Source organism: Rhinoderma darwinii, chromosome 5 (assembly GCF_050947455.1).
Source record: "Rhinoderma darwinii isolate aRhiDar2 chromosome 5, aRhiDar2.hap1, whole genome shotgun sequence".
NCBI classification, from domain to species: Eukaryota; Metazoa; Chordata; class Amphibia; order Anura; family Rhinodermatidae; genus Rhinoderma; species Rhinoderma darwinii.
Window position 1 is genome coordinate 333,824,469 of NC_134691.1, and position 72,089 is coordinate 333,896,557.

Sequence of the window (72,089 nt, forward strand, 5' to 3'; positions counted from 1 at the left end):
TGGCCAAGGGTTACGTTCGCCCCTCTACTTCTACGGTAGGTGCTGGCTTCTTCTTCGTAGGGAAGAAGGATGGTGGTCTTAGGCCATGCATTGACTACCGAAGCTTGAATAAGGTCACTGTAAGGAACCAGTATCCCCTTCCTCTGATTCCTGATCTCTTTAATCAGGTTCAGGGGGCCCAATGGTTCTCTAAGTTTGATCTACGGGGGGCGTATAACCTTATCCGCATCAAAGAGGGGGATGAGTGGAAGACTGCGTTTAACACACCCGAAGGTCATTTCGAATACCTCGTCATGCCCTTTGGGTTGTGTAATGCTCCCGCGGTCTTCCAGAATTTCATAAATGAGATTTTAAGAGACTACCTGGGGGTATTTCTTGTAGTGTACCTTGATGACATACTTGTGTTTTCCAAGGACTGGTCCTCCCACATTGAGCATGTCAGGAAGGTGCTCCAGGTCCTTCGAGAAAACAAACTGTTTGCGAAGACCGAAAAATGTGTGTTTGGGGTGCAGGAGATACCATTTTTGGGCCAAATCCTCACTCCTCATGAATTCCGCATGGACCCCGCCAAGGTCCAGGCTGTGGCGGAATGGGTCCAACCTGCCTCCCTGAAGGCGTTGCAGTGCTTCCTGGGGTTCGCTAATTATTACAGGAGGTTTATTTCTAACTTCTCGGTCATCGCTAAGCCTCTTACGGATCTCACTCGCAAAGGTGCTGATCTCCTCCACTGGCCTCCTGAGGCTGTCCAGGCTTTTGAGGTCCTTAAGAAGTGCTTTATCTCTGCCCCGGTGCTGGTTCAGCCCAACCAAATGGAGCCATTTATCGTGGAGGTTGACGCGTCCGAGGTGGGAGTGGGTGCTGTCTTGTCCCAGGGTACCAGGTCCCTCACCCATCTCCGTACCTGTGCCTACTTCTCCAGGAAGTTTTCACCCACTGAGAGTAACTATGATATTGGCAACCGCAAACTCTTAGCCATTAAATGGGCATTTGAAGAGTGGCACCACTTCCTGGAGGGGGCTAGGCACCAGGTAACGGTCCTTACCGACCACAAGAATCTGGTTTTCCTAGAATCTGCCCTGAGGCTAAACCCGAGACAAGCTCGTTGGGCGTTATTTTTTAACAGATTCAACTTTGTGGTTACCTATAGGGCTGGGTCTAAAAATGTTAAGGCTGATGCACTGTCCCGTAGCTTCATGGCCAGCCCTCCTTCGGAGGAAGATCCTGCTTGTATTTTGCCTCCAGGTATAATCATTTCCGCTATTGATTCTGATTTAGTCTCTGAAATTGCGGCTGATCAAGGTTCAGCTCCCGGGAGCCTTCCTGAGAACAAGCTGTTTGTTCCCCTGCAATTCCGGCTAAGGGTACTTAGGGAAAATCATGACTCTGCACTATCTGGCCATCCAGGCATCCTGGGTACCAAGCACCTCATTGCCAGAAACTATTGGTGGCCTGGGTTGCCTAAAGACGTTAAGGCCTACGTCGCCGCTTGTGAAGTTTGTGCTAGGTCCAAGACTCACAGGTCCCGACCAGCGGGCTTACTATGTTCTTTGCCCATTCCCCAGAGACCTTGGACCCATATCTCCATGGATTTTAGCATATTATATTATGGAGGTATTTTTAAGTAGACGTAAGGAAGAATATAGTGTCTCAATGAGTGATCAAACAAAGGCGTAGGCACTACTAAGGACTTCATGTGTCAGTGCCACACTACATGACTGTATGATCTCTAGAACTGCTAATACTAGCACCCAGTGATGGTGTCTATTAACCCCTTTCCGACATCCACTGTGTAGATATGGCCAGAGGCGGATTAAGAAGACCATGGGCCCTGGGCTGTTACCCAAACTTGGGCCCCCCTTCTCCACCGCCACCCTGCCGCGCCGTAACTATTGCTAACACTACCTTTTTGCACAAGCATTAACAAATGGGTGTTACAATTCCCCTTTCACAGGGATGTGTCCCTAAATACTGACAGTATCACACTGTGCAGGGATACAGCGCCAACCCCCCATGTAGACAGCGCCACACACACACCCTGTAGATAAAGCCACACACACACACACACACACCCCTGTACATAAAGACACACACCCCTGTAGATAGAGCCACACACACACCCCTGTAGATAAAGCCACACACACACACCCCTGTAGATAGAGCCACACACACACCCCTGTAGATAAAGACACACACACACACCCCTGTAGATAGAGCCACACACACACACCCCTGTAGATAGCGCCACACACACAACCCCCTGTAGAGAGCGTCACACACACAACCCCCTGTAGAGAGCGTCACACAGCCCCCTATAGATAGCATCACACAGCCCCCTATAGATAGCATCACACAGCCCCCTATAGATAGAGCCACACAGCACTCCCCCTTGTATATAGTGCCACACAGAGCTCCCCCCTTGTATATAGTGCCACACAGCGCTCCCCCCTTGTATATAGTGCTACACAGCGTCGCTACACTGCAGCCCTGGGATGACATTTTATCCCATATGACTGTTGCAGCCTGTGATTGGCCTGTGATTGGCTGCAGCGGTCACATGGGGTGAAACATCATCCCAGGAGGCCGGCCCGGACCAAGAAACAGAATTCTGGGCAAGTATAAGATTTTTATTTTTCCTAAATTGCGTTTTTACATAACATCTGCTATCTGTTGCGGGTTTTACCTCCCCATTTAATTAAATGTGGAAAACCCGAAACAAATGAGCAGCGTTTACGCAAATACAATTGACATGCTGTGGAATTTTATTTCCCGCTTATCATTTACGCAGCGTGTGATGAGAATTGTTCCCATCTAATCTACTCTGCTGCTACTGTATTAGGGCTTGTCCACACTTAACGGAATTGCTGCGTATTTTCTGCCCGGAAAATACTCAGAATACGGTAGCAGCAAAGTGAGTGAGATTTACGAAATCTCATCCAGACGCTGCGTAAAATTTCCGACCAGACATTTTGTCCTGCGGTGCGTATTTCTCGTGCTGAAGCATGTCAATTCCTGCTGCGGAAAGTGACTGAATTGCTGCGTTTTTTCAGAGGAGACGTCACCATCTCCCAACACTGAGAAAAACGCAGCAAAATACGCACCATTTTCTGCAGCAAAAATCCAGGAAATGGTGCTTTTTTTCTGTAGCGGAATTTCTGCTAAAATATATATTATATATATATATATATATATATATATATATATATATATATATATATATATACACACATACACACTATACATATGTATGTATATATACACTCTATCTCTATCTCTATCACAGACACACAAAGTACGCACATTATACACAAAGTAGTCAATCAGAATAAATCAAGCGCAGTAGAAGGAAGTCGGCACCACTCTCAATCCTCACAGCATGGAACAGGCAGATAGATGCAAGTGGAATCAGGGTTTTTCTCATTTAAGCAAACTTCGGGCGGTGCTCAGCATAAAAACAGACGGTCTTGTAGTATAATATAGATGAAAGAAATGAAAATCCGGCACTCACCCGTTTGCAAATCTTCTTAACTTTATTGTGTCACCTGGGCAAGGGTAAAAGCATTACAGGGAGGACAGCTAGTTGTAGGTTACAGACTGTTTCGCGCTGGAGATCGCGCTTCTTCTGGTCATTAGGGCTGCCGCCCGAACCGCCCTAATGATAATTCGCCACTGGATATGGCGCACGACGGGTAATGGAGAATGGAGCAGGCTCACTGGCTGAGCTTGCTCCATAGAATGAGCATGTCGGCTGTATCTTATGCTTCAGTGTAACAAGTGGGATTCCGCTCGAGCATGATCAATAGCGACCGCGGCAATTAAGTGGTTAGAAATAGGGGACGGCACCCTGTAACATTGCAACGGCCCCCTAGTGACGCGATCGTGTGGTGTCGATAGCTGGCATGGCAGCCTGGGGCCTGATGAAGGTCTGCCATCTTTGTGCTTCATAGGAGAGTGTCAGTATGATGATTTACTGCAATACATTACATGCAATCCAACGATCGCTGGTTCAAGTTCCCTTCATATGGCTATTTTAATGTCCGTGGCTGCGGGCTGTCAGCTCCAACCTCCTCCTGACAGCCGCATCCACGAGTCAGCAAGCGCTGGCCACAGCCTCCTCCTCAGGAGATGCCAGCGCTCGCGTCCACTCACCTCAGCCGGATCCCGTAGGCTGCCCCTTTAAGAGCGGGCACGAGCGTGCGCGCGCACTGGACTTCTGATGACTTGAACCCGTGAGTACCCTGGACTAAAAGAGGGGTCCAGCCCCTTACTTTTATGCCTGAGCGTTGTTGATGTTTCCTAATTTTGTCTATGTGATGGCCTCCTAGTGTGTTCCTGTTTCCTGTTCCTGTACCTGTTCCTGTACCTGTTCCTGTACCAGTTCCAGTTCCTGTTCCTTCCATTCCATACCATCCTGGTCGAGCACTGTGCTGTGCCAAAGTCGTGTCATGCTGTATTCCACGTCTGACCTGCTTCACCTCGCCTGACGTCTACCTGCTGCCTAGTCCCAGCCGAGCCTGTCTTACTGCTGTCCGAGCTGCCACAGGTACCTATACTAACTATAGACATTGTGCTGCACCCTGTTGGCCAGCTACCATACCGCCAAGGCGGTACGGCCCAGTGGGTCCACAGACCCTTTGTGACAGCTATATTGATGTAAAAAGTTATGGCCTTTAGAAGGTTAGAAGGTGGGGAGGTAAAAACAAAAGTCAAAATCCGAAAAATAGCTGCGGCGGGAAGGGGTTAAGGATAAGTCATATTAACAGCTTCTTTGCCTCTCGAGCAGTAAACACGAACATGTTCAGAGAGCCTTGATGAGCCTTTTAGTTAAATATCATGTCAACTAATAGAAGAAAGACAAAGCTTTAAATGCGGTAATTAGACCGGTCGCTCTACAACACTAATAAAATTAATCTATGTAGAAGCCATAATTAATATCATAAACTGAAGAGCTGGCACCACACTAACCTTTCCTAATGACATGTTGTTACATTTACTGTTATATGTATTTTACGGTTCCTCGTTAGGATATTATTCCTCCAGCAGACATTTCACTCCCGCACTCGTCCTCCTTTATTACGTCAGGTTCGTTCTGTATTTTTCCCGGATCTATATTTATCTTATTTGTTGGGTTGAGGTGCTTTAGAGTCATTTGCTTTGTTATTCAGGCGCACAGTCTCATAAAGTCGTTGTAATAAAACGGAGAAGTTTAAAGGTTACCGTGTACGGGATACAATGTTTTTTTAATTAAATGAGTGGAAACAATATCATATGAAATATTTGAGGGTTTAGTTGGGAAATGTTTGCATAGATGACACGCTGTGATGAAAGTCGAGGAAATAATAGCACTTTTATTAACTTAGGATTGATGCACCCGAATATATTACGGCTGACAAACTCTTAGTTGTATGGAGTCGATTTAAGACATCCATAGAAGTCTGTGGTTCCCTACTGTACCTCCGCATGTTTCTGATTTCATATCTAGAATTTTTTATACTGTTAGATTCTGTATTTATCCGATATGTTTCATCAGATGCCATATAACAGAGAAACATTGGATCTAGGGAAGAATACCTCAACATTACCCCGCCATATGGAGGCACCATACAGGAACATAGGGCTTCAATGTGTCACAGAGCAGGATCCTCAGGGTATGTTCGCACGCAAACTCAAAAACGTCTGAAAATACGGAGCTGTTTTCAAAAGAAAACAGCTCCTGATTTTCATACGTTTTTTTAGCAACTCGCGATTTTCGCTGCGTTTTTCACGGGCCGTTTATGGAGCTGTTTTTCTATAGAGTCAATGAAAAATGGCTCCAAAAACGGCTCAAGAAGTGACCTGCACTTATTTTTCACTGCCGTTTTTTTACGCGGCCGTCTTTCAAAACGGCCACGTAAAAAAACACCCCGTCGGAACAGAACGCCGTTTTCCCATTGCAATCAATGGGCAGATGTTCTGCTTCCGATTTTTCGCCCATTTGGAGGCCGTTTACGGCCCGAAAAACGGCCGACAAATAAGCCGTGTGAAAATACCCTCAGGCTGAAGCTTCATGGTAACCTCAGCCAAGAAATTCTTGGTGCAAGCAAGTCGGATATATCACCAGTGGAACAAGCTGGTCGCTTCATGCACCATTGAGCTCATTTAAAGGCTATGTAAAAATTAGAAAAAGGTTTATTTATATATACATACTGTGTATAAATATATATATATATATTTGTGTGTGTGTGTGTATCAGTGTGATTGATGCAATTTTGTAATTACATTTTATTAAAAATTATTTTAACTTTTTGAGATATAGCTGACCTGCTGACACTGAACCCGTCAGTCTGACCTGACAGACCCAGGTCTCAGCGCTAGGTACAGCTGCTCTGTATACCGGATATAAAGCAGCTATATCTAAAATATATATATATATATATATATATATATATATATATATATATATATATTCCTAATAAAATGTAATTACAATGTTGCACCAATCACACTGATACACATTTTTAGTTTTTTTTTAAAAGTTTTCATCGGTGTACATAGCCTTTAAAAGGAACCGCTCTTGTGTATGGGCTTCTCCATAGAAGTCTATGCAAGTATTTCAAAGAGCCAAACAAGCAGAACTTGGTGGAAAGTAGACGGTTCATTGATCGATCTTTTTTTTTTACAGAAGAGGAAAAAAAATTTCCTCCCCACCTTCCACAACTTTTTTTTTTTTAAGTCGATAAAGCCATGTGAGGGCTTGTTTTTTGCAGGACGAGCTGTAGATTTTCACAGCACCATTTATTGTACCATATAATGTATTGGAAACCTGGAAAAAAAATATTTGTGGGGTGGAATAGGAAAAAAACTGCAAATGCTCAATCTTTGGAGGGGTACTGTTTTTACAGCTTTCACCATACGGTAAAAATGGCCTATTAACTTTATTCTACTCGTCAATACGATTAAAGCGATACCAAATTTATATAGTTTTTTTTTATGTTTTACTACTTTTACGAGGAACAAACTAATTGTTAAAAATAAAATTTGTGTTTTGTCGCCACATTCTGGGAACCATAACGTTTTTATTATTACGGCGCTTGAGCGCTGTGAGGGCTTAATTTTTGCGGGGCGAGCTGTAGCTTATATTAGTACCATTTTTGGGCTACATGACACTTTATCACTTTTTATTTTATTTGTGGGATATGTGGGATATGACCAAAAAACAGCGATTCTGGTGTTTCAATTTTCTATTTTTTACGGTGTTCACCGTGCGGGTTAAATAATGGTATATTGTAATAGCTCGGACTTTTACGAGAGCAGGGACACCAATTTTGTTTATTTTTTAAATTTTTTAATTACTTTAGAGGAAAAATGGGAAAAGGTGTTTTTTTTTTAACTTTTACTATATATATATATATATATATATATATATATCCAAAAAGAAAGTTCAGCAGCACTCCAAAGATCCAAGTAAAAAAGTGAAGTTTATTGAGCCAACATGGCAATGCAACGTTTCCGTCCCACCTTGGGACCTTTCTCAAGCATAGTGATACATACAGGTTCAGTGATTTATATAGTGTGTATACAATCAGTGTCATCAATCTCATTAGAATAATGAGGTTGATATATACATCTCAAAATAACGTGATACAACAAAGAAAGAGTATCGAAACGACATCAATCGATACAAATAGTGAAAACAATACGTTGATGTTAAAAACAACATAAAACATACATTTCTTATGCAAGAAAACAGAACATTCTTTAAATCGCAATATTCACCAGCTGGGTGAGATTCAGAGACTGCACGACCACTTGACCAATCAGAACGCAGGTATTGTTGTAAGACGTATAACACTTGTCATTCACAGCCAGAATCTGTCCAGCTTCACTGCGCATGCGTCGGATCAGTCCGGACCGGATATGACGTCTCGCTGTAGTAACTAGGATACCGATCGTTGGTAAACAAAAGTACTCGTAATATTCAATAGTATGTGGTCGATCCGTATAACCCAGAAATGACACATTGCTTCAAGCATTTAAACATATCGATCCTCCGAAAAGGCCATAACATACAGTGCAGATAGAAAATATGAATTAACTAAAAGAATCTATTGCTCTTCTTGTCTTTATACAGCACCAACCGGGTAAATATACCCAAATATAAATCCTACATGGGAATAGGCTATTTACCGCACATCTTAATTACGGAGACAGAAACTCATTCATAATGATATATAAATCAACAGATAGAATCCACACGAGGAAGACGGGATCCCGACCACATTCCGTGGGCGGCGGTCTCCGTCAATCAGGTTCATGGAAAGAAACGCACACAACATCGTGTGCGCGGTCCCAACCATATCACCTGTAACCCGTGTAACGGACTCACTAAATTAAAAATAATAAAAATAAATATAAAAAGGAGAGAAAAGATGTGCCGTAAATATCACCCAGTCATGGGAAAGAAAGAAACTAATGAAAATTCAAATATGCTGAGAAACAGACACATTGAGCAAGAGAACATTTCAACCACATTTCAATCGGAGATATCGCTAATATTGGTTATCGTAATATCAATAAAGTTGATCTGAAGTGGTCCTGCAGTCCCATATTTATCTATAATAGAAAAATGATTATTAAAAATATGTCAAAAATTTTTTTATATATGTATCACACATTTTTGCACATTTTTAAGGAGGAGAACATCACCAGAAGTCAAGACACAACAGGAGGTAACGGTCTCAAGAAGCAACTCTGGCTACATTAAATTCAACGTTAAGACCATTAGGTCGCAAGGTATTCAATTGGAAAATCCATTGAAGTTCACATTTATGAAGTGCCCTATGTCGATCACCACCCTTATAGGATACAGGGATATGGTCAAGGATCATAAATTTAAGATCTTTTTCAGTATGGCCATGATCAGTAAAATGTTTTGCAACAGGTAAGTCACATTTCTTTTTTCTAATTGAGTACCGATGGTTATTCAATCTTGTTTTAAAATCACATGTAGTTTCCCCTACATACAAAAGATGGCAGGGGCACCAAAGTACATAAATGACCCAGTCTGTATCACAAGTTACATGATGTTTAATCTTAAATAACTTATGTGTCACAGGATGATCAAAAGTATTACCCCTCTGCATAAGATTGCAATTAATGCATCTATGGCATGGGAAATTACCTGGTCTTAAAGCCTTTAATAGCGCTTGTGTCCCTTTTAACTGTTGTTCACCAACTCTGGTTCTAACAAGATTGTCCCGTAGATTCTTAGATCTACGGTAAGACATTAAGGGTGGATTGTTTAGTTCACAAATATGATTATAGCTATTTTTGATAATAGGCCAATGTCTATTCAAAATGCTAGATATATTGCCACTCAACACATTATATGTAGATATAAATGGTAATCTTTTGCTTTTAATGTGTTTATACGGTTTAGTCAATGTTTCCCTCGGAATACTCTTAATCCTCATCTTGTGAGCATGTAATAAATGTTTAGGGTATCCCCTTTGTACAAAATTAGCGATCATGAGATCTAGGGACATATCTAAATCATTCGGATCATCTACAATCCGTTTCGCTCTCATCATCTGACTCAATGGCAGGGACCGTATCATGTTCTTAGGGTGACAGCTCTCAAACTGTAAAAGGGTATTACGATCTGTATCTTTCGTATATAGCTTAGTAGTTAGGACATTATCCCTCAGTATTACATTGACATCCAAAAACTGTACCATTTCATTAGAATAGGTCATAGTAAATTGGATATTTTGATCAATCTGATTCAGAAACTGGTGAAAAGACTCCAAGTTTGCTACAGTATCCGTCCAGATGAGGAAGACATCGTCTATGTATCTCCACCACCCCAGTACATGAGTGAAGTGGTGGGACACATAGACGCATGTCTCCTCCATCATGTCCATGAAAATATTAGCGTAGGTAGGGGCCATATTGGACCCCATCGCCGTCCCCTTCAATTGGATGTAAAATTTGTCGTTGAACATGAAGTAATTATTAGTCAAAATAAGTTCTAGGAGAGACATGATGAATTCCCTACACGGGTTATCATAGTCAGAATCCATTAGTTTACGTCTCACTGCCTCCATACCTCTATCATGTCCTATAGAGGTATAGAGGGAGACAACATCAAAAGACACCAGCAGAGCCCCTGCTGGAGGTTTTATCTGTTTTAATTTCTGAAGGAAATCTGTGGTGTCCCTAATATAGGATCTAGTGTCTGTTGCAAATTGTCTCAATGCCTTATCTACAAAAATCGAGATATTATTTAAAAGGGAACCCCTACCAGATACAATCGGGCGACCTGGCGGATTCACTAATCCCTTGTGAATCTTGGGAAGTAAATAAAGACAAGGGGTGTTTGGATGATCTATAAGCAAGAAGGTATATAATGCAGAGTCGATAATACCCTCATCAACTGCTAATGTCAGAAAATTACTTATCTTTTTCTCAATATCACACCTAGGGTCAGTTCTTAATAATTTGTAAATATCTGTATCACTCAACTGTCTATGAGCTTCCAACAAATATGTTGCGGTATCCATAACCACGACCGCACCCCCTTTGTCAGCGGGTTTGATGGTGAGGTCGTGGTTATGGATCAACTCATGCATAGCCGTCATTTCTGCAGTAGTGACATTAGGGTGATTAAGACAATCATGGTTCTGTACACGTAATTTAGACAGATCTTTCTTAACTAACTCCACATATGTTTCAATAGAATTCGATATCACAGGCGGCTGAAAGCCACTCTTATTAAATAAACCAAAGTCTTTAAGACAAATTGGTTTAGATTCAGTCTCCACTATATTGTCGTGGGGCTTAGAGTCAAACCACACTTTCAGTTTAATTGATCTAATAAAATTATATAAATCAAGTTCTAATTGAAACCAATCTAGACGTTGACTCGGACAGAAAGACAAGCCCCTGGCTAACAATTGTAATTGTGCATCAGACAATATATGGGAAGAAATATTTACCACGGTTTCACTACATTCATTTTTTGGTTGTTGTACACAGTCCTCTGATTCACTTGACGCTGCTGCTTTTGTGAGCGGGTTCTTCCTTCCTCGGTTTCTTTTATGTCCAGCCCTCCTGGTGGGTTTTGACTTCTGTGCTCCATCCTTGTTCCTCCTAAAAAATCATTGGTCTGATTATCATATCGGTATTGACCATTTTCCTTAAGTCGATGTTCCTGATATCGATTTTCTCCACTGATGTAATTCTTAAGACCACGTCCTCTTTGTTCCCTCCTTGGTGGATCCATCACTCGATCATAAGCCCGGTCCCATGTAAATATTTGACCTGTTTTATAATCAAGTTGATCTCTGTACCATTTGCGTTTTTTGACTTCCTCTGTTTCAGCTCGTGTTTTAGAGAGAGTGACCTGTAGTTTTTCCATGTGCAATCCAAATTCATCAATAGACATAAGGGTGCGTAATATATCACTCAATTCTTGAACTTTTTTCTTTAAGTTAATTTGGTCTCGATGTAGGAAATCCATGTTTAATAATATCGTATCAAGAGCGTAATTATTTGATAGTTGCTCATATTTAGATCTAAATTCTTCATGTTGTACATGCATAGTAGGTTTCATCTGTGGGCGCATCCCACGTGGAACCATTTTATTCTTATAATACTGACCAAGTGTTAATAAATGTAAATCGACATTGATCAATTTCTTGGACTCAAACTCCAAATTCCGCTTAACATCCGGTAATGAGGGTGTACTCAAAAAGGACACATCACCTTCTGCTCCGTTCAGAATCCTGGCGATATCCTCCTCCGTAAAAACAACAGCAGTGTTGGCAGACGATATTTCATTATTAACATCATTTCGTTCCATTGTGATAACAATTTAGTAAATTCCAAAAATAGGTGCCAGCTGATAGGATCCAATACACACCAGTAGACAAAACGGCAGCACTCTGATTCAGTATATAGATTCCAGTAATACAGGGTGCCAGCTGATAGTCCCGATCCAAAGACCATACGTATATATATATACCGTATTTTCCGGACTATAAGGCGCACCGGATTATAAGGCGCACTTTCTATGAGCGCCTTATAAGCAATCATGTTTCATATATAAGGCGCACTGGATTATAAGGCGCAGCACATTACCGTTAAATAAACCATTGCTCAGACTGCAAGTCAAAATTTATTACACTTTTTAACAATAACTTGCAACTGGTTCAGCTGTAATTGCAAATCAAAACGTTTAGGGTATGTGCACACACACTAATTACGTCCGTAATTGACGGACGTATTTCGGCCGCAAGTCCCGGACCGAACACAGTGCAAGGAGCCGGGCTCCTAGCATCATACTTATGTACGACGCTAGGAGTCCCTGCCTTGCTGCAGGACAACTGTCCCGTAGTATAATCATGTTTACAGTACGGGACAGTTGTCCTGCAGCGAGGCAGGGACTTCTAGCATCGTACATAAGTATGATGCTAGGAGCCCGGCTCCTTGCACTGTTCGGTCCGGGACTTGCGGCCGAAATACGTCCGTCAATTACGGACGTAATTAGTGTGTGTGCACATACCCTTACTGTACTTTTTCAGTTCATTCCTAGGCGCACGGGGGGGAGGAGCATGGTGTGTGCTGTGGTATGCCGCCGCCGACCCCTGCCGCCCACGATAGAGGTAAAGGATCCTGTATGAACCCCTCTCTTTACTGTCGGGTTCATATATAAGGCGCACCGGATTATAAGGCGCACTTTCTATTTCTGAGAAATTCTCAGCATTTTATGTGCGCCTTATAGTCCGGAAAATACGGTATATATATATATATAAATTTTACACTACTAAAAACTTTGTTAAACTTTTTTACACATTTTATTAGTCTAGGAGACTTCAACCAGTGATCGTTGGATCGCTGGTACAATACACTGCAATACTAGTGTATTGCAGTACATTGTCATTTTTACAGGCTCCGACAGGGCTCCACAGGAGATGAAGAAAGACAGCCCTGGGGACCTTTATTAGGCCCCTGGACTGCCATGACAGCCATCGTCACCCCCTGATTGCATTGCGGGGGGCCAATGAGCTTTCAGACGAGGGGGCCCCTCTTTTTAACGTCTTAGATTATGCGTTCATGATTGATCGCAGAATCGAAGGAGTTAAACGGTCAGAAACAGCGCAATCACTGTTCCTGCCCGTTAGTCCCTGGTGTCAGCTGTAATACACAGCTGACACCCGCTTCGTAGGGAGCAGGGTTCAGCGAGTGAGCCCGCTCCAAACATTACCCCCCACCACCACCACGATGAAATAGTACATTGTGGTGCTGATGGGGGCTAAACCTGAGGAAAGGATTTTGTCATTTTATACACACCTTCGGGTCCAATAGGATCTTTGTTTTAAACAGCTCGTTTGTCTTCCCCACTATTCTTGCCCAATATGAATGGAGTTTCGAGCATCTCCAGAACATATGTATCCAATCTGATCTATCTGTATCACATCTAGGACATTCACTAGGTAATGTTAAATCTGGAACGCTAATGGTAAAAAATGTGAGCTCCATATGGCACCTTACTTTTCTTTGATAAGTGGATATCACACATACCTCCTAGTATTAAAGAATGGGAAATTGAAATGAACAACTACATTTCAATGAAAAAAAAAAGTATGATTAAAAGTACACAAGCAGGAAAATTCAATTAGAAATGGGATAAATGGATATCTAGTAAGAAGTGATGTCCCTCACATTGAAGTAAAAAAATAATAATAACATAGATACATATGAATGGACAAAATTTATATTTATTCGTTATTCATTTTGTTTTATTTTGTTTTGTTTTTTTGTGGTCTTTCTCTCGTTCTGGGCTGTCGACTTCTCCAATGGTGTGGGGGAGGTAGGGAATGTTTCGTATTTATTTTGATTGTTATTGTGTGTTTATATACTGTAAGTCATAAACATTTTCTTTTTGTCTTCTATATCACTAAATACTTTGATATAAAAATTTATAAAAATTATATTTAAAAAAAAATTATATTTGTCCCTGTCAGGAAATTACAGATAGTTGAAGACGGTCCCTTTAGATGTCCCTAGCCAAAAAATGTAGACGTAATATTCTTGTACATATGGGACAGTATTATAGTAGTTATATTCTTGTATATAGGGGGCAGTATTATAGTAGTTATATTCTTGTATATAAGAGCAGTATTATAGTAGATATATTCTTGTATATAGGAGCAGTATTATAGTAGTTATATTCTTGTACATATGGGACAGTATTATAGTAGTTATATTCTTGTATATAGGGGGCAGTATTATAGTAGTTATATTCTTATATATAGGAGGCAGTATTATAGTAGTTATATTCTTGTATATAGGAGCAGTATTATAGTAGTTATATTGTTGTATATAGGAGCAGTATTATAGTAGTTATATTCTTGTATATAGGAGCAGTATTATAGTAGTTATATTCTTATATATAGGAGCAGTATTATAGTAGTTGTATTCTTGTATATAGGGGGCAGTATTATAGTAGTTATATTCCTGTATATAGGGGCAGTATTATAGTAGTTATATTCTTGTATATAGGGGCAGTATTATAGTAGTTGTATTCTTGTATATAGGAGGCAGTATTATAGCATTTATATTTCTGTACATCGGGGCAGTATTATAGTAGTTATATTCTTTTATGTAGGGTATAGTATTTTAGTAGTTATATTCTTGTATATAGGGCAGTATTATAGTAGTTATATTCTTGTACATAGGAGCAGTATTATAGTAGTTATATTCTTGTATATAGGGGCAGTATTATAGTAGTTATATTCTTGTATATAGGGAACAGTATTATAGTAGTTATATTCTTGTATATAGGGGCAGTATTATAGTAGTTATATTCTTGTATATAGGAGCAGTATTATAGTAGTTATATTCTTGTATATAGGGGCAGTATTATAGTAGTTATATTCTTGAATATAGAAGCAGTATTATAGTACTTATATTCTTGTACATAGGGGGCAGTATTATAGTAGTTATATTCTTGTATATAGGGGAAGTATTATAGTAGTTATATTCTTGTATATGGGAGCAGTATTATATTAGTTATATTCTTGAATATAGGGGACAGTATTATAGTAGTTATATTCTTGTATATAGGGGGCCGTATCATAGTAGTAATATTCTTGTACATAGGGAGCAGTATTATAGTAGTTATATTCTTTTATATAGCGGCCAGTATTATAGTAGTTGGATTCTTGTATATAGGGGGCAGTATTATAGTAGTTATATTCTTGTATATAGGGGGCAGTATTATAGTAGTTATATTCTTGTATATAGGGGGCAGTATTATAGTAGTTATATTCTTGTATATATGAGCAGTATTATAGTAGTTATATTCTTGTATATAGGGGACAGTATTATAGTAGTTATACTCTTGTATATAGGGGCAGTATTATAGTAGTTATATTCTTGTAAATATGGGGCAGTATTATAGTAGTTATATTCTTGTACATAGGGAGCAGTAAGTTATAGTTACTGTATAATAGTTCAAGCTGCAGATAATCAGCTCAGCTTGTCTGTCTCAAAAGTGACAACCACATTTTTAGCCAGAAGTTTGCTCAGAGAAGTTGTCACTTTCCCTCCCCTATTTTTCTTGGCAGGTCATACAAAGTGCTACTCACCAGGGTGCGACACTGAGCACAGAAAATGAGAATATATAGGCATGATGGGAAAATAAAATGCAATTTGCCTTTATCTATATTGTCTTTGCAACTTAGAGATTGATGTTAATTGTTGACCGGAATAATTATTTTCTTAATAAAACGCTATGCGACAAGACCATGAGAACGGTCTTTCTTTGAGATTTTCTGATGTTCTTCTCTGACAGTCTGTGTGTGACTTATCTGTGTTAGTGACAGAAGAGAAGAAACATATAGCAGTTTTCTAAGTGAACAAGCTGTGGAACGCTGATGGAGTAATGGAAATTGTTCATCTTGTGACAGTCAGCAGCAGACTTCATTTGAAGTTATAGGAAGACATAACTCATATTGACATTATCCCTCACATGCAGTTCTGGGAAGTGATTTATCTGTTTCTCATTGTTCAGCACAAGCAGATAGCATCTATTCAATTCAAAGATGAGTTTTCCTTGCTGTACGGATACATTTTCAATCAACAAGGAAAGTGAATGCCAGAGCTCTGTTTACAAAAACTTAACCTTATCCATACACGCCTGTTTAAAGAACGGGGGAGGTTGCTTGGATAAAAATTTCTGCTATGGTGGCACGGTGCGGAATCTTTTGGTAGGATATGAGAGGGGCCAGGTACTATTCAGTCATTTAGGTTTGGTGGCTTTCGGTGACGTGGTGGTCACGGTTAAAATAGACAAGTCTTGCAATTATCACGAGACTTCGATGGTGCTCTTTCGAGAAAAAGTCGCAAGACAATCACAAAAATTCCGACATGGTCATGAGACTGTTTCCTTCATAATGATACGCTGAGGTTGCGATGATTGTTATAACTAGCTAGTTTTCCGTGATTGTTGGCAGTTGCATGACCAAAATTTGTGACCCTCGGAATTCGTACCTACTATTGGGACCAAAAGTTGCCATGGAGCCCGCTAAAATGCCCAGGCTTATATGTAAGAATGGGCTTAGCTTTATTTTCTCGTTGTATATTATTATATCGTTATTATTGTTACTCTTTTCTCTACAGCTGTGTAAGACATTTCAGTATAAAGATATGAGAGTTTGATGTGATATTATAACATTGATGGCTTATAAGGATAGAGTCTACGTTTTCAACCTGGGGTACATGTACAGCATGGCGGTATATTGCATGTCTCCAAAAGGTTCTTGCTTTGTCCTCATGCTGTACTTTTATTGTGCAGTGCAATGTATGACATAGTTGTGTGGGTATTTTAATAAAATTTATGCAAGTAGGAGAAAATATTTACAATAGAAATCCTGGGATATTGCATTGATGTGTAATTAGTGGTGGTCCAACATCTAATAACCTAATCAAATGAGCAAAAAAAAAGAGTTTTAACTGAACTGCAGGGGACCCTAGCTTACCTGCAAGCATCTTGTCCCCATCTTTCTGCTGAACGATGGAGGAACCAGTTTTGGACTTCACATTAATAATAAATTGTTGACCTATCCTTATATATTGGATGTGGCCGTACTATAAATGGTAGAAGGATGCAAGATGATGTCAGAAGAGTTAAGCATTACATTTATTTTCCATTTAAAAAAAGACCTGTCAGCTCTCCTGTGTGGTGTAATATAGAGAATCTGTCAGCTCTCCTGTGTGGTGCAGTATAGAGGATCTGTCAGCTCTCCTGTGTAGTGTAGAATAGAGGATCTGTCAGGTCTCCTGTGTGGTGTAGTATAGAGGATCTGTCAGCTCTCCTGTGTGGTGTAGTATAGAGGATCTGTCCGTTCTCCTGTGTGGTGTAGTATAGAGGATCTGTCAGCTCTCCTGTGTGGTGTAGTATAGAGGATCTGTCAGCTTACCTGCGTGATGTAGTATAGAGGACCTGTCAGCTCTCCTGTGTTGTTGACTATTGAGCATCTGTCAGTTCTCCTGCGTGGTGTAGTATAGAGGACATGTCAGCTCTCCTGTGTGGTGTAGTATAGAGGATCTGTCAGCTCTCCTGTGTGGTGTAGTATAGAGGACCTGTCAGCTCTCCTGTGTGGTGTAGTATAGAGGATCTGTCAGCTCTCCTGTGTAGTATAGAGGATCTGTCAGCTCTCCTGTGTGGTGTAGTATAGAGGATCTGTCAGCTCTCCTGTGTAGTATAGAGGATCTGTCAGCTCTCCTGTGTGGTATAGAGGATCTGTCAGCTCTCCTGTGTGGTGTAGTATAGAGGATCTGTCAGCTCTCCTGTGTGGTGTAGTATAGAGGATCTGTCAGTTCTCCTGTTTGGTGTAGTATAGAGGACATGTCAGCTCTCCTGTGTAGTGTAGTGTAGTGTAGTATAGAGGATCTGTCAGCTCTCCTGTGTGGTGTAATATAGAGGATCTGTCAGTTCTCCTGTGTGGTGTAGTATAGATGATCTGTCAGTTCTCCTGTGTGGTGTAGTATAGAGGATCTCTCAGTTTTCCTGTGTGGTGTAGTATAGAGGATCTGCCAGCTCACCTGCGTGATGTAGTATAGAGGACCTGTCAGCTTTCCTGTGTGGAGTACTATTGAGCATCTGTCAGTTCTCCTGCATGGTGTAGTATAGAGGACCTGTCAGCTCTCCTGTGTGGTGCTGTAGAGAGGATCTGTCGGTTCTCCTGTGTAGTGTAGTGTAGTATAGAGGACCTGTCAGCTCTCCTGTGTGGTGTAGTATAGAGGATCTGTCAGCTCTCCTGTGTAGTGTAGTATAGAGGATCTGTCAGCTCTCCTGTGTGGTGTAGTATAGAGGATCTGTCAGCTCTCCTGTGTGGTGTAGTATAGAGTATCTGCCAGTTCTCCGGTGTGGTGTAGTATAGAGGATCTGTCAGTTCTCCTGTTTGGTGTAGTATAGAGGACATGTCAGCTCTCCTGTGTAGTGTAGTGTAGTATAGAGGATCTGTCAGCTCTCCTGTGTGTTGTAATATAGAGGATCTGTCAGCTCTCCTGTGTGGTGTAGTATAGAGGATCTGTCAGTTCTCCTGTGTGGTGTAGTATAGAGGATCTGTCAGTTCTCCTGTGTGGTGTAGTATAGAGGATCTCTCAGCTTTCCTGTGTGGTGTAGTATAGAGGATCTGCCAGCTCACCTGCGTGATGTAGTATAGAGGACCTGTCAGCTCTCCTGTGTGGTGTACTATTGAGCATCTGTCAGTTCTCCTGCATGGTATAGTATAGAGGATCTGTCAGCTCTCCTGTGTGGTGTTGTAGACAGGATCTGTCAGTTCACCTGTGTAGTATAGTATAGAGGATATGTCAGCTCTCCTGTCTGGTGTAGTATAGAGGAGCTGTCAGCTCTCCTGTCTGGTGTAGTATAGAGGATCTGTCAGCTCTCCTGTGTGGTGTGTTATAGAGGATCTGTCAGCACTCCTGTGTGGTGTAGTATAGCGGATCTGTCAGCTCTACTGTGTGGTGTAGTATAGAGGAGCTGTCAGTTCCCTTGTGTGGTGTAGTATAGAGGAGCTGTCAGCTCTCCTGTATGGTGTAGTGTAGAGGATCTCTCAGCTCTCCTGTGTGGTGTAGTATAGAGGATCTGTCAGCTCTCCTGTGTGGTGTTGTATAGAGGATATGTCAGCTCTCATGTGTTGTGTAGTATAGAGGATCTGTCAGCACTCCTGTGTGGTGTTGTATAGAGGATATGTCAGCTCTCATGTGTTGTGTAGTATAGAAGATCTGTCAGTTCTCATAGATCCTCTTCTAAACACTCTTATGTCAGATCCTGCAGTCATATTTCCTTCCATCGGTCCACTCTACCGAATATATTTTTACGAGAATTAGGGAGACAAATTTAAGGATACATAGCAGCTGTGTACAGAAAACAGTAGGAGATTTTTAATCAAGAATTTAAATTTGAATAAAAAATTTTTTAATTTAGAGACTTTGCAGCAATGGCAAGTTAGTTACAAAGGTGGATTAAGCCTTTATAATATGTCCCTTGTGGAAGCACGGACTGCCTAGGACCATTATAAGGCCATGTTCAGACGTGGCAGAATTTTCCACTGGAAATGTTGGTGCAGATTTGGGGCAATTACGCAACGAATCTGCAGCAACATTTGCATATTTCACAGGTAATTCAGACGTTGCAGATATCACAGTGGACTTGCCACAGATTTCAGTTTTTGCATTGCAAAGGCTGAAATCCGCAGTGAAATCCCACTTCTTCTCCACAATGTAATGAGCTGCTGCGGAGGGGAAATTCTGCACCGCAGCCTGATTTCCGCACAGTTATTTTCTGCAACGTCTGAACTAACTTTCCTAAAAATGTATAGAAAGAAATGAAAAAAACGGCTGCTGCAGAATTCCACTGCGGACTGTCCGCAGCGGAATACAACAGCAATTCCGCCACGTCTGATTGTGCCATAAGGGTATGTGCACACGATAGCTGGCATTTACGTGTGAAAAGAAAGACTGTTTTCAAGAGAAAACAGCTGCCTCGTTTCACACGTAAAAGCTCCTCCTCGTATTATGCGAGGCGTCTGTGACGCTCGTAAATCTTGAGCTGCTCTTCATTGAGTTCAATGAAGAACGGCTCAAATTATGTTGCAAAGAAGTGCCCTGCACTTCTTTGCCGAGGCAGTCAATTTACGCGTCGCCGTTTGACAGCTGTCAAACGACGACGCGTAAATTACAGGTCGTCTGCACAGTACGTCGGCAAACCCATTCAAATGAATGGGCAGATGTTTGCCGACTTATTGTAGCCCTATTTTCAGGCGTAAATCGAGGCATAATGCGCCTCGTTTACGCCTGAAAATAGGTCGTGTGAACCCAGCCTAACTGTACAGTCCTCGACACTGCTTTGTTTCATAGTTGCATTGTTTGTATATTTCACATTTATGTGTTTTGTTATTGTATTATATATTACATATAACATATTCCTATATTGTCTGTCTCCTCTGTTGATTGTCACTTTAGGGATCTCCGCATCAATACAACAATCAGTACAAATAGATGATAAACTGTCAACACTTAATTTCACATTTAATATTATGGATTAAACCAATTTCCTGCAAGTGTTTTCTAATTCATGTCACATCAGAACAAAGGCTTCGTATCAGCAAAAAAAAGCGGAGTAATGAATGAACTGGCGCTCTTCATACTGACACAGCATCCATTCTGAGACTTACACAATTCTTGGACGCAAAGTTGGAATGTCAAGTATTTGAGAGATTATTTTCAAAAGCAACAGCATCGGTTATAATGTATGGACGAGGCGTACAACATGGCTCCCAAGTCATCTTATTAGGGCAGGATTCATACATGAATTTTATGTCCTACAGACACCAATCGAAAATCCAAAACCAGACACCCCTGCTGGCAGTGTTCTTCCTACAATTTGAGGCAGAACTTGAATTTACAATGGGGCCCATAATGAGGGGGCCAGGCAATGAACCGCTTCCCCTTCTTCCCATCTTATCAGTCATTGCATTTGAATGCACTCACCACTAGAGGGAGAACCTATATACAGGGTTTATAGCTCCCATATGCAGTGAGCTCCTCCTAGTTGTGGCGGCAGACAACCAGAACGATATAATTTGTCTCTGACTGTCTGAAGGAAAGGAAGGGATTTGTAACTATTTTGTATGTGTAAAAAATAACCACTTTTAATATATATCATGAAAATATGGTGCCACATGCAATCATGACATTGTTAACATCACATAAGTGTAAAGGTCACTGTCCCATTAGATTCTTCTCCTTCTACTTTGTATTTCTGTCTGTGACCTTCCACTTCTTTATTCCCCTCCTCGCATCATGACACTGACCCTATCACATGCACAGGGCTGGTTTAATAGAAAATAGGGCACTGGGCAACACGTACAGCAGGGGACACCACTTTTCATATGTGCACGTATAATAAATAAATATGTATTTAAATCTCAAATACATGTATGCACTTTAACCTGAAAGTTTATACCTTAATACTGTCATAATACTTCAATTCATTGCACACATAATACTGCCATTCAGTGCCCAAATAATACCGCCATTCCACCATAATACATCCATACAGTATCCAAATTACTTTATTATATAGTGCTAATGTAACCTCATATAAGCTATATATTTCCCACCCAGCACTTGCCCAAATAAATCTGCCATTCGGTGTCCAAATAATACAGCCATACAATGACTAAATAGTGAAGGGGTTAATAGGTTAATGGTAAAGTACCTTCAAGGGTCGAGATTACATGCTCCACTCTCCGGTTGCTTTTGGAAGTTTAGTCCTTGAGGGAAACTCTAGGAAACTGGGGTCCTGTGAATTTGTCCAATTTGCCACCCCCTGAAATCAGACTTGTCCTGTCCATATTAACATCATAAAATGAATGGACATGTAATAGCACCCCCACAAGCGTAGCATACTCTTCTCCTGAAACAATCTGTGCCATCAGGCCTGTATTTTCTGTGCTACCCAACAGTCTACATTGATTCCAATAGGCAATAACTTTATCATCAAACATTAGGGATCGGCAGAGAGAAGAGACGTTAGAGGACCAAGGAGAGAGTGGGACTAACTGGACAGCAGAGTGAAAGATGGATTCTAGGGGTGCAAGAGTGTTAAATTGGAAACCAAATAGAAGGATGTTGCAGTACACTAGGTGGGATATGATGAGGGCATGTACAAGAATTTTGGTCAACTCGAGGTTGGGGAAAGAGCGGATTCGAGAAATGCTTTTGTACTGGAGGTGGTAATGTTTCGGATGTTTGGTCTGAAGGACAGGGCAGAATCAAAGATCATCCAAGGGGAGCAGATTTATAAGACTGGGTATGGAGTAGAGCCAATTACTGGGATTTAAAGTTCTGGTAGGGGGTTGAATAGGATGGAGGGTTGGTGAAAAGTTGATGAATCCAGTTGAGTACATATTGAATTTTAAGAAGCGGGAGGAGAAGAAGGAGGACATAGCTGATAGACACTTTGGATGGTATAGAGGTAATTTCAAGGCCAGAAAGTTAATTTGAGTGTAATTAATGTACAAGTGGTATTGGAAGCCATGAGATTCTATGAGCTGTACTACGCCAAAAGGTATAGATGGAGAAGAGGAGGCTCCCAAGACCGAGATATGAGGAGATATGGTTGTTAGTTGTGAAAAGCTCTAGGAGAGGGTCAAGTCTGTGATGCCAAGGGCCGAGAAAAATTGAGGGAGCTTTTGACAATGTCGATATTTGTCAGGTTAATGAGGAGGCGTATGGAGTAATCCCATCCAGCTTTGGCAGATTCAGTGGATTAGCGGGGTTGGAAGACTGATTTTTGGTGGTTAAAAGTGAGTTGGACAAAAGATGTGAGGACAGTTCAAGATGGACATGTTGCTCAAGCAGTTTTGAGACAAAGGGGGGTAGTGAGATGGGGCAATAGCTGGACAGAGATAATGGGTCGAGTGGTGGCTTCTTAATGATGGGTTTGATAGTTGCATGTTTAATCGAAGAGTGGAAGATGCCAGTAGTGAGTGATACCAATTAGGGCTGGGATAAATCCAGTTGTAAGGTTGGGGATGAGTACGGATGGGATTGGGTTGAGGAGGCCAGTGGAGTGGTGGGGTTTGGAGAGTAGTTTGTAAAGCTTTTCATGAGTTAAGTCGGAGAAGAGCACTGAATGGTTGTGTAGAGGAGTTGCGTGGGCTGCAGGTTTATAGCTGTCTCTTATAGTGTTGTAGGACATAGAAGATATGATGGAAGAGAAATAATCCGTATATAGGGATTAAGAGCTGATAAGTGCTTATTTGACAGATTAGGTAAGGAGTAGAGGATGGTGAATATAAGGTCTAGCCTGTGGCCCTCCTTGTGAGTCGTTATGCAGGACCACTGTAAAAAGCTGAAGGAAGAAGTGATTAGCATGAGACAAAGTCACCCATGAGGATAGTGGGTAAGGCAGATAAAAGGGCGACCATGTAATACTTGTCCAGGCCGAGACCTCCAGAGTGGGAGTTACTCTTTCTAGGGGTCCCAAGAGGCTTTTTTATATATATGGACATGAACTTACCACTTTAAAGAATCTCATATCATGTTTTAACAGATGTAACTTGTATATGTAAAGGATTTGCCAGACACAGCTTCTGTGTCGACGCCCGTGGTTAATCAGTCTGCATCTTCTCCTAGGTCTGATAGAGTGAATCGATCTGCTACCACTCAGGCTGGTAGGCTGAGGAGTGGGAGAACCTATCACAGCCTGGCCAGACGGAGCTAGCTCCCGCCCTCGGTCTACTTATACCTTCATTTCCTGCTCCTCCTTTGCCTGTGATTCTGTCTTGTTTCCTGGCTCTGCTGTTCCTGCTAGTACTATTGACCTCTGCTTCAAATTTACCCTGGCTTTACTGACAACGCTCCTGCTCTGCGATTTGTACCTCGTGCACTCCTGGTTTGACTCGACTCGTTCACTACTCTCCTGCTCTGCGTTTGGTACCTCGTACACTCCTGGTTTGACTTGGCTCGTTCACTACTCTTGTTGCTCACGGTGTTGCCGTGGGCAACTGCCACATTTCCCTTAGCTTCTGTGTACCCTTGTCTGTTTGTCTGTTGTGCACCTATTGAGCGTAGGGACCGTCGCCCAGTTGTACGCCGTCGCCTAGGACGGGCCGTGGAAGTAGGCAGGGAATGAGTGGCGCGTAGATTAGGGCTCACCAGTCTGTTTCCCTACCCCGTCATTACAGTATATCTGACATATTATTATAAATATTATATGTATCTTCACTTTTATATACTACACTAACCGCCATGTATTTGGAAATCACACTACATTTCGCATCTCTTATTATACGTCTCCTGGCCCTACATCATTAGGTTTATCACATACGTGGTGGACAGATCATGAATCTTCACATAGGTAGTTGCTCATAAAACTTGTTCATCTTTTGATCCTTGGGAGTTACATGAGAATAATAAGACGTTGCATGTCATCGGGAGGATTCGATCTGTTCCAGCCCTCAGTGCAGAACGGCTTTTGAAAGTAACGTTTATAGATCTGAAGGGACATTATGTTGAATGCTGAGTTCCTTGTCCCTTCTGAGGAGTCACATTAGAGGCTTCTCTCTTCTTGCTGAACGTTCTCTATTTTGGTGACATTTACAGAACAATAACAACCACTTTAGAGATTTCAGGTATTTGAAGATTCATATTTTTTTCTCAAATCCCTTTTTTATTCTTCTTTATGTGTTAGTTTTTATTTGAATTTGAAAGGCGATAAATTCTGAAACATCCTAAAATCCCCCAATGGGGTCAGAGAAAGATGTAACGCAAGCAAAGCAACTGGTATACGAGATGGAAATACCATCTGGTAACACAGACTCAGCTATTTTATTATGCTGTACATTTTAATTCAAGGGAATCGTTCATCAAACATCTATCTGATATTATTTACTTATTTATATTATCTGGATATTTTGCCAAACTTAATAATACATTTTATTCAATGTTTTAATTTGTGTTAATAGCATATATTGTACTGTTGTACATAAGGGGCAGTATTATAGTAGTTATATTCTTGTATATAGGGGCAGTATTATAGTAGTTATATTCTTGTATATAGGAGCAGTATTATAGTAGATATATTCTTGTATATAGGGGACAGTATTATAGTAGTTATATTCTTGTATATAGGGGGCAGTATTATAGTAGTTATATTCTTGTATATAGGGAGCAGTATTATAGTAGTTATATTCTTGTATATAGGGGGCAGTATTATAGTAGTTATATTCTTGTATATAGGAGCAGTATTATAGTAGTTATATTCTTGTATATAGGGGCAGTATTATAGTAGTTATATTCTTGTATATAGGGGCAGTATTATAGTAGTTATATTCTTGTATATAGGAGCAGTATTATAGTAGATATATTCTTGTATATAGGGGACAGTATTATAGTAGTTATATTCTTGTATATAGGGGGCAGTATTATAGTAGTTATATTCTTGTATATAGGACCAGTATTATAGTAGTTATATTCTTGTATATAGGGGCAGTATTATAGTAGTTATATTCTTGTATATAGTGGCAGTATTATAGTAGTTACATTCTTGTATATAGGAGGCAGTATTATAGTAGTTATATTCTTGTATATAGGGGCAGTATTATAGTAGTTATATTCTTGTATATAGGAGCAGTATTATAGTAGTTATATTCTTGTATATAGGGGGCAGTTTTATAGTAGTTATATTCTTGTATATCAGGGGCAGTATTATAGTAGTTATATTCTTGTATATAGGGGCAGTATTATAGTAGTTATATTCTTGTATAGGGGGCAGTATTATAGTAGTTATATTCTTGTATATAAGGAGAAGTATTATAGTAGTTATATTCTTGTATATGGGGGCAGTATTATAGTAGTTACATTCTTGTATATAGGGTGCAGTATTATAGTAGTTATATTCTTGTATACAGGAAGCAGTATTATAGTAGTTATATTCTTATATATAGGGGCAGTAATATAGTAGCTATATTCCTGTATATAGGGGGCAGTATTATTGTAGTTATATTCTTGTATATAGGAGGCAGTATTATAGTAGTGATATTCTTGTAAATAGGGGCAGTATTATAGCAGTGATATTATTGTAGATAGTTGCAGTATTATAGTAGTTATATTATTGTATATAGTGGGCAGTATTGTAGTAGTTATATTTTTGTATATAGGTGGCAGTATTATAGTAGTTATATTCTTGTATGTAGGGACAGTATTATAGTAGTTATATTCTTGTATATAGGAGCAGTATTATAGTAGTTATATTCTTGTATATAGGAGCAGTATTATAGTAGTTATTTTCTTGTATATAGGGGGCAGTATTATAGTAGTTATATTCTTGTATACAGGGGGCAGTATTATAGTAGTTATATTCTTGTATATAGGGGCAGTATTATAGTAGTTATATTCTTGTATATAGAGATGAGCGAACCGGGACAACCGAACCCGGTTTCGGTCCGAACATCGGGAAAAGTTTGGTTCGCAGCGAATCCTAACTTCACCGGGTTCGGCCGAACCCGTTTTGACCGAACCCGGCTACATTTTGGCGCCTGCCACATGTTAGATGTAAAATGGAGGATTTCACAATATCACCTGACATCAGGCTACCCCATAATGCCTTGCAAACGGCTCTCCCAGCCAATCGGGAGGCAGCATAGGGGCGGGCTCAAGCCTGCAATAAAAGTCTATGCATGGAGCTCAGCGGCCATTTTAGAGACAGGAGCTGTAGGGATAGCATCTCTGTGCAGTTAGCGAAAGCTTTAGGAATCTAAAAGCCAGGAATCCAGCAATCGAAGGGGCTCATCCACTACAGCGGGAGTCTACTCTACTCTCAACAATCAACATCCAAATTGCAATACAAATTCTCCATTTGCCAAGCCAGTGTGTGAATAAGCTTTTAGAAGGGGCTCATCCCCGTTGCATGGGTTAACATAACAATCTAACTTGCAATACAGGCAGCCTTTGTAGTACTACAACGCCCAGCATTCCCTGAGTGCACAGTGGCTGATAGAAATTCTCATTCATTGCCATTTGCCAAGCCAGTTTGTGAATAAGCTTTTAGAAGGGGCTCATCCCCGGCCGTTAACATAACAATCCAACTTGCAATACAGGCAGCCTTTGTAGTACTAAAACGCCCAGCATTCCCTGAGTGCACAGTGGCTGATAGAAATTCTCATTCATTGCCATTTGCCAAGCCAGTGTGTGAATAAGCTTTTAGAAGGGGCTCATCCCCGTTGCATGGGTTAACATAACAATCCAACTTGCAATACAGGCAGCCTTTGTAGTACTACAACGCCCAGCATTCCCTGAGTGCACCGTGGCTGATAGAAATTCTCATGCATTGCCATTTGCCAAGCCAGTGTGTGAATAAGCTTTTAGAAGGGGCTCATCCCCGTTGCATGGGTTAACATAACGATCCAACTTGCAATACAGGCAGCCTTTGTAGTACTACAACGCCCAGCATTCCCTGAGTGCACCGCGGCGTGGCTGATAGAAATTCTCATTCATTGCCATTTGCCAAGCCAGTGTGTGAATAAGCTTTTAGAAGGGGCTCATCCCCGTTGCATGGGTTAACATAACAATCCAACTTGCAATACAGGCAGCCAGTCCAATAATATTTTATAAGGGCCTCATTCCTCATTCCTAGGGGAAGGGGTTTTGATTCAACTTGCTGCACTCCAGCACAGCAGTGAAATGTCTGGTAAAAAAAAGGTTGTGAAAGGACGGGGTAGAGGAAAAAATAGCCATGCCATGTCCTCTTCCAGTCCAAATGTTGGATCTGTTGGTGCCAGACCCAGTACCAGCATTTGTGGCACAAGACATGTGCCCAGTTCTACTAGTAGCAGCAGCCATGTGCCTGCTGGTAGTAGTAGCAGTATCAGCAAGCCAGACTTGTCCATCTCCTCCGGTGGGCGGGTTACTTTAGACAATACGGCCATTGTGGACTGGTTGGCTGGCTCGCGGTCATCTCAGCAGGAAGACTCTGACGATCTGGCTTCAAGCCAGGTTTCGTTGGATTCCAGATCCTCTACAGTTCCTTGGCACAGTGACAGTAGTAATATGGGTATTTCTAGCGTTTCCATTCCATCATCTATGTCTTCACTCCCCCTTCCTAGCGGGTAGCCATCTTTCCTGAGAGTCCTAAGAGACATCTCCTCGGGTGCGAAGAAAGATACTGAACAACATAGTGATGATGATTTGTTTTCTGCGAGTCAGCCAACGGAGTGTGTTGCGGCGGTGGTGGAGGTGGAAGCGGTGTCCGAGACGCATAGCTGTGGTAGTGGGGGTGTTGGTGGTAGCTGTGGTGGCAGACGCAGTAATGAGGGGGGGCATGGAGTCCGCCATGATGTCACATCACATTCACAACACAGTGACAGAAGTGGCGGGGATGATGAGGAGGGCTATGATGATGTTGTTTTAGACAGGACGTGGGAACCAGGTGACGAGGTGATGACGGCGTCAGAGGAGGAGGGTAGTAGTGGCGGCACTGGCAGTGATAAACAGCCAAGCCAAGGTAGGGGCAGAAGTCAATCTGCAAAACGTTGCAGCGGTAGGGTCAGCTCAGGAGCCGGTGACGGCAACACTGATGTTACTGGTGTAGGCTCCCGAAAAAAGCCTGCCAGACAATGGGCAAGCTCAGGTGGTGGTGGTGGTGGTGGTGGTGGTGGTGGTGGGCGACGTGGTACTACCTCTTTATGGTACTCTGCCGTGTGGCAATTTTTCTGTACCTTCACGGAGGACGAAAACATGGCACAGTGCCGTATCTGCAAGCAGAAAGTAAGGCGTGGGCAGGGCAGCAATGTAGGAACTACCGCTCTACGTAAACACATGGAGCGGCATCACAAGGCCATGTGGGACAATCGACATTCCTCACCATCATGTACATCTAATGAAGACCCCTCTGCCGCTGCTGCTCCGAGTCCCTGTCATCTAAGTAGTAGCCAGGCCTTATCTACCATGTTGTTGTCATCATCATCATCGCTGTCATCTAGTGCTCCTCCTACGTCCCGTCAGTTATCCATTACGGAATCGTTGTCCAATAATCAACAATATATACCCAGTCATCCACTTGTCGTGCGGCTTAATTCACACCTGGCTAAGTTGTTGGTGGTGCAGTCGCTGCCGTACCACCTGGTCGACTCCGCCGGCTTCAAGCAATTGATGGCGTACACTCAGCCTAGGTGGCGAATACCCAGCCGCCATTACTTCTCCAAAACAGCTGTCCCTGCCTTGCACAAGCACGTGGAGGAAAAGGTAGGCCAGTCCTTGCAATTATCCGTGTGCAGCAGGGTACATGCCACCGTCGACACGTGGAGCAGCAACTATGGACAGGGACAGTACATGTCTTTCACAGCCCACTGGGTCAAAATTTTGCAGTCCACGCTTTTATCTTTCTGGTTCAACTCCGGACACCAGGCGCCTACCATCCTCCTCCTCCTACTCCTCCTCCTCCTCCTTGCCCTCCTCAATGGAGGTCTTCCCGTCCCCGACAGGACACAGCGTATCTTCCACTCCTCCTCCCTCCTCTTTTCATAGGTGCAAGGTGAAGCGCCACAACGTTGTCTTACACCTGCTGAGCCTGTGCGAGAAAAGCCACACAGGAGCTGCTGTGCATCAAGGAGGAAATCACACGCTGGCTGTCTCCTCTGAAACTCAAACTGGGTACAATGTTGTCTCTGATAACGGGAAGAACGTTGTGGCTGCACTGCGTCTGGGTCACCTGACACACGCTCCTTGCATGGCACATGTGATCAATCTGGTCATAACACGCTTCTTAAAGTCATATGTTGGTTTGAAGGGTGTGCTGGCCATGTCCAGGAGGGTTTGCGTACGCTTTAGACGTTCGTATGCATTTAAGCACGCCCTCCTGGACTTGCAGCGTCAAAACAATCTCCCAGAACACAGCCTGATTTGCAACGTTCCAACACGCTGGAATTCCACCCTGCACATGTTGGACCGTCTGTACGAACAGCGGAAAGCCGTGAATGATTTCCTGATGCAGCAGATGGGCAGCGTTTGGAGCCAGTGTAATTTAGAGCTCAGGCACTGGCAGCTGGTTAGAGACGCATGTCACGTTTTGAGGCCCTTTGAAGAGGCCACACGATTTAGCGGAATGAACGATGTTATGCCGCTGATATTCATTATGGAGCAAACGCTCACAGCGATGATTCAGCAAAGGATGGAGGAAGGATCACATCTGGCTATGGATGTTGAGGAGGAGGAGGAGGAGGAAACAGGACCTGAAGAGGAGCTGGATTTGGAGATGGAATCACAGGAAGGGATAGGGGACGAGGCAGCCGCACAACATGATGGTGATGACGAGTCTGACGACGTCCTTGATGATGGACAACCATGGCAGTATGGGGCGGAGATGGAACCAACCGGGCCCTCTGAAACGCTGGCCAGGATGGCGAGCTGTATGCTTCGTTACTTGCGCGCTGACTGTCGTATTGTTAGCATGAAGCAAAGAGAAGAGTACTGGATAGCCACACTTTTAGACCCTCGGTATAAAGCCAGAATGGGAGAGTTTTTTGCGCCTTCCGAGAGGGAGGCAAAATTGGCTTATTATCGAGAGAAGCTATGCAGCCAGCTTGTCACGGCTTTTAAACGGCAAACACCTGCTGCAAGCATGTCTGACCGGGGGGCCACTCTCCGCTCCCCACTGTCTCATCGTTCCACCGCCTCTGGCAGAGCTACCTCTGCAATAGGCGGCAGCAGCAGCAGCAGCCAATTCAGTTTGGAAAATATGATGACAACATTTTTACATCCAATACCCCGACCTGACACACATCGTAGTCACCAAAGGGATGTTCACCATCACCAGGTCCAGCACCTAAACAACCAGGTTCACTCGTACCTGGACTGTGCCCTTTCTCCGTCAGAAATCCTGATCCCAGACCCCATGGACTTCTGGGTCAGCAGATTGGATCATTGGCAAGAACTGGCCCAGTTTGCCATGGGTGTACTGTCTTGTCCACCCTCCAGTGTAGCGTCAGAGAGGGTATTCAGCGCGGCAGGGGGCTTCGTCACCCCTAAGCGAACAAGATTGTCCGCCAACAGCTTGGAAAATCTCACATTTCTGAAAATGAATCAAGCGTGGATCGGTGAGGATTTTAAAACCCCTGTGCCTGATGCCACTGATTAGATCTGACATTGCTGGTGCTGCTGCCGCTGCCGCCTGCTACTGCCGTCTGCTACTACGGGATTCTGTCCTGTCCACTCTTTTTCTAATGTGCCGCTGTTGGTGCTGCTACTACTTCTACCACCAATCCACCCCCAGTGCCGTCTGCTACAAGCAGGCCTGCCCCACCACAGGGCTTTGTCCTGTGATTGTCCAGTCTCTTTTAATGTGCTGCTACTACTACTACTACTACCACCACCCTTGCTGTCCGTTGGCTACCTCTACTACCACCAATACACCTCCACTGCCGTCTGCTGCAAGCAGGCCTGAGGCCTACCCCACCACAGGGCTTTGTCCTGTGACTGTCCAGTGTCTTTTAATGTGCTGCTACTACTACTACCACCCTTGCTGTCCGTTGGCTACCTCTACTACCACCAATACACCTCCACTACTGTCTGCTAAAAGCAGGCCTGCCCCACCACAGGGCTTTGTCTGTGACTGTCCAGTGTCTTTTAATGTGCTGCTACTACTACTACTACTACCACCACCCTTGCTGTCCGTTGGCTACCTCTACTACCACCAATACACCTCCACTGCCATCTGCTACAAGCAGGCCTGAGACCTGCCCCACTACAGGGCTTTGTCCTGTGACTGTCCAGTCTCTTTTTATGTGCTGCTACTACTACTACTACTACCACCACCCTTGCTGTCCGTTGGCTACCTCTACTACCACCAATACATCTCCACTGCCGTCTGCTACAAGCAGGCTTGCCCCACCACAGGGCTTTGTCTGTGACTGTCCAGTCTATTTTAATGTGCTGCTACTACTACTACTACCACCACCTGTGCTGTCTGTTGGCTACCTCTACTACCACCAATACACCTCCACTGCCGTCTGCTACAAGCAGGCCTGAGGCCTGCCCCACCACAGGGCTTTGTCCTGTGACTGTCCAGTGTCTTTTAATGTGCTGCTACTACTACCACCACCCTTGCTGTCCGTTGGCTACCTCTACTACCACCAATACACCTCCACTGCCGTCTGCTACAAGCAGGCCTGCCCCACCACAGGGCTTTGTCTGTGACTGTCCAGTGTCTTTTAATGTGCCGCTACTAATACTACCACCCTTGCTGTCCGTTGGCTACCTCTACTACCACGGGGGTCCAATCACCACTGTGAAAAAGCCCCACCGTGTGTATAAAAACGTATTAAATAATAAACACTGAGTTCTAATTCAATTGTGAACCTCCTATAGCTCAGTGTTCAACAAGAATATCAATACGGAATCAGCATTTGAAAAATGGGCATAACAATAGTCTTGACCCTAATTCACACTAGAGTCCGTGATAACCGCACCGGAAGCTCCTAGTGTTGAGGTATATAAACAATGCTAGTGTTCCCTATGCTAAAAAATTCCTATTCACAACCGACCCTACGCGTTTCAATACTCATCATCAGGGGTCTGTAGCTTGGTCACTCTGGCCGGGATGCCAGTGATATTTAGTTCAGCAGCAGGTATTCTGCTGTACTCCACGGAAGCATGCTCGCATAGATGTCAGCGGCATGATGCGACATGCCCTATCTTCGGGCGCTTCCGCCTCTGACCTCCCATTGACTTCAATGGGAGGCAGAGAAAGCGTATTTTGCGCTGTTTTATGCCCGCAGCGCTCAATGGCCGCGGGCGAAAAATGGTGCGAAAATCGCCGCGAAAATCGGCGTGCAGGGAGAGGAAAATCTGCCTCAAAGTTCCAAAAGGAATTTTGAGGCAGATATTCCTCCCCCAAAATACTCAGTGTGAACATAGCCTAATAGTAGCAATATTCTTGTACATAGGGGGAAGAATTATAGTAGTTATATTCTTGTATATAGGACGGGTATTATAGTAGTTATATTCTTGTATATAGGACGGGTATTATAGTAGTTATAATCTTGTACATAGGGGACAGTATTACAGTAGTTATATTCTTGTAAATAGGGGCAGTATTATAGTAGTTATATTCTTGTTTATAGGGGGCAGTATTATAGCAGTTATATTCTTGTATATAGGGGCAGTATTATAGTAGTTATATTCTTGTATATAGGGGCAGTATAATAGTAGTTATATTCTTGTATATAGGGGGAAGTATTATAGCAGTTATATTCTTGTATATAGGGGCAGTAATATAGTAGTTATATTCTTGTATATAGGGGATAGCATTAGACTAGTTATATTCTTGTATATAGGGGGCAGTATTATAGTAGTTATATTCTTGTATATAGGAGGCAGTATTATAGTAGTTATATTCTTGTATATAGGGGGCAGTATTATAGTAGTTATATTCTTGTATATAGGAGCAGTATTGTAGTAGATATATTCCTTTATATAGGGGCAGTATTATAGTAGTTATATTCTTGTATATAGGAGCAGTATTATAGGAGTTATATTCTTGTATATAGGAGGCAGTATTATAGTAGTTATATTCTTGTATATAGGAGCAGTATTATAGTAGTTATATTCTGGTATATAGGGGCAGTATAATAGTAGTTATATTCTTGTATATAGGAGCAGTATTATAGCAGTTACATTCTTGTATATAGGGAGCAGTATAATAGTAGTTATATTCTTGTATATGGGGGCAGTATTATAGTAGTTATATTCTTGTATATAGGAGGCAGTATTATAGTAGTTATATTCTTGTATATAGGGGGCAGTATTATAGCAGTTATATTCTTGTATATAGGGATAGTATTCGAGTTGTTATATTCTTGTATATAGGGGGCAGTATTATAGTAGTTATATTCTTGTATATAGGAGCAGTGTTATAGTAGTTCTATTCTTGTATATAGGAGGCAGTATTATAGTAGTTATATTCTTGTATATAGGGCCAGTATTATAATAGTTATATTCTTGTATATAGGAGGCAGTATTATAGTAGTTATATTCTTGTATATAGGGCCAGTATTATAATAGTTATATTCTTGTATATAGGAGCAGTGTTATAGTAGTTGTATTTATGTATTTAGGAGCAGTATTATAGTAGATATATTCCTTTATATAGGGGCAGTATTATAGTAGTTATATTCTTGTATATAGGAGCAGTATTATAGTAGTTCTATTCTTGTATATAGGAGGCAGTATTATAGTAGTTATATTCTTGTATATAGGGCCAGTATTATAATAGTTATATTCTTGTATATAGGAGGCAGTATTATAGTAGTTATATTCTTGTATATAGGGGGCAGTATTATAGTAGTTATATTCTTGTATATAGGGGGCAGTATTATAGTAGTTATATTCTTGTATATAGGAGCAGTATTATAGTAGTTATATTCTTGTATATAGGGGCAGTATTATAGTAGTTATATTCTTGTATATAGGGGGCAGTATTATAGTAGTTATATTCTTGTATATAGGAGCAGTGTTATAGTAGTTGTATTTATGTATTTAGGAGCAGTATTATAGTAGATATATTCCTTTATATAGGGGCAGTATAATAGTAGTTATATTCTTGTATATAGGAGGCAGTATTATAGTAGTTATATTCTTGTATATAGGGGGCAGTATTATAGCAGTTATATTCTTGTATATAGGGATAGTATTCGAGTTGTTATATTCTTGTATATAGGGGGCAGTATTATAGTAGTTATATTCTTGTATATAGGAGCAGTGTTATAGTAGTTGTATTTATGTATTTAGGAGCAGTATTATAGTAGTTATATTCTTGTATATAGGGCCAGTATTATAATAGTTATATTCTTGTATATAGGAGCAGTATTATAGTAGTTATATTCTTGTATATAGGGGGCAGTATTATAGTAGTTATATTCTTGTATATAGGAGCAGTGTTATAGTAGTTGTATTTATGTATTTAGGAGCAGTATTATAGTAGATATATTCCTTTATATAGGGCCAGTATTATAGTAGTTATATTCTTGTATATAGGAGGCAGTATTATAGCAGTTATATTCTTGTATATAGGAGCAGTATTATAGTAGTTATATTCTTGTATATAGGGGGCAGTATTATAGTAGTTATATTCTAGTATATAGGGTCAGTAATATAGTAGTTACATTCTTGTATATAGGAGCAGTATTGTAGTAGATATATTCCTTTATATAGGGGCAGTATTATAGTAGTTATATTCTTGTATATAGGAGCAGTATATAATAGTTATATTCTTGTATATAGGGGGCAGTATAATAGTAGTTATATTCTTGTATATAGGAGCAGTATTATAGTAGTTATATTCTTGTATATAGGGGCAGTATAATAGTAGTTATATACTTGTATATAGGGGCAGTATTATAGTTGTTATATTCTTGTATATAGGGGGCAGTATTAGGGCACGGCCAGACAAGGCGGGATTGCAGTGGAATTCTCCTGCGGCCGTTTTTTACAGTTGTTTCAATACATTTTTAGGCAAGTTAATTCAGACGTTGCGGAAAACTCGCGGAAAACGTTCCGCAGCATGCACTGACTGTTGCGGAGAGAAAGCGGAATTTTACTGAGGATTTCAGCCTTTGCAATGCAAAAACTGAAATCTTTGGCAAGTCCGCTGTCTTTTCTGCAACATCTGAATTACCTGTCAAATATGCAAATGTTGGTGCAGATTCGTTGCGTAAATGCCACAAATCTGTACCAACTTTTGCAGCGGAAAAACTCTTTTGCAGGGAGCAGTATTAGTAGTTATATTCTTGTATATAGGGGGCAGTATTATAGTAGTTATATTCTTGTAACGCCCATGATCGCTGACCACAAACTCCTTCCATCCAGTTGACGCCCTTCTCTCAAGAGATGTTTGCACATACAGCCGTCTCGCTCCACAGTGACCACCACGGTGCGGTCACGAGCTCAGTCCAGACTTGAGAAGCCAGAGCGCAAGCATGTTTGTGATTGAGCTAATTGGTCCAGAGTACACTGGGCTATAAGAAGGTTCCAGCCCATCCTCTCATGCCGGAGCTTTGTTGTGTATTCCTAGTCTGTCTTGCAAATGGCTCCCTAGTGTTTCCTGCTCCCAGTGTTCCTATTCCTGCATCCTATACTTGTATCTTGATCTAGTGCCATGCTGAGCTGTAGTCGTGCTGTGCTGTATACCATGCCTGTCCTGCTTCTCCACGCCTGACGTCCACCTGCTGCCAAGTTCCTGCCATGCCTGCCTTGCTACTGTCCGAGCTGCCACAGGTACCCTATACGAACTATAGACTTTTACCTGTTGGCCAGCTGCCTTACCGCCAAGACGGTACGGCCCAGTGGGTCCACGAAACCTACGTGACTGTAAGCTCAGGCCATGGACCCCGCTGGTCGATCCAAGACCATGACGACATCACAAGAGATGCGGGCGGATATGCTAGACCTCCGGTCTCTACAGGACCAACTCCTCCAGGATTTAAACACTACGTGACAATTCTTGTGTATAGGGGCAGTATTATAGTAGTTATATTCTTGTATATAGGGGCAGTATTATAGTAGGTATATTCTTGTATATAGGGGCAGTATTATAGTAGTCATATTCTTGTATATAGGAGCAGTATTATAGTAGTTATATTCTTGTTTATAGCTGCAGTATTATAGTAGTTATATTCTTGTATATAGGAAGCAGTATTATAGTAGTTATATACTTGTATATAGGAGCAGTATTATAGTAGTTATATTCTTGTATATAGGGGGCAGTATTATAGTAGTTATATTCTTGTATATAGGGGGCAGCATTATAGTAGTTATATTCTTGTATATAGGGGCTGTATTATAGTAGTTATATTCTTGTATATAGGGGCAGTATTATAGTAGTCATATTCTTGTATATAGGAGCAGTATTATAGTAGTTATATTCTTGTATATAGGAGCAGTATTATAGTAGTTATATTCTTGTATATAGGGGCAGTATTATAGTAGTTATGTTCTTGTATATAGGAGCAGTATTATAGTAGTTATATTCTTGTATATAGGAAGCAGTATTATAGTAGTTATATACTTGTATATAGGAGCAGTATTATAGTAGTTATATTCTTGTATATAGGGGGCAGTATTATAGTAGTTATATTCTTGTATATAGGGGGCAGCATTATAGTAGTTATATTCTTGTATATAGGGGCTGTATTATAGTAGTTATATTCTTGTATATAGGGGCAGTATTATAGTAGTCATATTCTTGTATATAGGAGCAGTATTATAGTAGTTATATTCTTGTATATAGGAGCAGTATTATAGTAGTTATATTCTTGTATATAGGGGCAGTATTATAGTAGTTATGTTCTTGTATATAGGAGCAGTATTATAGTAGTTATATTCTTGTATATAGGAGCAGTATTATAGTAGTTATATTCTTGTATATAGGGGCAGTATTATAGTAGTTATGTTCTTGTATATAGGAGCAGTATTATAGTAGTTATATTCTTGTATATAGGAGGCAGTATTATAGTAATATTCTTGTTATATCCTTGTAACAAAAACCCTTCACCCTCTGAATACGATATTGGATACTTTTATATCATTAGATCTGTGAAACGAAGGCAAAAATATTGTCAAAGTAGCCAATCCCACTACATTACGAAGCAAAGTTAATATATTCAGCTGGGTAATAAGCATGCATACTTACAATGCAGGCCCGAGCACCTTAATCATATGATAAATATACAGTTTACATTTTTGTTTGTAAAAAAACATTTACTCGAGTTCTGAAAAAAAAAAAATCATTTACATTCACTCGACTTCAGAATATCAATAAAGGAACAAAAAATAAGAACCACAAAAGAGCAAAACAAGCAAAAAAACAAACCACATATCCCATAATAGCTGCACAGCTGATGGGAATTTGGAGCAATCAAACCGACATTGTGCCAGTACAATAAAAATCACCCTTCTCCCCGCAAGCCCAAATGTAAATACTAGGAATTAATCTCAATAAATGTTTTTGATAAAATGGCAAGACAAATGTTCTTTATCCAAAGGCTTTGATCCATACCTGAATATATAGAAAGTGCTTTGCCAACAACACACAATTATGGGTTCCTGTATGATTTTAGGATGTAATGTGCTTACAGGAAAACTGAGATATACCAGTCTGTAAAAATGTCACTTGGAGTACTGCAAGAAAATCTATTTCTCAAGACTCCTTAAAGTGGTTTTCCAATTAGGACTTTTTGTTAGAAGGATCGTTCAAGTTGATCACAAGATCGATTGTCTTCCAATGATCAGCTGTAATCTGTGATGGGTCCTGACAGCAAGTGTTCGATTTCCCTGCATCACCACCACAGGAGAAATGAGGCATTACAAGATGTCCATTGAGATTGGGTCCTCCAGAGAAAGAGATATCCTTTTGTAGTCATTATCTACTTTAGCTAATAGATAAAGGTATTTGGAAATTGTTTTTATAAATCGTATGACTCCTTTAAGGGCTCAAACTTACTGCCTACTCAAAAAGTCTGGGTCAAATTTACGTTCTCCATGTCTTAACCTAACGACCATTCCCCATCACATGCAGCCTTGTCTTCACTTACCTCATAACATAAGTGATCAATTCATTGCCTCCTTTGAGATTAGCGCATTCCTTCCTTAAATATTCTGTGCTGCTTAGGTTCGCTACTCACCAATGCTGTGGAAAAAAAAATACTATCTAAGGCTTTGTTCATATCACATTCATGCTGTACGTCCAGCACAAACACACCAAACATACAGCCCCAACATATGCCACTATGTGTCATGCATAGGCCCCCATGCATTAAGACGTATAGCCTTCGGTAAATATTTTTTGTAGTGGCCCACTGTATAGGAAAACACAGCAGACTACGCTTTCCTATACAGTTAAAAAAGGAAATACATGCCCTGCAAATGCCAGTGGGGCACTTTTGGCACCTGTCAGGTCTATAGGTCGTTGTGGATACATTCGGTGTATGACAGGAGCTTTCCTGGTGTATACGCTGGATGTACATTGTAAACGCAATGTGAACATAGCTTGATTCTCAGTCCGTTAATTTCTCTCTAGTCTCCTTTGCCTTCTTTCATCTTTAATTTTCTTACCTGTAATCTATGCTGGATCGGATTTATTACTATAGGTCCAGTTTCTCCATGATAACACTGAGCTACCAGAATACAGTTTCACATTTTTTAAGCACACCAGTAGGGCGTTAATCTAGATCTATTACTTCTTCTTCCGGCCTCTCTAAAAACATTTATCACCTATAGGCCAAATTCAGACGAACGTGGGGAAACTCCGACATGAAAAATGGCCGTTTTTCACGTCCGAGTTGCCCTCGTGCGGACCCCCGTTTTCACGGATCCCCATAGATTTTAATCTATCGAGGGATCCATGAAAACTGAACAGAGTAGGACATGTTCTATTCTTCAATGGACCCTTCACATGGTCCGTTGAAATCACGGCCATATGAACGACCCCATTGAAATACATGCGCTCGTGTGATGGCCATTGTTTTAATGGCCGCCACACGGACGTATTCTACATTCGTGTGAATAAGCCCTAACAGCAGTACATTATACAGGGGTTTATATGCACACCAGTAAAAGGGAGGGAAAATAAAAGTATGACATCACAGGGTCAAGGGGGCGGGGCCTAAAGGGTTAAAGATGTGATCGGTAACAGCTCGATTGTGCGTGTCGACCCGTTGGCACTGAACCCGTCAGTACTGCTGACCTGACGGATTCAGGTTTCAGCACTAGATACAGCTGCTTTATATACAGGATACAAAGGAGCTGTATCTCAAAAAGTAAAAATATTTTTTAATAAAATGTAATCACAAAGTTGCACCAATCACACTGATGCACATTTTTATTTAAAAAATAATAATAATTTGCAAAGGTTTACATAGCCTTTAATCTATAAGTCACATGCGCCACAAAATGGTGTCATTGGATAATACAAATACAGTAGAACGTCAAGGGAAAAAATAAAAAGGTTATGGCACTGGGAATGGTGTTTATATTTTTTTTCTCGAATGCTTTATCTATCCAAACATCTCTGAATAAATGACGCAGTGAGGGGGGAACGCTCACAAATGAATTCCATCAATTAGGAAAAGGAATATAATCTCCTCCTCGTTGTTACTGTAAAACATAATAACAAACAGGTAACAAAGCGGCTTTTATACAACGCGTTGTTTTATTCCTGACAGAACTTTGCCGAGAAAATGTCATTTCTATTCTTATCTGAAAAACTGAAGGAAAATACTGGACATGTAATTTACTGCACAATCCCACGCTGATAATAAAGAAGGGCCTACAGGAAACTAATTGGTCTTAAAAATTTCCATAATTATACTTTTTGAAGATTAATAGTGCGCCAAGGTATCCAAACAAAGGAGCAAATATAATTGTACATTAACTTGTTCAATTAAATATCGCTGCCTTGACTTCTCAAATAAAGAAGAATTTGTTTGCGGAGAAGAAAGCGGAGGGCAGATTATCGTCTTATTACGGGAAGCACAAAGTGTATTTTTATAAAGTGGTGGAGGAAAAATAAAAAAAGTAGATTGACTATTGAGATTTACTGTAGAGAAGAATAATGAAAATCCATTGTGGCATCTTCTAAGTCCGTTATACTGTATGGGCACGTGGCAGAAGCTTTCCGCTGCTGATTTTGCCGCCATTTTGCAGCAATTACGCAATGAATCTGCAGCAAAATTTGCACAATTGACAGACGTGGCAGATTTTGCAGCGGATTTGCTGCAGATTTTGGTATTTTCATTGCAAATCCGCTTCTTCGCAACAGACTGTGTGTGCTGCGGAATGTAAATTTCACATCGCAAGCTAGTTTCCACACTGTTATTTTCCTTCATTTTTCTGATACAGAGCTCCAATTTTCCGGCATACATATAGAGTTAAAAGAGAATATCATGGTTGCCTGCAGCCACCATTAGAGGGAGTTTATTGTATACTGTGCTATTATAGAGTTACAGGTGTAAACAGTATGCAGTAAGCTCCCTCTAGTGGTGGCTGTAAGCAGCCAACGTGTTATCTTTCAACTCTATGGGGGAATTTATCAACCGTTCTATGCCAGTTTTCTGGCATCGAAAAGTTGCAAAAAAGTTCAAAAGTCGCAATTTGCATTAAAGATTGCAACTTTTGGTATTTAAAATTGCCATGCCCCTTCTGTAAAGAGGTGGAGTGGCTTACCAAAAGGAGCGTGGCCAAAGCGGCCCGACAAATGAATCATAATTTACGCCAGAAAACTGGCATAAACTATATAGATTTTGTTCACTCTGTGAGGCATAGCAAGGTAGAGGCCCATCTCCATGCCTTGCCTTTCCCCCTAATAGATACTCCCCAATCAGACTACCCCACTGATCGGACAATTAAAAAAATAAAAAGCATACTCGGGGGTAGTCCGATCGAAGGAGGCATGAGCCTCGACCTTGCTACGCCACGCAAAGTGAAGTAGATTTCTGCTATAATTTACACCAGTTTTCTGGCATAAATTATTACAAATTTGTTGGGCCGCTGTGGCCACGCTACTTCTTGGAAAGCCACACCCTTTTTTTCAGAAGGGACAAGGGCAGCGTAAAATGGCAAAAAGTTGACATTTTTCGGCAAACTCCAACTTTTAGTCCCATAAAATTGGTGTAAAAAGGTAGATAAATTCCCCCCCATGTCTGTGTGAAAGATACCCAGGGATTTGGAACGCTATACCAGATAAAATGAGCTTAGGTCCCTATGTAGATATATGAATAAATTTATTTGTATGTCATTTTAAGACAATGTTACATTTTCTAGTCATAACAATATTTTTTAGACTCTCACCATGGGGCCTGAGATTTCTGCTCGTGTACGAGGTCATGTTTCATACTTTTGGATTTGGAGAATAAGAGAACATTTATATAGGGTATGTTGCATACAACACTAATTGTCCTGGATGCCACTGGTTCGAGATGAGCTATCCAAAATCTACTATAACAGTGCCCCCCACAGTGCCCCCTATTACAGTTAAATCTACAGTACCTCCAAACAATCGAAGCCTTAGTGCCCATACTATATAATGTACCTGCATGACTGCCATGTTCTCCTCCTCCACTAGCAGGAAATGAAATGTGAACAACCAATCAGTTGCAGCCATTGAATAACTTCCCGTTCCTGTACCGGTAGCACTGGAGAAACATGACAAATATCAGGAGCGTTCTATGATTGGACAGAAGCTCAGTGTTCTGAGAAAGTGGCTCCAATCTAGAACTGTCCATCGCAACTTGAGACATTTGGGTCAGGGCTGGCAAACATGGCCAAACATGGACAGATGCCAGGACCTTCTGAGTTTGAGAGCCAATGTTGATATGGGTAAATATGTGCTACACTTGTCAAGCCGAGGGACTCTTCTTTTCCGCTATATCTGGACCCGGCCCGCTTGGGAGGTACAGTATTCTTAAAATGTCACCTGCTTAAAGGGTTATTCCTATCTGATAATGTGATGGCATATCGCTAGAATATGCCATCACTATCTGATAGGTAGGAGTCCAGGATCACCGATCCTGAGAATGAAGAGCCGCAGCACTGCAGCTACGGGCTGTGCAGGGGACATACCTGAAAGAGGCCGTGCTACAGTGAAGGGGCCTAATGAGGCAGGTTTAGCACTGAGGCATTCTCAGGATCGGTGGGAGCCCTAAAGGTCAGACCGCCACCGATCAGAAAGTTATGGCATATCCTAGTCATGACTTTATGAGATGGGAATATAACCCCTTAGCCAACAATATCTATATTTTTCAGACCCTGCAATCTAATTACCGTCATCCATAAAAGTTGTAAATTGTCTTTTTAATATTTTGGTTGGATGAGACATCTCCCTCTGCTCAATTCTATAAAAAGTTATGTCTGGTTTTTATTGAACAGCTATACCTCCTCAATGTCAGCACTTTTTAATTTCTAAACATATTAATTTTCTTTCTGACATTTACTTTATGAACATTTCATTCTCAGGGATGGGAAAACAGCTTAACAATACGAAAAGCAATGCAAATTTAAAGGTTATTCAGATTATCACTAATGAAGTCAAGGGTTTCCTAAAATTGTAAAACCACTAAAGATTTATTTGACAATAAAAATGTTGAAACTGAGAACATTAAGAAACTCCTTTAAAACCTTGTAACACAACAAAATCTCACATACTGGAGGGGGGGGGGCATTTACTAATAAATTGTGGGCAGGGGAATAACTTGAAGCTCTTGAGCCCCAATTGAGTCAATTAAAAACGGCTCCAAAAACGTCCCAAGAAATGACCTGCACTTCTTTTTACGCGGTGTCTTTTTACGCGCCGTATTTTGAAAACGACGTGTAAAATTATGCCTCGTGGGAACAGAACACCGTAAATCCCGTTGCAAGCAGTGGGCAGATGTTTGGAGGCGTAATGGTGCCGTTTTTTCAGGCGTAATTCGAGGCGTAAACGGCCCGAATTACGTCAGAAAACACTGCGTGTGAACATACCCTTAATGTATTAATTAGCAGGACTATGGGGTTTTAACCCTTTCCCTCCGCAGCCATTTTTCATTTTATCAATTTTTTTCCTCCCCACCTTCCAACAGCCATTACTTTTTTTATTTTTCTGTCGATAAAGCCGTATTAGGGCTTTATTTTCTGCAGGATGAGTTGTGTTTTTTTCCGGCACCATTTAATGTATCATATAATGTACCGTGAATAAATTCTCTGTGGGGTGGAATGGCAAAAAAAAACAACAGTGATTCCTCCATTGTTGTTTAGGTTTCATTTTTACAGTGTTCACCAGGGGCTAAAAACAACATATTAACTTTATTTTACTGGGCGATACGATTACGGCGATACCAAATTTATATCGTTTTTTTTTTTATGTTTTACTGCTCTTACAAGGAAGAAACAAATTTGTTTTGTATCGCCACATTCTGAGACCCATAACTATTTTATTTTTCCTTCTATTGAGCGGTGTGAGGGCTTATCTTTCGCAGGGCGAGGGGTAGCTTCTATTTATGCCATTTTGGGGTACATAAAACTTTTTGATCACTTCTTATTCCTTTTTTTGTGGGAGCCAAAATTACCAAAAACAGCGATTCTGGCGGTTCAAATTTTAGGTTTTTTTATGGCTATCTCCGTTTTGGTTAAGTAATGTTATATTGCTATGTCTATGCAGGTCTGCCTTTAGTGCCCCATTATGAAGCCTTGCCACAGATAAAGGCAGTACACTACAATACATAAGTATTGCAGTGTGATGCATGAGCAATCTAACAATCACCTGGTAAATTTGCCTAGAGGAACTAGAAAAAACAAAAAGTTTTTAATAACATTTTAAAAATTATAAAAAAAAACTTAAAATAGCTAAAAACGTAAAAAAACAATTCCCACTTTTCACAAAAATTATGTCCTCAATAAAAAAAAGTAAACATCATTGCTATCACCACGTCCATAAAAGTTGGAACTCGTAAAATATCACATTATTTAACCAGCCAGATGAAAGCCGTAGGGAAAAAAAAAAATTCACAATGCAAGCAATGCTGTTTTTGGTTGACTTGCTTCTCAAATAAAATTTTATAAAAAGAGATCAAAAAGTCTTATGTACCGCAAAATGCTATTAATAAAACTACAGCTCGACCCACAAAAAACAAGCCCCACACCGCTCCATCGACAGAAAAATAAAAACTATTAAGGCTCTCAGAATATGACGAGGCAAATTTTTTTAACAAATTGTTTTTTTCTTCGTAAAAGTAGTAAAACATAAAAAATTATATAAGGTTGCAATCATCGTAATCATATTTACCCGCATAATAAATTTAATATGTTGCATTTTTTTTGCGAAAAAACAAATGCCATGAAAACGAAACCCAAAGAACAATGAAAAAATAACTTTTTTTTTTTTTTCCCCCCATTCCGCCCACAAAGAATTTCTTCAGTTTCCCAGTAAATTATATGGTACATTACACGGTACCATGAAAAACTACAACTTGTCCCGCAAAAAAACAAGCCCTGATACGGCCATGTTGAGGAGAAATAAAAAAAGTTATGGCTCTTGAAATGCAATGATCGAAAATGAAACAAAAAATTGTCTGTGTTTCCAAGGAGTTAACAACATAATTTGGCAGTATGAGAGCCTGGGGCATAGAGGTCGTTGTCTGGTTTTGGAATAAGAATTATTGCCACCTCCTCCATTGATACCGAGAGAGAGCCACAAGTCGGGATATATTTATATATTTGCGTATAGAGTTTCCCCCAGTATCAACCCTTCATATTTTTAGAGATTTCCGCAGGGAGTCCATCTGGCCCAGGTGGTTTTTCAGCATGAGAATCTGCTAATGCCTCTTTAATCTCAAACAATATCGGAGAATCCAACATTTCCCTTTGGGCACTGTTTAATCTTGGACATTTCATATTTCCCATGAAGCTCTGCTGTATCATATTCTGCCCTTGTAGCGCAGAGCTTCTTAAAATGACCCTACGAATACCTGCAATATAGACGTAGTCTCACTGTGTATCGCCCCAACATCATCTCTAATGACCCCAATGCTACAGTCCTTTATGGAATTCTAGAATTTTAGCCAATTACCTGGTTTTCCTCCTTCCCAATATTTTGCTGCCCATGAGAAGAAATTGTCACTTTGTGTTTTTCATACAAGTCATTACTATCGTTTTCTATGGTTTTATACCGTTTTTCTCTTTGTTGTAATGATTTGCTTTTCTTATATCTTATTTACAGCTACTTTCACGTTATGCTACAAACTTAATTCTTGGCCTTAAATTTTGTTTTCAAATTAAGAATTTCCTTAAAGGGAAGGTGTCAAGATTTTTATTTATTTTTTATTATATTGCTTTTAATATAAATCTAAACAAAAATTTTATTTATTAGTGTTGTCACGTTCTAATTTTTACTGTGTTCAAACTTATACTTCTCTATGGGGCTGCCATTTTTTTTTTCATCTCTGTATGTGTCGATTAACGACACATACAGAGATGAAATACGGCACATACAACCCCATAGAGAATGCGAACCGGAAGCCGCTGCCGGGCAGTAAGATGACGACTTCCGGCCATGGCTTCTGGCCATATGTTCAGGCGCAAGGAATAGGAGCGTAGACCAGTGGAGGCGGCGGCAGGTAATTTATGTTCGTGTATGTGATGTGTGTATTATGTTCGTGTGATACTGTCTGCTGAGCCCTGTATCTAATCCTCCTACACTGTGCAGTCGCTCAGAAAATGGAGGCACACAGTGTAAGAGGTTTGAAGACCTTCAAACCCCTCCTTTTCCTGGCACTAGCCAGAAGAAGGGAGGGGGTATTGTGTGAGGACACTAGAGGAGAGTGTGTCCACCCCCAATTTGCAGCATAAATCAATGAGGTTGCTTTACCACATTGACCATGCTGCAATTTTGGGAACTGCTCCCTCTAGTGCCCAGCACATGGAAATGTTATAAATTAGAATCTAATTTATAATATTTCCTGACTTGTGAAAAAATTAAAAAAATTAACTCTTGATATATGATTTTGTAGTGAGGTGCTGAGTCCCAGTTGAAGGGGTTGTCCGAGGAAAAGAAAAACATTTTTGTATTTTCTGCTGAAATGAAGAAACTTTGTAATATATTTTCTTTTTCAAACCTGCAGGTTTTTAGTCCTCGTTACCTGGACCTGGAAGTTAGGCGCTGCCGTTCTTGTGGTGATGCACTGGCACGGGTTCCATGGGAAAGGGCTCCTCCATCCTCTCTGTCTTCAGAGACCATCGCGGCTGATTCAAAGACTGATGAATATATGGTATCGCCGCAATCGTAACTGACCCGAACAATAAAGTTAACATGTTATTTAATTTGTGAACGCCGTACCAAAAAACAAGGGTGAAATTGCTTTTTATTCCATTCACCCCCCAAAAAAATAATAAAAGTTAATCAATAAGTCCCATGTACCCCAAACTCGTACTAATGAAAATTACATTACGTGCAAAAAACAAGTCCACATACGGCTACATTGATGGGTAAATAAGAAAGTTACGGCTCCTGGAATGCGGTGATGCAAAACCAAATAATTTATGTTTAAAAGTGTTTTAATTGTGCAAAAGTAATAAAATATATTAAAAAAACTATACATATTTAGTATTGCCGTAATCGTACTGACTCATAGATTGAAGGTAGCACATTATTTACGTCGCACAGTGAACGGCACAAATTTTAAAACGCAAAAAAAGGCGGAATAGTTGTTTTTACAATCACCCCTCAAAAAAAAGTTCATTAAAGTTAATACATTATAAGTACCCAAAAAGGATACCATCGAAAAATGCAAATAGATCCGCCTCAAAAAATCCTCATACAGTTAAGTCGATGAAAAAATAAAAAAGTAAATATGACTCTTTGAATGAAAAAAATTAAAAAAATTCTTGGTCATTAAGGGGTTAATCGGAATACTAAAATGGCAGACCAGGGGGCGTAGAGCGACAGAGGTGGGCCACCCTCTGTTTAACGGTTTAGAGGCCATGGTCGCTATTGACTACGGCATCTAAGCTGTTAAATGGCCGGGAGCGAAGCGGACACCCGCACCGTATGGAGCGAGATTAGCCCGTGAACCCGCTCCATACTCCGACCTCCCTACTATGACATAGAAAATTGGTGTAAATACATTGATAAATAGATAGAGCTACAAATCCTCTGCTTTTCACATAGTAAATGATAAAACCCTGGCTGCCTGCAGCCACCACTAGGGGGAGCTCAGTGTATATTGATTCATACAGCGAATATTAAGCTTAATTAGAGCTATTAAAGTCTTGATTCAGTGAACTTTTCCTAGTGGCGACTTGCAGGAAAACGCTGTCACTGTATGTCGAGAAGCAGCAGAAGCTATTCAGTGCCAGGCCCTCCTCTTACCACAGTTTCTTATTATATCTTTATACAGATGTAGCCAAGTTTATCTTGACTCTGATAACTTGCTGCAGCGTGATATCACACAACAAAAGTCATTAAAAAGCCATTGAAAAAGTCAAGTTAATGTTTCTTGACACTGTGTATTTAATGCGTTAAAAGTCAAGATGAAGACGGCTACATCTGTATAGGTCATAGCTCTCATTAGGAGCTTCAAATCTCTGCAAAGTCATAGAATTAAAGCAATTTTGTCTACCTGCTGCCACCACTAGGGGGAGTCTAGCGATGAGTTCAATGTATCAACAGTATGCAGTAAGCTCTTAAGCCCCCCCTAGTGGTGGACACAATATTATCATGTAACTCAAAATTTGGAGTTCTGTATATAAAAAAAGGAGCCCCGACCATTGTAAACATATATTAAGAAAAAAATCAGCATAGAATGTCAGATCTATTCAATGGATATTCCCTTTATGTTGGAATTATTGGACTCAAATACATGTCCGGCTGATACATCAATTCTATACTGATAAATCACGTAAGTACTTTTGTCCTTGGAAATGCAAAATTGTGACGTCTTTTAAATCCAATTTTTAGATGACAATTACAGTAGAACAGTTGTAGTCGACTGCCAATAATCCTGTTACTTCGGAGGCATCGGATCTCTGGATTAAGTAAATATAATCTTTCCAAATGAAGGATTTCCAGTGGCAGCGTCCAGGACTATATGTCAATCTAGAACTACTGGGAGTTATATCTCCAGGTTATGAAAGGCACATAAAGAGCATCTTTTTATTCATTGTATTTTTTTACACAAGCCATACTTTAAATAAACTTGCCTGTTTACTGATGGTTTCTAGAGAGCAACATATTTGAAACATTGGGGGAAAAAATATAATGAAAATTTAAAAATAATAGATTTTACATTTACTCACAATGTAGCCATTACTAGAGAATAGTGGAGCCTCCCATTAAAGGAGTTTTCTGAAAAAGACAACCCCAGTTCATATATCCTATTAGAAGGCATACCCCCCTCCATGATCAACAACTGAGAGCTGCTCTGTCAGGCCTCAATGCCCGCGATCGCGGGCATGGGCAGCCGCCGTCGGCCGCGGGCCGCATTTTCGTGCCGAGCTCCCAAACAAAGTATGGGAGCACGGCCCGTAAAATACGAAAAGTAGGACATGCTCCATAATTTCCGGCACGGTTCTACGGCACGGACACCTATCCGTAGTGATACGGAAAGGAGTCCACGGCCAATAGAACCGGGTGGGTCCATAATTGCGGACCGTATTTTGGTCCGCAATTACGGAGATTTTCTATGGTCGTGTGCATGGGGCCTAACAGTGGACTTGACCCGTCCATAGATGTAACTTTTCCAGAAAATAAAAGCTTGTCGATGGTTGTTAGGGAAACCGGACTCATCGCAATCTGCTGCTGACCGCCTTGCCGACTTCTATTGAAATGGTTAGACTAGATTGGAAAGCTCATTTTTATACACCCTATTCGGGAATTCTGAATTCCTCTATTCTTGGCCAGGGGGAAGAGCGGTTACAGAGAGAGTTTCTTGCTCTGGAGGACCTGCCTTTTCCTGTATTACACAGACAACATATTTATGTGAATAGGCACCGTAATAAGAAATGTAATACTTAATTTCCCCTGTGGTGGCGCTGCAGAGAAATTGAACACTTCTTGTCAGTTGTTCTCACAGATTGCAGGTGATCACTGGGGGTCCCAGCAGCTGGACACTTTGTGACCACCTTATTTCCAGGGGACCTCTCTAATTAATAAGGGTAGATAAGTTTTTTACTTCTGTGGGCAAACTATTTGTTTTTCCATTCGGAGCTGAAACAGACAACAGTGAACACCTTCCAACTCTCATCATCCATTTCTTTTATATGCAGCCCAGTTACAGAACTGACTCTGGTCAACTCCAATAAAATGAAAAAAAAAATTGCCTCAATCTAAAAAGTAAAAAATACAAATTTAGATCACAAGCCCAACACAAAGTTCTCCCTCTAAAGAAACCGCTTCATGAAAGATGGTTTTCTCCCTTATTGTTCTGCCTCCTGTGCTGGCAGACATGCCAAGGACTGAGATAAGAAAAAGATGAAAGATCCTATTTCCATTAAGTTCCTCTATGAGGATTTTCGTCTTTTCTTCATTTATGTGTTTTTAACACTGAATGTTCTAATTGCTCTAACAGAATCCAGTATGTTCCTTTGAAATATTAAAACAGACGTATGTCGAAAGCCGTTTTATGTGTCTCGTCTCAGAAGCTGGAAGTGTTGAAGGGTTTCGTTTTCTGTTTTTCTAAATGGGGGAAGTAAAAGAAAAAAAAAATTCAAAAAGAAAAAAAAAATACAAAAACACCTTTCCATATGGGTTAGAACTTAGATGAAATGAGAAATGGCTGCCACCAAGCAGAAAATGTGCACACTTTATGTATGCCAGTTAATTACGACACTTCAGAGGCGCTTCTGAAAGGATAAGGAAGGCTGCATAAATTTAGCTGTAATCCAGGCAAGCAAAACTAATTTGCAGGGGACGGCCTTATCTAGCTACTGCAGCTTTCTCAGAAAATTAACCTTGGATATTTGGGTCCAATTCAGAAAGTGTTTGATTTTTTTTCCCCTTCTATGCTCGACATAAGAGACTTTTTTTTTTTAACATTCAATACAATACCTGACTTTTAAGAGGCACCATCAATTCTTTAGGCGATTAATGCTTATTTTTGACAAGCAAAAAAATGTAATAAAAAATTCACTCACCTGATTTTTTTATTTTTATGGGTTTCTTCCTTTATAGAAATATCGTAATATCTCTTTCGAGAATTTTTTAAAATGTTCAAAATTCTGCATTTATAAACGGCTAGGGGTCCCACTATTGGAGCCCCCTTTTTTTAGCCAAAGTAGTAAGCTACTCAAGAGCACACAGCGTGTCAGTACCATGGACTTCATTGGGTGGTCCATAATGCCTCAGGGAGACTGGCCATGGAGTTAACCTGCTTATGACAGCTTATTTTTGGGTGTCCCTTTTATCAAAAGCAATCGCCATTAGGACTCTTTTTGTGTGTTTTAAAAAAAAAATTAAGAACTCTGTTCAAATTGCGTTTTAACCTTCTGTTGAAGATATATGTCAGGAATTTTTCCAAACATATACCTCGGACGACAGGCTCTAGCGTATGACAATGTATTTGCATTCAGTGGCGTACGTCAACCATGCAGTCCCAATAATTAAAAATAAAAAACATTTTTATGGTATTCCTCTGTATAGAACAGCTTAGTCTACTATGTTATTAAATTCAGTAGAAAGAAGGTATGCCGACCCGGTGTATGCCGAAATGACACTCTTTTGGCATATGGTGGGTGAATAGGGCCCTGCGGATACAATTGGCATACATCGAACGTAGTAGTCGAACATAATGTGAACACCTAATGTGCCTATACACAAAAAAGCTGGTCGATCCTGTCCGATTTAGACCGTACCAACTCACTAATGCATATGGGGGTCTCCTGACTCTCTCCCATCTGCAAATGTCGGGGTCTAGATTTCAACTTGCGGAAGAGCGTGCACGTTAAAGGTGGAGTTGGGAGGAAGAGCTTTTAGCCCACAGCTATGTAAAGTGTATGGGAACCTTTACACCGCGTTCCAAATTATTATGCAAATGTCATTTTTCGCTGATTTTCCTAAATAGTCGATGCAAATGACAGTCAGTATAATCTCCCAGCCATCAACCGTTGGAGTATAATGCTAATTTTATTGAACAAATCTCCTAATGATAACAGATTTTTTTTTAGAAGTAAAAAACTCAAAATGCTTCACATTATTATGCACAACAGAGATCAAAACATTTTAAAGGTTGTAAAGAGACTAAAATGGTAATTTGTTGAATTTGCAGCATCAGGAGGTCATATTTACAGAAATCAAAAGCTCTTTCAATCCAAAAAACTTAACAGGTCAAGTTACATGTTAACATAGGACCCCTTCTCTGATATCACCGTCACAATTCTTGCATCCATTGAATTTGTGAGTATTTGGACAGTTTCTGCTTGAATATCTTTGCAGGATGTCAGAATCGCCTCCCAGAGCTTCTGTTTTGATGTGAACTGCCTCCCACCCTCATAGATATTTTGCTTGAGGATGCTCCAAAGGTTCTCAATAGGGTTGAGGTCAGGGGAACATGGGGGCCACACCATGAGTTTCTCTCCTTTTATGCCCATAGCAGCCAATGACACAGAGGTATTCTTTGCAGCATGAGATGGTGCATTGTCATGCATGAAGATAATTTTGCTACGGAAGGCACAGTTCTTCTTTTTGTATCACGGAAGAAAGTGGTAAGTCATAAACTCTACGTACTTTGCAGAGGTAATTTTCACACCATCAGGGAGCCTAAAGGAGCCTACCAGCTCTCTCCCCATGATTCCAGCCCAAAACATGACTCCGCCACCTCCTTGCTGACGTTGCAGCCTTGTTGGGACATGGTGGCCATTCATCAACCATCCACTACTCCATCCATCTGGACCATTCAGGGTTGTACGGCTCTCATCAGTAAACAACACGGTTTGAAAATGAGTCTTCATGTATTTCTGAGCCCACTGCAACCGTTTCTGCTTGTGAGCATTGTTTAGAGGTGGCCGAATAATAGCTTTATGCACACTTGTAAACCTCTGGAGGATCCTACACCTTGAGGTTCGCGGGACTCCAGAGGCACCATCGGCTTCAAATACCTGTTTGCTGCTTTGCAATGGCATTTTAGCAGCTGCTCTCCTAATCCTATTAATTTGTCTGGCAGAAACCTTCCTCATTATCCCTTTATCTGAACGAACCCGTCTGTGCTCTGAATCAGCCACAAATCTTTTCACTATACAATGATCACGCTTAAGTTTTCTTTAAATATCCAATGTTTTCATACCTTGTCCAAGGTATTGCACTATTTCACGCTTTTCGGCAGCAGAAAGATCCTTTTTCTTTCCCATATTGCTTGAAACCTGTGGTCTGCTTAATAATGTGGAACGTCCTTCTTAAGTAGTTTTCCTTTGATTGGGCACACCTGGCAAACTAATTATCACAGGCGTCTGAGATTGATTACAATGATCCAAAGAGCCCTAAGACACAAAACCATCCATGAGTTTAATTGAAAACCTAATATTTAAATGTTTATGACACTTAAATCCAATGTGCATAATAATTTGGAACACAGTGTATGTCTCACGTACAAGCTATGAATTGTATCTCTTCCCATTACCTATTGTCATTGCTGTATCCTTTGCTATCGGCCTCCAGCCGTATGAGGGATGATGTCCACACGGCAGATTTTGGTGCAGAAATCTCAGCGACTGAAAATCAGTTCTGTTATTTGAATGGAACTTGCCGAAATCCATGACCTGCCGCAGAAACAAACCAGAAATTTATGCAACAAATCTGCCGTGTGCGACTGCACCCTCAGGGTATGTTCACACGCAGTGACCAAAAACGTCTAAAAATACGGAGCTGTTTTCAGGCGAAAACCGCTCCTGATTTTCAGAAGTTTTTGTAACTACTCGCGTTTTTCGCTGCGTATTTTACGGACGTTATTGGAGCCGTTATTGGAGTCAATGAAAAACGGCTCCAAAAACGTCCCAAGAAGTGCCCTGCACTTCTTTTTCGTGGGCGTCTTTTTACGCGCCGTCTTTTGACAGCGATGCATAAAATAACACCTCGTGGGAACAGAACATCGTAAAACCCATTGAAAGCAATGGGCAGATGTTTGTAGGCGTAATGGAGCCGTTTTTTCAGGCGTAATTCGAGGCGAAAAACGCCCGAATTACGTCTGAAAACCCTGAGTGTGAACATTCCCTTAGGCTTTGTTCACACGGCGCTCAAAAAAACCGATGTGTAAACGTGTCAAAAACGCTAGCGTTTTTGTAAAGCGCTTTTTAAAATACAGGCGTTTTGATGCGTTTTCATCGTGTTTTTTTTACGCGTTTTGTGCATGCTTTCTGTTCGGTTTTTTTGGCGCGTAATCAGGACTCCCATTGACTATGGGAATTAGGTAAATTTTCAGCGCATTTTTGGCATGTTTTATGCGTCATATAATGACGTGAAGCTTCTTTTTTTACATGACGTGTTTTTTAAATACGCATGTGTAAAAAACGTGTCGTATGCACTAACAATGCGCTTTCCCATTTTTGTCATTGGGAAGCTTATATGTTTTTCGGCGTGTAAAATTACGAAAACCGCAACGAATACACGCCGTGTGAACAGGGTCTTAGGCTGGAATCACATGTTTTTGATGCAGTTTTAGGAGTGAAAAAGCCAGGAGTGGATCAAATAATGGGGAATTATAAAGGAAGGACTTACGGTTTCTTTCTGTTGGATCCACTTTTGGCCTTGGTGTAAAAAAGTGCATCAAAAACTTAATGTGTGATTCCACCCTTAGGTAGGAACACACACGGCGTAAACACTGCGGATTTTCCGCTACGGATTTAATTGCGGAAAATCTGCTGCGTAATACAGTAGCAGCGGTGTGGATGAGATTTGAACAAATCTCATCCCCACACAGCAGAAAAAATCTGCCGAAAAAAACGTTCATAAATTGACCTGCGATGCAATTTTTGATCCGCAGCATGTCAATTTATGCTGCGGAATCGCTGCTCTTCTGTTGCAGGTTTTCCCCATTGAATTCAATGGGGAGGTAAAACCCGCAACAAAGTGCTATGTATTGCAACTTTTGTGGCGGAAACGCTGAGATTCCGCCGCAAAAAATCGCAAATGGAAAAAAAATAAATATATTTTTTAAATTTGAAATGAGTAAATAAAGCTCATACTTACCCCATGCTAGCGACGCGATCCTCTCTTCTGAGCGCACTCCGGCCTCCTGGGATGACAATTCATCCCATGTGACTGCTGCAGCCAATCAAAGACTGCATCGATCACATGAACTACTGCGTCATCACAGGAGGCCGGGCTATGCTCAGAAGAGAGAGAGACGCCATGACTACGGGTGAGTAAGTTTAAATATTTTTTATTACTGCATGATTTCTGCAGCGGATAGGCTGTCCGAAAAATCGCACCACAATCGTGTATGTACGTGCATTTTTGTGCATTTTGCGCAACATCTTTAATACAAGTGCATGCTCTTCAAAATATTACGTATTGACAAAAATTTTATTATAATGCCCCTCCTAAAGCATGCTAGAAAATGCACAAAAAAAACATAACACAACCACATCAATGCACACAAAATATGCAACAAAAACACCCTGTAGTTTAATTTGCTACAAAATTGTTTTTTAAAAACAAGCCGTTCCATTACCAAATTTGACAACTCTCCCAGAATGTCTGGAAGATTTCCAGAAAAAGGGGAGAACTTTCAAAAGACCAGAAAACTAAACTCACCTCTCTCCATTAAAGGGCTGGCATCAGGGCATAATCTGCAGTGGCACCCAGGAGTTAAGAGGACTGCAGGGAGAAGGAGAGGAGAGTATTTGCATGTCTGGTCTGGGGTGTGTATTATTTTAGGGGGTCTGGTCTGAGGTCTGTATTTTTTGAGGGAGTCTGGTCTGAGGTCTGTATTTGTGGTTCCCCAGAATGTGTTTTTTCCCCTTTTTTTCCCACACTTGTTTTTTCCCTTTTCTGTTCCTTTTTCCCCCACACTTTTGACTGCACCTAGCCTTTACTACAGACTCACTAAGCAGAGAACTGATAACAGTAAGTAAAGCTTGGACGGCAGGACTTCGCAAATACTGAGACCATGTCCCTTACATGTATCTATTGCATGATTGGGTCAAAACAACTCTATAGGCAAACATGAACTTTGGTGAGGAATGAGCTAAGTGTCAAGGAGATGGTGGAGCTGAAAGCCTGAAAAGTTCTGGAATGAAGGGGAAAGCCAGCAAAAAGCTTGCCTGGAGAGGAGCCTGTCTGACAGGGCAGGACAACCAGCAGTGTGCAGCCAGAGAAAATAATCAGTAGTGTACAGCAAGAGAGGACAACCATCAGAGTGTGCCGCCTGTGAGCTACAAGCCAGAGGAACACTGCAGAGACTGATGCCAGGAGGGGGACACTATATTATAAGTGAAGCTGGAATTGTACACAGATACACTACCATGCAGGGGTAGCTGGGACCACAGTGTTCCCTTTCACAGACCAGGCACTCCTATCTGTAGACTGCTATTATTAAACAGAGACTATCACCCTCCTGCAGCCCTCACCCCCTATCCTGCATCCAGGACATACTGCACATGCCACAGTGTTACTCACCCACAGGATTCCAGTTTGCTATTGGAGCCAGGCAGTGTGTAAATATTGATGTTGAGGGTGATAACACAACAACGTGCCACCTGAAATCAGAGGTGGACATGTTGTCATAAGAATGTCTCAGTAGTGCAGCCTCAGACTTTGGGTCTGTAAATTCATGTGATCATATTCCAGCATAGAAACAACATATTAAAGGAGTTTTCCCATTATAAACATTCATCACCTATCCACGGGATAGGTGATAAATATCTGATCGGTGGAAGTCCGATCGCTGGGACCCCCACGATCACGAAAATGTGCTTACCATGCCGTTCTTGGGATCCCGCTCCATTCCTATGGGGCTCCCAGGAACTGTACAGTAAGCCCGTTCACGTGATCGGTGATCCCACCGATCAGATATTTATTACCTATGCTGTGGATAGGTGATGAATATTGATTATGGGAAAAAGTTTTATTTACTTTTTTAATGGAATTTTATAAATAGGTTTCCTTGAAACTGTTATCACCTGGCAAATAGGGGATCGGTAAAGATTAGGAGAAGTTATTATTTCAAAATAATCTTAAAAAAAAAAAAAAAAGTGTCATCAATATGTATTGTGAAATAACTCAGGCATGCTGACTTGTTCATTTCAGCAGAAACGCAGAAATCATGCAAAAAGCTAAAGTTAAATGAAGTGTTCAGACAAAGCTATGACTGTCATTGCTATTAACACCGGTTTTATATTTAGAACAGATATAGCTTTATTAATTGGACTTAGTCAGCATATATAAAATCTTGCCTTTGATTTTACCCCCCCCCCCCCCCGCCCCCCCGCCCTTCCTCAACTTTCATGGGTGATTATTAAACACTGCAGAACTATTAAGCTACATAAAAAGATGAGATAAGAAGTGACAGTGACTGAAATGTACTTGTGAAATAAAATATTATGTATCTAATCTGTATCTTATCTAATCTCTTACATTGCTTAAATTACTTAACATATATGAGATAGATGATAGATAGATAGATAGATAGATAGATAGATAGATAGATAGATAGATAGATAGATAGATAGATAGATAGATAGATAGATAGATAGATAGATAGATAGGCAGAGCACACATAAAGAGCTCTGCACGATCATAGAGATAAATGTGTGACTGTTTAATCATAGTTACACAGCTCTCTCTGCTTCTGCCTGGCACTGATCTGTATGGTATCTATTTTAATTTTATTTTTTTATGCAGAGCAGGAAGGGGAAGCTGAATGTGATGTACAAATCACGTTTAGCATCCAGTTAGAATCTGCCGAGACATCACTGGAACCTGAGGAAATTTGTAACAAATAGGCACCAGGTATGAATTCACCCCTCCACTACTCTAGACAACCAAGGACTCTGGCAAGAACACCTTTACTAACCTAGACCACCAGGAAAAATTTAATTTAAGTTATTGTCTACCCTAGACCACAATAGAAACTGGAAGTAACCCTGTTGTAACCCCAGACCACCAGAAAAGCTGTCAGTAGCCCTGTCACTAAACTAGACCATCAGGAAAGCAGGCAGTAATCTCTCCATTACATTCAAGGTCTGTAGCAGATTTTAAATCTTGTGACTGAAACAATCTGACAGTGGAGAATGATAATAGCAAGAGTATACAAGTAACAGTCCAGGCTCTATACACCGATATGCAACAATAGGTTGTAGAAGTAGTCAGGAAACAATCCAAGTTCAGTACACAAATTCCCGGCAATAAGTTGTAGTGTGAGGCAGAGACATTGTCAGGAAACATTTCAAGTTCGGTACACAGATAAGCAGCAACTGGTTGTATTGTGAGGTAGAGACATGGTCAAGAAGCAATACATGTTCGGTACACAGATAAGCACCAACAGGTTGTTTTGTGAGGTAGAGGCGTGGTCAAGAAACAATACATATTCGGTACACTGATAAGCAGCAACAGGTTGTATTGTGAGGTAGAGATGTGGTCAAGAAACAATACATGTTTGGTACACAGATAAGCAGCAACAGGTTGTATTGTGAGGTAGAGGCGTGGTCAAGAAACAATACATGTTCGGTACACTGATAAGCAGCAACGGGTTGTATTGTGAGGTAGAGATGTGGTCAAGAAACAATACATGTTCAGTACACAGATGAGCACCAATAGTTTGAAGAGTAAACGATACTGTAGACATGAAGCTCATGAGTCAAAGGTGAGACCAACAAGGAAATCAAGGCAAGGAATACAGAGAAACTAGACAACAGATTCAGTAGTAGAGCTGTCCAGCAGCATCAATTAGCTCAGTGAGAAGAGCTGCTGCCTTGGACACAGCAGTTTCTGGGTTTGAATCCTGAAACCACTCCCTTTCTTCCAGGATGTCTTCTGTACTTCCTAGAGGCTGACTTGCTCATATATATCTGATGACATTTTTTAGTTAGTCTAAGAGCATTAACATTTTCTTCTGGTTCCCAATTCAACTCAGAGCCATACCCCTTCCACTGGATAAAGTACTGTAACTTATTCTGAAAGATTCTGGAGTCTAGGATCTTGTCTATAATATTCACTGGTGGTGGAAGAGGCAAATTGTGGCCCAGAAAACAATTTTCTTTAAATGGCCTAAAGAGAAAGAATCAAAAACATGATGCACCTTCATAGTCTCAGGAAGTTTTAAATGAGAAGTGTCTTCATTAATTTAAGAAGAATGAAATGGCCCAATGTATTTCTGGCCCAATATTGGAGAAGGTATTTTCACCTTTACATTTTTTTGTAGAAAGCCACACTTTGTCCCCTATATAAAAGGAAAGGGAGGAGTTTCAGACTGTTAAAAAAAATGTTTGCATCATACAAACTATTAACAATCTTTTCTTTCGCCTTTGCAATGTCATGAAATTTTCAGTCGCTACTGGAAGAGAGGTCGAAATTGGTAAATCAGGACTGAAGACCGGGTGAGGCCTGTATTCACATAGAAAGAACATTGTGGTGTTGAGCTATGTTCGGAGTTATTATACGAAATCTGACATTAACCCCATCTACTACTCTAGACAACTGGGAAGCGGACATTACCTGCCCTACTATCGTAGACCTCCAGGGAATATCCTAATACCAGGAAAGCTAGCACTTCAATACCCTAGACCACCAGGGATTAATTTCTTCAGAGCTGCTGTCTGTCTGGTGCCCCATTGCTTTGGTTGTAATTTATAATTTATTTGTTAAATGTATAAAACATAATTGATGTGTTATGTACATATATTGTATATACATATGTATATACCTCCATGTAACGTAAAACACAACCGTATGGTTAATATACCTCCATTTAGACTCACACATATACATATAGCCAGTGATAGCATATAACCTCACACATTACTATATACTCATTATACCTCAATGTATCTAACACATTGACATACTGTCAGTTAACCTCCATATAACAAACACACCACCCTATAGTCAATATACCTCTGTAAACTCACATACCACCATATACCCAGTATATATCTATATATCTATTATACTATTATAAATAGATAGGAAACCTCCATATAACCTCACACATCGCCATATACCCACTATACCTCCATATGGGCTGGCACACCTCCATATACCTAATATTCCTCCCTATAACCTCACATGCCACCATATAACCAGTGTACCTCCATATAATCTCATCTGATATATACAGTTTACCTCCGTATAACCTCAAACACCACCATACCTCTATATAGCTCCCACGCCACCAAATACCCAGAATACCTCCATATAAGCTCACACATCCCCAAAAAAACCTTATACCTCCATATTACCTGGCACTTCTCCATATACTCAGTATACCTCCATATAACCTCACAGATTGCCATATACCCTGTATAGTTCCATATTAACTCCCACACTGCCATATTCCAACAATACCTTTATCTACCTCACACACTGCCATATACTTAGTATACCTCCATATAACCTCACATACGACCAAATACCCAGTATACCTATTATATAATGTCACACATTACCATATACCCAGTATACCTCTATAAAACCTTACATACCACCATATACCAAGTATACCTCTATAAAACCTTACATACCACCATATACCCAGTATACCTCTATAAACCCTTACATACCACCATATACCCAGTATACCTGCATATAATCTCCCACACTGCCATATATCCACTATACCTCTATATACTTCACATACCACTATATACCCAGTATACCACCATATAACCTCACATACCACCATATACCCAGTACACCTCTATATAACACATTTCCATATTTTGTTTTCTAAAGTTTATTTTAAAATCTCATGAAGTTTGGAACACAATATATAAAGCTACGGCTGGATACAGGGATATATCTAACCTTTTCTATTATTTATTTTTTTCTTCTCTGGTTCTATATATTTTTAGAAAATAACCAATTATTGCAGCAAAGCTTATCGAGGCATCAATTTGTAATTACCTGATTTCAATGGATTTCACATGTCCTGAAATAACTCAATCTGCTTTACAAAAACCTTATATAAAAAGAGAGATATGTAAAATGTGTTGTATACGCCATTAATGGAGGAAAAGTAATCACAATCAGAAAGCAAAGATAATTGTTCAGATGAACTTTCAATGTCCGCTAACAGTTTAAAAATGTAGATGGATAGATGGATAGATAGATAAATGATAGATATGAGATGATAGATGTCACGGGGCGGGGTGTGGACCCACGGGGCCGTACCGCGTAGTGGGATGGCAGCTGGCCAAACAGGTATGGTACAGGGTCTATAGTCCAGAAAAGGGTACCTGAGGCAGTGTAGACAGTAGCAAGGCAGGCTCGGCTGGGACCAGGCAGCAGGTAGACGTCGGACGTGGAGTAGTAGAACAGGCGTGGAGATGCAGCAAAACACGACAACAGCTTAGCACGGCAGTAGACCAGGATGGTACAGATAGCACAGGAAACAGGATACAGGATACAGGAACGGGAAACACTGGGAAGCTGGAAGACACAGGAGACCATTTGCAAGACAGACTAAGGGAAACAACAACAACGCTCAGGCGAGGATAAGAAGGGCCTTGACTCTCTTATAGTCCAGGAGTTCATGAGTTGATGATGATGATTTTCAGGTGCACGCGCTGGCCCTTTAAGAGCGGCTCCGAGCGCGCTCGCGCGCACCCTCCGGGAGACAGGCTCGATACATGGAAGTGAGTGCCGGCGCCTCACAGGGGGACGATGCAGCACAGCAGCAGGACGTCCATGGTCGTGGTCATCAAGGGGTAAGTTAGAACGACAGACCGCGGCCATAGACGGTACAGTATCCCGCCTCTTATGCCCCCTCTTCTTGGGACCAGAACGGGAGAGAAACTTCCTTATGAGGACAGGGGCATTGATGTTCTCCTCTGGTTCCCAAGACCACTCTTCTGGGCCGAATCCCCTCCAATCCACCAAATAGAACATCCTTCCTCCCACCTTCTTGGTGGCTAGAATCTCCTTTACCTCGAAAGTCCCTGACAAACCGCCAGGAGCCACTGCGGAACTAGGAGTCCTAGAGTAGCGGTTCAGGACCACGGGCTTCAGCAAGGAGACATGGAAGGAGTTAGGGATCTTAAGTGTAGGAGGCAGCCGCAGCTTGTACAACACGGGGTTCATTTGTAGCAGGATCTCGAAGGGTCTGAGGAACCTGGGAGCAAATTTGCAGGACGGCACCCTCAGCCGGATATTCTTTGAAGACAACCAGACTCTCATACATGGAAGAAACTAAGGAGGATCCCGTCTTCTAGTATCTGCTTTCCTCTTCATGCGATCCACCGCCAGCAGGATAGAAGATCGGGTCTGTTGCCATATTTGCAGAAAGTCCCTGAAGGTAGAGTCAGCTGCAGGCACCTGGGACATAGTAGAAACAGGAAGAGGTATACGAGGATGTTGTCTGTAGACTATGAAGAATGGGCTGGAGGGGGTGGACCCACAAGTGTGGTTATTATAGGAGAATTCTGCCCACGGGAGCAGCTGCACCCAATCATCATGTGGTCTGGAAACAAAGTGCCGCAGATAGTTCTCCATAATCTGGTTAACCCTCTCGACTTGCCCATTGGACTGGGGATGGTAGGCCAAAGAGAAGTCCAACTTTACACCAAGGAGACCGCAGAGTGCTCTCCAAAACTTCGAAGTGAACTGGACCCCTCGATCCGAAACAATTTGCAGAGAAAAGCCGTGCAGACGGAAGATGTGTTGTATGAAGAGGTCAACCAGTCGAGCAGCAGAAGGCAGGCCAGTCAGGGGAACAAAATGAGCCATTTTAGAGAATCGATCCACCACCACTCAGATCACACTGCAACCCGCAGAGAGAGGGAGATCCGTGACAAAGTCCATTGCAACATGCTGCCAGGGGGCATCGGGCACAGGCAGTGGTTGGAGAAGACCAGCTGGTCTGGAGTGGACAACTTTATTAGCTGCGCATACCGTGCATGAGGAGACGAAGTTACTGACGTCTTTGGGCAGCGTGGGCCTCCAGAACTGACGGGCGATTAGGCCTTGGGTCTTACGAGTCCCCGCGTGACCTGCCAGCTTGGAGCTGTGACCCCAGTGGAGGAATTCCTCTGTCTGCCTGAGCTTACTGTCATGGGGCGGGGTGTACCACATAGTGGGATGGCAGTTGGCCAAACAGGTATGGTACAGGGTCTATAGTCCAGAAAAGGGTACCTGAGGCAGTGTAGACAGTAGCAAGGCAGACTCGGCTGGGACCAGGCAGCAGGTAGACGTCGGACGTGGAGTAGTAGAACAGGCGTGGATATGCAGCACAACACGACAACAGCTCAGCACGGCAGTAGACCAGGATGGTACTGGATAGCACGGGAAACAGGATACAGGTACGGGGAACACTGGGAAGCTGGAAGACACTTAGGAGACCATTTGCAAGACAGACTAAGGGAAACAACAACAACAACGCTCAGGCAAGGATAAGAAGGGCGGTGACCCTCTTATAGTCCAGGAGTTCATGAGTTGATGATGATGATTTTCAGGTGCACGCGCTGGCCCTTTAAGAGCGGGCCCAAGCACGCGCGCACCCTCCGGGAGACAGGCTCATTTCCCGGAAATGAGTGCTGGCGCCTCACAAGGGCACAACGCAACACAGCAGCAGGACGTACATGGCCGCGGCCATCAAGGAGTAAGTTAGAACGACAGACCGCGGCCATAGACATTACGATAGATAGATAGATAGATAGATAGATAGATAGATAGATAGATAGATAGATAGATAGATAGATAGATAGATAGATGATAGATATGAGATTTAGACATGTGAATCTAGAAAAAAAAAAAGAAAAAAAAAGGGGGGAGGGGTTAATCATATGTCAACAATCGGCAATATATACAAGAGTAGAGTCAGAGCACACAGTCAAGAGTACCATCGGGTAAGTCATCCCAAGCCCGCACCAGCAAGTTTGAAATCAGCATTAAGGCCATATAGTGTGTGGGTATTAAGGCTGAAGATCCATTCATGTTCTCTCTTCTTAAAGAGGATCTGCCACTAGTTTAGTAATGGCCAATCTCCTACCTAATCTGATAGGCGCCGTCACACTGATAATAGTGAAAATTGTATCCCAAAAAGTAAAAAATTATTTGAAAAGTTATGAGCCTTTTTCTAAATATGCAAATGAGGCTATACTAGACAAGTGGCTGTCACCACCAGCGATTCTCCTGAGGTGGAGCCTCCTCACAGCCTCTGACGCCGTCCTATCAGCATGAAGCTGCTTCACACAGTGTGAGAGACTGAGGCTGGAGGGAAGGGGATCACTTCAAACTGCTTAGAGCAGCGGTTATGGTGCCATATGAAAGATGAGATTCTAATCTTTTATATGGCACCAGGATCGCAGTTCTAGATATGAAACAACCGGAGGTATCACCAGATGAAAACAGATAGATAGAAGCTGTATACTATATGATCACGCTGTGTTGCTGGGCTGGTAAGAGGAGAACTGTATGATGATTGGACAGCGTCATACAGAAAACATGACACCTCCCAGAGTGAAAAGAAAGGGTCTCCACCCATTTGGCTATTTGAGCTAAATTACCATATTAGAAAAATGCTCATAACTTTACAAATAATAAACGTTTCGGGGGGAAAAATGACACTGTAGTTATTAGCATCATAGCGCCTATTAGATTAGTTAGGAGATAGGGCATCAATAAACTAGTGACAGATCCTCTTTAACCCCTTCCCGCGATTGGGCGTAACTGTACGTCCGAAATCAAAGTGATTTCCCGCAGACGGGTGTACAGTTACGCCCTGCAGATAAAGCGAGCACAAGAGGTGTGCGAGCTTTATCTTCAGCGGCTGTCAGCTGTTACCGCCGATCGCAGCCATTTAACCCCTTCAATGCGGCTGTCAATGACGTCCGCCGCATTGAAGTGGTTTACAGAGGGAGGGAGCTCCCTCTGTAAAACCCGGGTCCCCCCCCCGCGGTGGATCGCGGGTGGCGATTGTTGCTATGGCAACCAGAAAGCCGTTACTAGGCTTCCTGGTTGCCCAGGTACGGTAGCCTATTAGGTCCTGCCCGAGGCAGGACCTAAAACGCTAACTGTCAAATGAAAAATGACAGTTACGATCCACTGCACTACATAAGTAGTGCAGTGCATCGTAGCGGGGATCAGAAGACCAGATCTTCAAGTCCCCAGGTCAGTGTAAAAGAAAAAGTAAAAAATGTAAAAAAAAATGTGAAAGAAAAATAAATAAATAAAAGTTAATAAATAATAAATAAATAATAAAAACAACACTTGCCCTGTTTCCCTGATCAACTCCTTTATTATTAAAAAAACATGAAAATATGAAAAAAAACAATACATAATAGGTATCGCCGCGTTCGGGACGGCCTGATCTATAAAAATATCACATTATTTTTACCGCACGGTGAACACCGTAAAAAGAATTAATAAAAAACAATGACCGAATTTTATTTTTTGGTCATCTTGTCTCAAAAAAAATGTAATAAAAAGTGATCAAAAAGTTGTAAGTAACGCAAAATGGTACCAATAGAAACTACAGTTCGTCACACATAAAACAAGCCCTCCCGCACCGATATCAACGAAAAAATAAAAAAGTTACGGCTCTCAGAAAATGGCGACCCTAAAACATGATTTTTTTAGAAGAGTATTTTTACTGTGGGAACGCAGTGAAACGTAAAAAAACGATATAAATTTGGTGTCGCTGTAATTGTATCGCCCCGCAGAATAAAGTTAACATGTTGTTTATACTGCACGGTGAACACTGTCAAAAAAAACAAAAAAGAAACGTGCTGGAATGGCTGTTTTTTGGTTTCCTCATCTCCCAAAAAAATTGAATAAATAGTGATAAAAAAATCGCATGTCCCCCAAAATGGAACCAATAAAAATTATAGCTCGTTCCACAAAAAACGCGCCCTCACACAGCTCCGTCACCGGAAAAATAACACGTTATGACTCTCAAAACGCAATGGTGCGAAATGATGTTAAATGACGGCCCAGACTAATTTTTAGGTCCAGTAGAATTTCGCTAAATACCCCACATCGTCATTTGCTGGACCCCACAGGTGGACCCCGTAGACGCAGCGGAGATGAGGAAACTTTAGGGCCTTGTGCGGCTTATAGGGCTAGTGAAGAAGTCAAACATTAGGCAACACTGGAGCGCAGATATTTTGTATAATACCCAATAAACCCGGCCTGTGTATAAAGGATTGGTTCCGAGCGTACCACACCAATCCATGGATTCTTCATTCACCCCATTATTACATCATCCTATTATGGCCTGTTGCACTCCGCCCAGCTTACATATACCCTGATGTACTCTGCCCAGCTTACATATACCCTGATGTACTCCTCACATATTACATATACCCTGATGTACTCCGCCCAGCTTACATATACCCTGATGTACTCCGCCCAGTTTACATATACCCTGATGTACTCCGCTCAGCTCACATATGCCCCCACATTATAAGCTGAAATACCACTAATACACGAAGCAAAATCTGCGCTTCAAAAGCCAAATGGTGGTCCAACTGAGCCTGGCAGTGTACCCAAACGGCAATTTATGACCACATATGGGGTATTCTGGAGAACCCGCTTAACAATTTATGGCATGTGTGTCTACGGTGGTGCAAGCTGGGCACAACACATTGGGCACTGAAATGGCATATCTGTGGAAAACAGCAATTTTCAATCTGCAACATCTATTGTTTACTCATTTTTGCAAAACACTTGTGCGGTCAAAATGCTCACTACACCCCTAGATCAATTCTTTCAGGGATCTAGTTTCCAAAATGGGGTAATTTTTTTGTGGGGTACCACTGTACTGGTACTATAGCTCAATGCAACATGGTGTCAAAAAACGAATCTTATAAAATCTCCAGTCCAAATACTAAATGGTGCTCCTTCCATTTAGAGCCTTGCTATGTGTCCAAATAGCAGTTTATGACCACATATGGGGTATTTCCATACTCTGAAGATGTTGCTTTCCAAATGTTACAGTCCTTTTTCTCCTTTATTTGTTGAGAAAATGAAAATTTTTTAACTAATGCTGCGTCTTATTGGAAAATAATGTAATTTTTAATTTTCACTGCCCATTTCTAATAAAATATATGACACACCTGTGGGGTCAAAATGCTCACTACACCCCTAGATGAATTCCTCAATGGGTGTAGTTTGCCAAATGGAGTCACTTTTGGGTAGTTTCCACTGTACTGCTATCTAAGGGGCTTTGCAAAAGCGACATGGCGCAGAAAAACCAATCCAGCAAAATCTGCTCTCCAAAAGCCAAATGGCGCTCCTTCCCTTCTGAGCCCGGATGTGTATTCATACAGTACTTTATTACCACATATGGGGTATTTCCGTACTCTGGAGAAGTTGCTTTACAAATGTTACGGTGATTTTTCTCCTTTATTTGATGAGAAAATGAAACATTTTTACCTAAAGCTACGTCTTAGTGGAAAAAAATGAAATTTTTCATGTTTCTAATGAAATCTATGAAACACCTGGGGGGTCAAAATGCTCACTACACCCCTAGATTAATTCCTCTAGGGGTGTAGTTTCCCAAATGGAGTCACTTTTGGGGGGTTTCCACTGTACTGGTACCTTAGGAGCTTTACAAATGCGACATAGTGCCGAGAAATCAAACCAGCAAAATCTGTACTTCAAAAGCTAAATGAAATCTATGAAACACCTGTGGGGTCAAAATGCTCACTACACCCCTAGATGAACTCCTCAAGGGGTGTAGTTTCCTAAACGGAGTCACTTTTGGGCGGTTTTCACTGTACTGGTACCTCAGGGGCTTTACAAATGCGACATGGTGCAGAGAAATGAATCCAGCAAAATCAGCGCTCCAAAAGCTAAATGACGTGCCTTCCCTTCCGAGTCCTGCCGCTTGCCCAAACAACAGTTTATGACCACATGTTTGGTATTTCCGTACTCTGGAGAAGTTGCTTTACAAATGTTGGGGTGCTTTTCCTCATTTATTTGTTGAAACAAACACCTGTGAGGTCAAAATGCTCACTACAGCCCTACATGAATTCCTCAAGGAGTTTAGTTTCCAAAATGGGGTATTTTTTGGGGTGTTTCCTTTGTTTCGGCACCACAAGACCTCTTCTAACCTGACATGGTGCCTGAAATATAATCTAAGAAAAGGAAGGCCCTAAAAGGCTCTAGGTGCTCCTTTGCTTCTGAGGCCGGTATTTCAGTCCAGTAGCGCACTAGGGCTACAATCAGCGTTTGCAGGTAAGTAGCTACATCGACTTACCTGCAAACGCCGATGCTGCTGCAGAATCAAATGTAGCCTCTGGTGCCGGTGTCCTCGCTCGTCCGACACGATGCAGGACCTGGGGCAGGAACTGAGTGACGTCACAGCGTGATCTCTCGAGAACACGCTGTGTCTGTGCACTGCCAGAAGCTGGGTGGTAACGAAGAGAAGTGGATGATGCTGATTCGTCAGCATCATACACTTCTATTCACAACGCCCAGCTAGTAAAAGAAGTAAAAACGCCCAGATGTACGCACATAATACACGCCCACTTGGACTTTTACTTTAAACACGCCCAGTTGTACTTTTACTTTAAACACGCCCAGTTGTACTTTAGAAAGCCTCATTTGCATAAATATAAAAATGGTCATAACTTGGCCAAAAATGCTCGTTTTTAAAAAAAAAAAAATGTTACTCTTATCTACATTGCAGCGCCGATCTGCTGCAATAGGAGATAGGGGTTGCAAAATCTGGTGACAGAGCCTCTTTAATAGCTGTTCGTATGGGGTCCGACTCCCGGGACCCCCGCCGATCAGCTGTTTTGAAGGGGCCACAGCGATTGCACCAGCTCTGCTTCCCCTTTATTTCTACTTGCTCACTGTGAATTGATTCACTTAAATTGGAGAAAAGTCTGCAAGAAGAAATGAAGGGGAAGCAGCGCTGGTATGAGCACTGCACCCCCTTCAAAGCAGATGATCAGCGGAGGTGCCGAGAGTCGGACCCCACCCGATCAGCTATTAAGGGCCTATTCTGAGGATAGGCCATCAATTTTTAGGGACTGAAAAACCCCTTTGAAGGGAACCTGTAACCAGCATTTCACCTATTGAACTCTACTCACCATTCTCTGGCCGCTGCTGTCAAAAGTTCATTGCCATTATCCCCTCTCCTAAACTTCTCCTCCGACCGTAAGTAACGGTCTGCAAACATTTTGTGCCTTTTACTCTAATAATCCGGCAGTCTCGTTCGTTCCTCTTCTCATGCCCGCCTACTGCCGAAAACTGCACACCCTAAATGCCGAAATCTCATCTAAGATAGCACGCATGTGCCCGTCCTGTCTGGTCTGATACACTTCCCTGCTTCGTCCGAGCCTCAAATCTAGTTACTGCGCCGCTTTGGTGTCCCGTTGTGCGCACACACCGGAACAGGACATCGATGGGCAAGCGTGGGATTTTGTGTGTGCTCGGGGGAGGTGAGCAGCTGTCAATCAAAAATAAGGAGTCGGGGCTAACTCGGAAAGGCTTGAGGAATGAAGATATGACTCTTATGCTCATTAGCATACGGCGTGGGAACACTAAAAAACTGAATATTAAAGGTACAGAGTCGACTTAGAAGACAATTATAGGTTATATAGAAATGATTTTTCACCCACTTCCACCAGGTATTGCTGGTTTAATAGGTGAAATGCCAGTGACAGGTTCCCTTTAAGCCTCCATACAAGCTCTATGTTCCACTGGGTTCGTAATATATGGCATCCATAGAAAGCTATGGGCCTTTACTGTACCTCCTTTTGCCTCCAAATTCATAGGCATATAGAATTTTTTTTTTAATATGAAATCGCCATGATTCTTCAGACGTCGTAGGTACAGGCATTGCTTCTAGAGGAGAATATGATCTTCATACCGTGCTGTATGGAAACACCGCATGGCGGCACACAACGTGCCTTCAGCTCGATACTATGGAACCATAGGGACTCTATGTACTGACGTACAGGATCCCTGCACACACATCCACATGAGTGGACTATGTAAAATATGTGTATCTATGACTGGTATTGGTAACTTCTGATACATTTAACGTACAAAAGAAAAACCAAAAACACAATTGCACAATATAAACTGCAGAAAAAATAACACAAATAGCAAGTAAATGTAATTTTTAATTTTTTTTTGTATAAAAACACAGCTGCTTTTTTCAGAAACACTACGCCTATCAGTGGTGTAACTGTCAGGCCCGGAGGGGAATGGTGCCCGAAGGGGTACCACCCCGGATCTACCCAGACTGTGCCGCAGCATATAGAGGGTCCTGACGCCGGGCAGCATCAGGACGTTGTATGTGACACAGCCCACAATGTCCAGCGTCAGGACCTTCTATATTTCGTGGCACAGACCTTGTGAAGAAGCCAGGGGTGGGTGGGCCCTTTAGAGAAGCCAGGATTGGTGAGTAATTTTTTATTTTATTAATATGATGTCTAACCCCGGTTGTTACTTGGCAGGTCCAAAATTGGGGGAGGTCCATGCAGTGGGGGTCCCATACTGGGGGGGTGCCCGATGTTAAAGTTTGGCATGAGGCCCTGCACCCTCCCGTTATACCCCAGATGCCAGTCCATGGTTTGTGTCCACTGGATTGAATGGCGCTCAGCTGCAATACCTCACACAACCTGTAGACAGGTGTGGTACTGGTTTTGGAAAAGTAATCCCATGCAGAAACCGTTGCAAACTCCCAGTATGCCCTGATAGCCTGCGAGTGCCAGAGCATGCAGGAAGATGTTGTTTTGCACCAGCTGGAGAGCTGCAGGTTGGAGACCACTGGTCTAAATAATGTAAATGGTGCGCTGTGACTTTAAAAATGTGATTATTTGAACCTTTTTTTAATTTGAAAAACATAAATCAAACCAAGTTCCACATCGAAACAATATTTTTTTTTCAGAGGTGCATTAATGCAAATGAGATAAAATGACTTTTCCCAGTTATAATTGGTCTGAAATGAGGTGGAAGGAACAGAAAGACAATTAACCATTTTTTTTTTATCTGTAGCGGTTGGGAGTATGTTGTGGAGCAGGATGGTTGTGGGCTGTCAGCGCTGCTGGGCAGAATTATTCAGACACATACAAGGGGCTGTTTTATCTTATTTTTCAATTAACCTTCGTGTTTTAACTTCACAATAATAATGCCTGTGCCAATTCTTATCAAAGAAGAAATAAAAAAGAAAGCCCGCTGTTTGCTGTCGTTATTTCTTTGCTTCATAAATCCTTTATTTTAGGCGTGAAGCAAAGGGATGTAAATTTCAGATTACAAGCGACTGACACGAGCCCCTGATCCTTTTATAGAGAGTTTCACTGAAAGATACAAAATAGGATTTGTTTAGCTCTGTGTCTGATATCAAATTGCCCATTATTTTCATCTACCCCAAGGTCAGGGAATCTACTTATATATGCGATGGGAACTAAACAAATCCACTAATTGTTACCTACCGCTTTAGCATTTTATATTATTATTATCTTTTTTTAATATAAATGCTTGTTGGTTTAAGTGGCTTGTGAACTAAGTGGAGTTCTAAAACCGGAGTTGAAAAGAGGAGTTGAAGCCCCAGTAAGTACTCTTCTTTTTCTTTTTCTTTGACAATTGTTCGCTGTTTTGGTGTAACTTGGATAATGGATAGCAAGATTGGAGGTTTTCTTCAGTGCACAGTTTGTCATATGTATACACGACTGGAGCCGGAGTTCCAGGGTGAATACCTCTGTGGCAGATGTGAGCATGTTGTTCACCTGGAAGCTCGCATTAGAGATCTGGAGGAGCAAAATGCAACACTGAGGAGGATAGACAATTTTGAGCGGAGCTTGCTGCTCACAGAGCATGCAGTTAGTGGGTTAGAACTGGAGGGTGAAGACATGGGTGAGCAGGATCAGGTAAGTAGCTGGGTTAATGTAGTTAGGGGCAGTAGAAAGGGGTCAAAGACAAGGAAGGCCGATCCGGTTTCTGGCATTCCAAGCAAAATTGCCAGGTTGGGTGATGATGCGAGGGTGTCAGTCTCAGAAAAGGCAGCCCTAGTGGATACTGATCTCCCTAACAGCCGGGAGAACAGCCCAGCTAGTAGTCGGCGGGATGGTAATGCAGGTAAGCCAAAACAATTGATAGTTGTAGGGGATTCTATAATCAGGAAGACGGATAGAATAATTTGTCGCCAAGACCGCCTCAACCGAATGGTTTGCTGTCTCCCTGGTGCCAGGGTTCGGCATGTGGTGGAACGGGTGGACAAATTGCTGGGAGGGGCTGGTGATGATCCAGCTGTCGTGGTCCATGTCGGTACCAACGACAGAATAAATGGTAGGTGGAGGAGCCTTAAGAATAATTTTAAAGAACTAGGCTACAAGCTGAAGGGAAGGACCTCCAAGGTTGTATTCTCAGGAATACTGCCTGTGCCATGCGCATCACAGGAAAGACAGCGGGAGCTTAG